Source organism: Microcaecilia unicolor, chromosome 2, assembly GCF_901765095.1.
Source record: "Microcaecilia unicolor chromosome 2, aMicUni1.1, whole genome shotgun sequence".
Lineage (NCBI taxonomy): Eukaryota > Metazoa > Chordata > Amphibia > Gymnophiona > Siphonopidae > Microcaecilia > Microcaecilia unicolor.
The window spans coordinates 506,801,926-506,874,014 of record NC_044032.1 but is presented as its reverse complement, the minus strand read 5'-3'; the positions used below and the strand labels follow the sequence as shown (position 1 = coordinate 506,874,014).

Below are 72,089 nucleotides of genomic sequence, written 5' to 3'. Positions count from 1 at the left end.
GGTACACATCTCACTGTTGCTCCCTTGTCTGCTGAGCCCTCCAATGCCCACCAACTGTACACCACTACAATATTCCTTATGGGTGAAGGGGGCACCTATATGTGGGTACAGTAGATTTATGGTGCATTTTGGAGGGCTCACAGTTTCCACTACAAGTGTAACAGGTAGGGGGGGGTATGGGCCTGGGTCAAACTGTCTACAGTGCACTGCACCCACTATTGCACTACTCCAGGGTCTTGCATGCTGCTCTAATGAACCTGGCTATAACATCTGAGGTTGTCATAAAGGCTTGTGAGTTTTTAGGGTGGGGGGGGGGGGGTCATTGACTACTGGGGAGTAACGAGAGTGATCCCCAATTCCCTTCAGTGGTCATCTGGTTATTTAGGGCACCTTTTTGTGCCTTATTTGTTATAAAAACAGGTCTAGTCCAAAACATTGAAGTTTTCTCAATAGACGTTTTTGTTTTGTTCCATTATGGCTGTAGTCCAAGTGTTAGGCACACCCTAAGTCTGCCCTAATCCCACCTCTGCAATACCCTGGCATGCCCCCTTGTGATTTGGACACATTGCAAATGAAATGCATAGATACATATCTGCAAAATAGGTTTTGAAAATACTGATTTGGTCATTTTGAGAAGAAATCCGTCCAAATGGTGCTTTATGACACTTTTTGGATGCTTTTAAACTAGAAATTGGGGACTACCGACAGTCACTCAAAGGTGCATGGTTCAGAACAAGGTATCGTTAAAAGATATCACCAAAACAGCGAAGGTAAGGCATCCCGATAGTGAGGTTGCAATTGAAACCGTAGTAGATCAGGTGTTTTTGAACAATGAGCAGACAGATTTTCAAGATTGCAAATTAATACTGTCAACTGCTGAGCAAGTTGTGAATAATAAAAACAAACATTGCTTGAAATGTTTATACTCAAAAGCCAGAAGCCTTAGAAATAAGATGGGAGAGTTACAATATATTGTACTAAATGAAAAGATAGATATACAAGGCAACTTTAAGAAGATAATCAGTGGAACACTGTCAAACCAGGTTATAAATTCTATCGCAGTGATAGGGTGGATCAAATTGGTGGAGGGTAGCATTATATGTTAAAGAGGCTCTTGAATTAAATAGAGTAAAAATTCTGCAGGACAAGAAAAGCATCTTAGAATCCCTATGGATAGAAATTCCATGTGTAAAGGGGAAAAGAATAGTGATAGGAGCGTACTACTGTCCACCTGGCCAGAATGAACAGGCTGATGTCGAAATGTTATCAGAAATTAGGGAGGCTAACAAACTGGGCAACACAATAATAATGGGTGATATCAATTACCCTGAGATTGACTGGGTAAATGTAACATCAGGGCATGCTAGGGAGATAAAATTTGTTGATAAAATCAACAACCGATTTATGGAGCAGCTGGTTCAGGAACTAACAAGAGGGGAAAGATTCTAGATCTATTCCTTAGTGGAGCACATGATCTGGTGCAGGAGGTAATGGTGCTGGGGCCACATGATAAACAGTGATCATAATATGATCAGATTTGATATCAGCTCTATCATAAGTACACAGGAAATCTAATACATTAGCATTTAACTTTCAGAAAGGAGACTAGGATAAAACGAGAAGAATGGTAAAACTAAAAAAATTAGAGGAGCAGCTACAAAGGTCAAACATTTACATCAGGCATGGATGATGTTAAAAAATACCATTCTGGAAGCACAGACCAGACATATTCCATGTATTAAAAAAGGAGGAAGAAAGGGCAAACAATTGCCGGCATGGTTAAAAAGTGAGGTGAAGGAAGCTATTAGAACTAAAAATGGAAGAAAGATTTGACTGAAATTAATAGGAAACAACATAAAGAATAGCAAGCCAAATGCAAAGCGCTGGTAAGGAAGGCAAAGAGAGATTTTGAAAAGATTGCATTGGAGCCAAAAACACGGAATAACAACTTTTTAAAGTACATTAGAAGCAAGAAGCTGGCAAAAGAGTCAGTTGGACTGCCAGATTATCAAGGGATAAAAGGGGCAATCAGGGAAGACAAGGCCATAGCGGAGAAATTAAATGAATTCTTTGCTTCAGTTTTCACCGATGAAGATGTGGGAGAGATTCCAGTTCCAGAAATGATATTCAATGCTGACAAGTCAGTGAAACTGAAACAAATCTCTGGAAACATGGAAGGTATCATGGAGCAATTTTACAAATTGAAGAGTAGCAAATCACCTGGACTCATGGTATACATCCCAGAGTACTGATAGAATTGAAAAAATGAACTTGCAGAGCTACTGTTAGTCATGCAATTTATCTTTAAAATCAAGCATGGTACCGGAAGATTGGAGGGTGGTGAATTTAATACTGATTTTTGAAAAGGGTTCGAGAGGTTATCTGGGAAAATCATAGGGGTATGTTTACTAAGGTGTGTTAATGTTTTTAATGCACCTGTAAATTTAAGGTGCGTTAAACGCTAACATGCCTATAGATTTCTATGGGCATGTTAATGTTTAATGTGCGTAAACCATTTATCGCATTAAAAACACTAATGCGCCCATAGCGCCTCTTAGTAAACATACTAGATAGACTGGTGAGCCTGATGCCAGGTGCCGGGCAAAATGGTGCAGACTATAAAGAACAAAATTACAGAGCACTGTCCTATATTATTTACTTGCACCGTTGTTATGGTCACCATGGTTGAAAACCATTACTGTTTAGTGTTATATTTTACTCTCAATTTTTATTGCTGGGATATGTAATAGTTTATAAGTTTCAATTTGTGCTAGATTATTTTTTCTACATCATAAATTATGTTTACTGTTTTTTTTATACTGATTATTTCTTTTTTGGAAGAGATATTTATTTATTTATTTATTTTGGTACATTTATACCCCACATTATCCCACAAAAGCGGGCTCAATGTGGCTTACAAAATTACAGATGGTTACAATTCAGGGAGAGTACAGATTCAATAAAGTCAAAGGGAGGGGTGAGTATATGTAGATAAGAGAGGGGATGAGGAAGACTAGGTAAATGAGAGCCCTCCAAAACCCACCAGAAACCCACTGTACCCATATCTAGGTGCCCTTCTTCACCCATAAGGGCTATGGTAGTGCTGTACAGTTGGGGGTAGTGGGTTTTGGGGGGCTCTGCACCCAAGGTAAGGGAGCTATGTACCTGGGAGCAATTTATGAAGTCCACTGCAGTGCCCCCTAGTGTGCCTGGTTGGTGTCCTGGCATGTCAGGGGGAACCAGTGCATTACGAATGCTGGCTCCTCCCACGGCCAAAGGGTTTGCATTTGGTCATTTCTGAGATGGGTGTCCTTGGTTTCCATTATTGCCGAAAATCAGAAACGACCAAGTCTATGGACAACCATCTCTAAGGACAACCTAAATTTCAAGATTTGGGCTCCCCGACCATATAATCGAAACGAAAGATGGATGTCCATCTTGTTTTGATAATATGGGTTTCCCCGCCTCTCCACCGAGATGTTTTGCGAGGACGTCCTCAGCAAAACCTGGGCGTCCCTTTCGATTATGCCCTCCAGATCAAATTTTCTTGCTCTAAGTGGCCCTTTTACTAAACTAACATGCGCTTAATGTGGGAAACATGGCCTAATGCAGTACCTGGTAAAGCATTTTGTGTTAGTTTTGTCATTTCCTTGTGCTAACCATGTTGTATTTATTTATTTGGGGAGAGTGTATATGTCAGGGGCAGAAAATTGTTGTGGAATCACCCTTCAGTTAGCACTCTGAATAACAAACTTATTGCCTCCCTATTTAAGAGGCACTAACACCACACAAACAACCAGAAAATGATATAATTAAGAAAGTATGAGCAGGGCCGGTCTTAGCAAGTGCGGGGCCCTATGCAGACCAAATTGGTGGGGCCCCATCCTAGCCCCGCCCCTATACTAGCCCCGCCCCCACCCCACCCATGACGTCGGAAGAAGGCGGGACACAGCGAAGAGAAGCGCTTTTACTGGGAGCGCTTTCACTGATGCTGCCGGACTGGAGGTAAATTTAAAAGAAAAAAAGGAAAGGGATCGATCGTGGGGGAGAGAAGAGGGCGGGCAGTTGGGACGAGCGGCGGCGATCCCCGGGCAGGCGGAACTAGGTCAAGGCTGACTGAGGCGCGCCGCGCGGGGCCCCCCTAAGCTTGGGGCCCTATGCGGCCGCCTCGGTCGCCTCGGCCTAAGACCGGCCCTGAGTATGAGGCATCTGATAGTGATAACAGCAGCCATTTTGTATAGGCGTTGCTAGGCACCTCGAATACTGTGTGCATTTCTGGTCACTGCATCTCAGAAAACTTATAGTGGAACTAGAAAAGGTACAGAGAAGGGCGACGGAAATGATAAAAGGGATGGGATGACTTCCCTTTCCCTATGAGGAAAGACTAAAGTGGCTAGGGCTCTTCAGCTTGGAGAAAAGATGGCTAAGGAGAGATATGATAGAGGTCTATAAAATAATGAGTGGAGTGGAACAGGTAGACATGAATCGCTTGTTTACTCTTTCCAAAAATACTATGATTAGGGGGCAAGCAATGAAGCTACAAAGTAGTAAATTTAAAACAAATCAGATAAAAATATTTATTCACCCAATGTGTAATTAAACTCTGGAATTCATTGCCAGAGAATATAGTAAAAAGCAGTAAGCCTAGTGGGGTTTAAAAAGGGTTTGGATAGCTTCCTAAAAGAAAAGTTCATAAGCTGTTATTAAAATGAACTTGGGGAAAATCCACTGCTTATTTCTAGGTACTTCTTAGCCAGGATCAGGTGACCCTCAGGGGGAGGAATGCTGGCTTCGGCCTAACCCCTGGTAAGCCTTTTCTTGGTTGAGAGGTGCCCAGCTCTCCCACTGGTTGCCTTCTCAGGTGCCGTGGAGGACTTGCAGCTCATCTGCATATCCTCGGAGCCTTCGCCGGAGTGACTCCCAGGTCCGTTCCGATCCACTCGGGGCCTCTGCTCAAGGTGCCGCGCGCCGTGGGAGTACAGGATATTTCTCTGGTAAGTGAACAAATTTTGCTTGTGCTTTCGGAACTTGAAGATTGGGGTTTAAAGGAGGAACTGTAAGTTAGTGATAGGCTGATATCCTTAATACTTTAGCAAGTTTTAAATTACGGAAAAACTCAAAAAAACACTAAGATGGAGTCAGCAGTCCAGCAGCGAGAGGGGTGCTATCCAGTCTTTTGCATTGAGTGTCACATGTATGATTATCTCCCAATTGGTGAGGTGTCATATGTGTGTGCCCGATGCAAAGAGCTCCTAGCTCTCAGAGAACGGTCCGTTCTCTTGAGGCTAGAGTAGCAGACTTGATGGAGCTGAGAGAGACAGAGAGGTACATAGAGGAGACCTACAGGGATGTTGTAGAGAAGTCCCACCTCCAGTCAGGTAGCCCCTGTGCTACCTTGGAGGAGGGAGGTCTCCTAGAAGGAGAGCATCACCCTGGTGAAGTAGGAAGTACTCCTGTAGCCAGGACCTGCCCACCAGGGGATGTATTATCCTTTCGCACCGAGGATATATCTCCAAATGTTGCCCGGGAGGGAAAGGTTAGGACAGCTGTTGTACTTGGTGATTCGATCATTAGGCATATAGATAGCTGGGTGGCTGGTGGACGTGAGGATCGCCTGGTGACTTGCCTGCCTGGTGCGAAGGTGGCGGACCTCACGCGTCACCTAGATAGGATTTTATATAGTGCTGGGGAGGAGACGGCTGTCTTGGTACATGTGGGTACTAATGACATAGGAAAATGTGGGAGAGAGGTTCTGGAAGCAAAATTTAGGCTCTTAGGTAGAAAGCTGAAATCCAGATCCTCCAGGGTAGCATTTTCTGAAATGCTACCTGTGCCACGCGCAGGGCCCAAGAGACAGGCAGAGCTCCAGAGTCTCAATGCGTGGATGAGACGATGGTGCAGGGAGGAGGGCTTTAGATTTGTTAGGAACTGGGCAACATTCTGGGGAAGGGGGAGCCTATTCCGAAAGGATGGGCTCCATCTTAACCAGAGTGGGACCAGGCTGCTGGCATCGGCGTTTAAGAAGGAGATAGAGCAGCTTTTAAACTAGAAATGGGGGGAAGGCCGACAGTCGCTCAAAAGAGCATGGTTCGGGATAAGGTATCTTTCAAAGATATCACCATAACAGGGAAGATAGAGTATCCTGATAGTGAGGTTGCAAAAGAGATTGTAGTAGATCGGGTATCTTTAAATAACAATAAAAGTCAGACAAAAGATTGCCAATTAATACTGTCAAGTACTAAGCATGATGTACTTAGGAACAACAAACATAGTTTGAAATGTCTATATGCGAATGCCAGGAGCCTAAGAAATAAGATGGGGGAGTTGGAATATATTGCACTAAATGAAAAATTAGATATAATAGGCATCTCTGAGACCTGGTGGAAGGAGGATAACCAGTGGGACACTGTCATACCGGGGTACAAATTATATCGTAGTGATAGGGTGAATCGGATTGGTGGAGGGGTAGCATTGTATATTAACGAGAGCCTTGAATCAAATAGATTGAAAATTCTGCAGGAAACAAAACACTCCTTGGAATCACTGTGGATTGAAATTCCATGTGCAAAGGGGAAAAGGATAGTGATAGGAGTGTACTACCGTCCGCCTGGCCAGGACGAACAGACGGATGCGGAAATGTTAAAGGAAATCAGGGACGCAAACAAACTGGGCAACACAATAATAATGGGGGATTTCAATTACCCGCATATAGACTGGGTTAATGTAACATCTGTACACGCAAGGGACATAAGATTTCTTGATGAAATCAAGGACAGCTTCATGGAACAGCTAGTTCAGGAGCCGACAAGAGAAGGAAAAATACTAGACTTAGTCCTTAGTGGTGCTCATGATCTAGTGCAGGGGGTAACGATACGAGGGCCGCTTGATAACAGTGATCATAATATGATCGGTTTTGATATTGGCATTGAAGGAAGTGAAACTAGGAAATCAAGTACGCTAGCGTTTAACTATAGAAAAGGTGATTACGACAAAATGAGAAAAATGGTGAAAAAAAGACTGAAAGGAGCAGCTCGCAGAGTAAAAAACTTGCATCAGGCGTGGATGCTGTTTAAAAACACCATCCTGGAGGTTCAGGACAAATATATTCCACGTATTAGAAAAAAGGGAAAAAAGACTAAACGTCAGCCGGCGTGGCTAAACAGTAAGATAAAGGAAATCATTAGAGCCAAAAAACAATCCTTCAGAAAGTGGAGAAGAGAACCAACTGAAAGTAACAGGATAGATCATAAGGAATGCCAAGCCAAATGCAAAGCGGAGATAAGGAGGGCAAAAAAGGACTTTGAGAAGAAATTAGCGTTGGAAGCAAAAATACATAGTAAAAATTTTTTTAGATACATTAAAAGCAGGAAACCGGCCAAAGAGTCGGTTGGGCCGCTGGACGAAAATGGTGTTAAAGGGGCGATCAAGGAGGACAAAGCCGTAGCGGAGAAATTAAATGAATTCTTTGCTTCGGTCTTCACCGAGGAGGATTTGGGGGGGACACCGGTGCCGGAAAGAATATTTGAAGCGGGGGAGTCGGAGAAACTAAACAAATTCTCTGTAACCTTGGAGGATGTAATGGGTCAGTTCAGCAAGCTGAAGAGTAGTAAATCACCGGGACCTGATGGTATTCATCCCAGAGTATTAATAGAACTAAAAAATGAACTTGCGGAGCTACTGTTAGAAATATGCAATCTGTCCCTAAAATCGAGTGTAGTACCGGAAGACTGGAGGGTAGCCAATGTTACTCCGATTTTAAGAAGGGTTCCAGAGGAGATCCGGGAAATTATAGACCGGTGAGTCTGACGTCGGTGCCGGGCAAGATGGTGGAGGCTATTATTAAGAATAAAATTGCAGAGCATATACAAAAACATGGACTGATGAGACAAAGTCAGCACGGATTTAGTGAAGGGAAGTCTTGCCTCACCAATCTAATGCATTTTTTTGAGGGGGTAAGCAAACATGTGGACAATGGGGAGCCGGTTGATATTGTATATCTGGATTTTCAGAAGGCGTTTGACAAAGTGCCGCACGAAAGACTCCTGAAGAAATTGCAGAGTCATGGAATCGGAGGAAGGGTATTATTATGGATTAAGAACTGGTTGAAAGATAGGAAGCAGAGAGTAGGATTGCGTGGCCAGTATTCTCAGTGGAGGAGGGTAGTTAGTGGGGTCCCGCAGGGGTCTGTGCTGGGTCCGTTGCTTTTTAATGTATTCATAAATGACCTAGAGATGGGAATAACTAGTGAGGTAATTAAATTCGCCGATGACACAAAATTATTCAGGGTCGTCAAGTCGCAGGAGGAATGTGAACGATTACAGGAGGACCTTGCGAGACTGGGAGAATGGGCGTGCAAGTGGCAGATGAAGTTCAATGTTGACAAGTGCAAAGTGATGCATGTGGGTAAGAGGAACCCGAATTATAGCTACGTCTTGCAAGGTTCCGCGTTAGGAGTTACGGATCAAGAAAGGGATCTGGGTGTCGTCGTCGATGATACGCTGAAACCTTCTGCTCAGTGTGCTGCTGCGGCTAGGAAAGCGAATAGAATGTTGGGTGTTATTAGGAAGGGTATGGAGTCCAGGTGTGCGGATGTTATAATGCCGTTGTATCGCTCCATGGTGCGACCGCACCTGGAGTATTGTGTTCAGTACTGGTCTCCGTATCTCAAAAAAGATATAGTAGAATTGGAAAAGGTACAGCGAAGGGCGACGAAAATGATAGTGGGGATGGGACGACTTTCCTATGAAGAGAGGGTGAGAAGGCTAGGGCTTTTCAGCTTGGAGAAGAGACGGCTGAGGGGAGATATGATAGAAGTGTATAAAATAATGAGTGGAATGGATCGGGTGGATGTGAAGCGACTGTTCACGCTATCCAAAAATACTAGGACTAGAGGGCATGAGTTGAAGCTACAGTGTGGTAAATTTAAAACGAATCGGAGAAAATTTTTCTTCACCCAACGTGTAATTAGACTCTGGAATTCGTTGCCGGAGAACTTGGTACGGGCGGTTAGCTTGACGGAGTTTAAAAAGGGGTTAGATAGATTCCTAAAGGACAAGTCCATAGACCGCTATTAAATGGACTTGGAAAAATTCCGCATTTTTAGGTATAACTTGTCTGGAATGTTTTTACGTTTGGGGAGCGTGCCAGGTGCCCTTGACCTGGATTGGCCACTGTCGGTGACAGGATGCTGGGCTAGATGGACCTTTGGTCTTTCCCAGTATGGCACTACTTATGTACTTATAAGCAGTATAAAAAGGCCCTTTTACAAAGATGCGGTAGGTTCAACGCATGTGCAGCACATTCCAAATTTTAAATTTTATATTTGTTATATATATGTTTTAAGCTTTATTTACTTTCAAGATGTTCATGTTTCATGACATATGAATGCTCTAGCTGTTTTGTTCTTTATTTTCTCATTTGATATTTGCACAGTTTTCAGATAATATATGTATTATAATTTGTTTTTAGTGTTATATTCTTTTATATTTTGTTTATATATTGTTTTTATTTGTAGACTCCTGATGTAGGCCCTTTGGCCGAAACACAACGTCCCTATTTTGGATACACCTGTAAAATTTTAATTAATGCCAATCAGCTCTGATAACTGCATGCACAAGTTAGATGTGCACCTAAATCTGCACATACAATTTTTATAGCATTTGAGGGATGGTGTTAATTCCAACTCTTTTTATCTATTTATTTATTACATTTGTACCCCGCACTTTCCCGCTCATTGCAGGCTCAATGCAGCTTACATAGTAACAAGAGAATACAATCTATAGTATCAAAATCAACAAAGGAAGTATGTGATAGGACAAATAAACAAGGAATAAATGGGATAAAAGAGGTATGAGTGAAAGGACAGGATAGGTAAGGAGGTGGGGCGATAAAGGAGAAGTTGAGGAAGAGCATGGAGGGTAAGAAGGTTGGTAGGAGAAAATATCTGAGTCATTGTTATTAATGATTAGATGAACCGGTAAGTAGATGGGTTGCTTATGTTTGCTTATGGTAGGTCAAGTCGTTTAGTTAAACCTGTTTGAATAGATGGGTTTTCAATAGTTTCCTAAAGGGAAGATATTCACTAATTGACCGAATGTATCTGGGTAGAGCATTCCAGAGTTGAGATCCCAGGTAGGGGAAGTTAGATGTATGGTAGGTTTTGTATTTTAGTCCTTTGCAATTGGGAAGGTGCAGGTTAAGGTATGATTGTGAAGATGTAGACATGTTTCTGGTCAGAAGGTTTAATAGATTGACCATGTAACTTGGTGATACTCCATGGATGATTTTGTGGATTAGTGTGATGGCCTTAAAGTTGACTCGTTCTCTAATAGGGAGCCAATGAAGTTTCATACGGAGGAATGTTGCACTTTCGAATCTAGGTTTCCCATAAATAAGTCTAGCTGCCGTGTTCTGGGTAGTTTGAAGTTTTTTCATAATTTGGGCCTTACATCCAATGAAGATACTATTACAGTAATCAGCGTGGGTGAGTACTGTGGATTGTACCAAGTTGTGGAAGGTTTTCAAGGGGAGATAAGGTTTCACACATTTCAACATCCACATCATGTTGAACATTTTCTTCGTGATGGATGTTGCGTAGTCTTCAAGGGATAGGTATTTATCCAATGTAACTCCAAGGACTTTCAGGTTGTTGGATATAGGAATTGTGACATTAGGAGCGGTGAGAGTAGTTGGATGGAATATGGAGTATTGGGAAGAGAGGATTAGGCATTGAGTTTTGTCTTTGTTCAGTTTCATTTTGAAAGCGTTAGCCCAAGAAGTTAGAATATTCATACCATTTGTTATTTTGTCGGACATTTCGGCCAGGTTAGACTTGAAGGGAATAAATATGGTACCTTTGTCAGCATTGATAAAAGGGTTGAAACCATGTTTGGAAAGGGATTTAGCCAGAGGAATCATCATAAGGTTGAATAGAATTGGAGATAGAGGAGAACCTTGAGGCATACTGCAAACTGAAGACCAGGGAGATGATATTACTGTAGAGGTAATAAAGCCTTCAATCCATTTTATAACATTGCCACCAATTCCCAACCTATCCAGAAGTCTAGTAAGAATAGAATGGTCGACCATGTCAAATGCTCCAGACATATCAAACTGTAAAAGGAGTATGCTGTTTCTGAATGATATTTCTTGCTTGAATTTAGATATTAAGGTAAGCAGTACTATTTCTGTACTATGGGAAGGACAAAAACCTGATTGAGACTCATGAAGGATGGAGAATTTATGTATATGCTCATTGACTTGAAAGGTCACTCTGTTTTCCATTAATTTAGTTAATAGGGGGATGGAAGCCACTGGTCAGTAGTTTAATTCCAACTCTTTTTTCAACTGACCTGCTGAAAAAAGTGGAGAATAAGAGGAACAGAGTGGAGGAGTGGCCTAGTGGTTAGGGTGGTGGACTTTGGTCCTGAGGAACTCAGTTCAATTCCCACTTCAGGCACAGGCAGCTCCTTGTGACTCTGGGCAAGTCACTTAACCCTCCATTGCCCCAGGTACAAATAAGTACCTGTATACAATATGTAAGCCACATTGAGCCTGCCATGAGTGGGAAAGCACCGGGTACAAATGTAACAAAAAAAAAAAAAAAAACAGAGCAAATAAAAACAATGAATTTAGGTACAGTATGTATTCCACAGATGACACCATTCCAATTTTGTTGGGGGGGGGGGGGGGGGGTAGTTTTTTTTTTTTTTTTAAGCAACAGATTAGTTCTCATTTTCATACAGTCACCCATGGCAAGAGCTGCTTTCTGCTAAACTGTAATGTTCCTAAGTCAAGTAAACTATCAGATGTGTTAAGGTTATAGCCAGAGCCATTTTAGACAGGTTGTAGAAGTAGGAATTGAGATGTACAGGTCAGTGTATCTACAGGTTCACCAGTATTTTGGAACAGAATCTGTTAATATAAAGCCTGCTATAAAATTCGGGAGAAATGGACATTTATGCACCTAATGTGTACAGCATAAACTTCCATTTTAGAAAAATAAGTCTATAATACTGACAGGTTCAAAAGCCAGCAAGGGTTACTATTCCAGGACTCATAAGTACATAAGTACATAAGTAGTGCCATACTGGGAAAGACCAAAGGTCCATCTAGCCCAGCATCCTGTCACCGACAGTGGCCAATCCAGGTCAAGGGCACCTGGCACGCTCCCCAAACGTAAAAACATTCCAGACAAGTTATACCTAAAAATGCGGAATTTTTCCAAGTCCATTTAATAGCGGTCTATGGACTTGTCCTTTAGGAATCTATCTAACCCCTTTTTAAACTCCGTCAAGCTAACCGCCCATACCACGTTCTCCGGCAACGAATTCCAGAGTCTAATTACATGTTGGGTGAAGAAAAATTTTCTCCGATTCGTTTTAAATTTACCACACTGTAGCTTCAACTCATGCCCTCTAGTCCTAGTATTTTTGGATAGCGTGAACAGTCGCTTCACATCCACCCGATCCATTCCACTCATTATTTTATACACTTCTATCATATCTCCCCTCAGCCGTCTCTTCTCCAAGCTAAAAAGCCCTAGCCTTCTCAGCCTCTCTTCATAGGAAAGTCGTCCCATCCCCACTATCATTTTCGTCGCCCTTCGCTGTACCTTTTCCAATTCTACTATATCTTTTTTGAGATACGGAGACCAGTACTGAACACAATACTCCAGGTGCGGTCGCACCATGGAGCGATACAACGGCATTATAACATCCGCACACCTGGACTCCATACCCTTCCTAATAACACCCAACATTCTATTCGCTTTCCTAGCCGCAGCAGCACACTGAGCAGAAGGTTTCAGCGTATCATCGACGACGACACCCAGATCCCTTTCTTGATCCGTAACTCCTAACGCGGAACCTTGCAAGACGTAGCTATAATTCGGGTTCCTCTTACCCACATGCATCACTTTGCACTTGTCAACATTGAACTTCATCTGCCACTTGCACGCCCAATCTCCCAGTCTCGCAAGGTCCTCCTGTAATCGTTCACATTCCTCCTGCGACTTGACGACCCTGAATAATTTTGTGTCATCGGCGAATTTAATTACCTCACTAGTTATTCCCATCTCTAGGTCATTTATAAATACATTAAAAAGCAACGGACCCAGCACAGACCCCTGTGGGACCCCACTAACTACCCTCCTCCACTGAGAATACTGGCCACGCAATCCTACTCTCTGCTTCCTATCTTTCAACCAGTTCTTAATCCATAATAATACCCTACCTCCGATTCCATGACTCTGCAATTTCTTCAGGAGTCTTTCGTGCGGCACTTTGTCAAACGCCTTCTGAAAATCCAGATATACAATATCAACCGGTTTCCCTTGCCAGCTTGGCATTTTGGGGGAACTAAAATCCACCCCCCCCCTCCGAATCTCTCCAGTAGAATGCTGCTCCATAGCAAATATTTACCAAATTTTAAACATGCTTGGTAGCAGGTATAACTCCCAACATCAATCTTTTAGGACATAGGTCTTCAGTCCCTGTTATGATTCTGCCAGCTTGGCAGGGAGAGAGGGGAGAAGTCTCTTCTGATTGGCTGCCAGGGTTTGTGCTGATGTCTGTGAGTCTACTTAAGCCTGTGTGTTACTCCCTGCCTTGCTTTGGCGTTACTCACATTCTTGTGGTGACTTGAAAGCCGCAGTTCTTGGTCAGAACGTGCTCTGTGCTCTGACTTTGATCTGAGTTCCCTGTTCAGGGACTTCTTTCCTTTCCCTTTGTTTGTGTAAGCTGGGGGCAGCGTGTGTGTGTTTAATTAGTTCTCTTACCTCCAGCTGGGCTTCCCTTTGCTGGCTGCTGCTCTCTGTGGGAAGCCAGCTGCTTGTTCCTCAGTGGGGGGCTGGACTTTGTTCAGCTTTCGTCTCAGCTAGGCTGCTTGTCTGAGAGCGTCCTCTCTGGTTGTTTGTTTACTCTAAGGATTTCTCTTCCTAGTGTCCCGGCCTGCTGGCTCAGTGAGTTTCACCCTTTGTGTACTGTGTGTTTTGTGTCTCTGCCTCTGACAGTGTGTTTGTTCTATCGGCCCTGCTTCCCCTCGGGGAAGCATTCTCTCTGTTTCTTTGTTGATTTAGGGAGCTCGCTCTCTCTCTGGTGTGCCTGCTGGCTCTACAAGCTTAACCCTTTGTGTTCTGGTTGCCTCTGTCTGTTGTGGGTTTGAGGCAAAGGCTTTCTGCTTTCCTTTTGTGTCTGGTTCCTCTGGCTTCTGCCTGGGGCTTCCTAACCCTTTTGGTGGTTGCTGTGTTAGTTCTCCTGCCCTGCGCTAGTCCCCTGGGAGGGCATGGCCCGCTCTGGTTCTTTTGTTTCTCCCTCTGCCCTATCGCTGGTGTTCAGCGCATGACTGACATCTTGGGGTCCCGGGGGCCCTCTGGGTTCTTTCACCCCCCGTGTGTGTCTGGGTTCCTGTTCAGCCATGAGGCCCGCACGAGTGGCTCTGTGTGCGTGGGTTCCGGTTCGGCCGCGAGGCCCACCTGTTTGCCTATTTCCCTTCTTCCTGAGGGACTGCGGGGAGGGGTAGCTTAGGGGTATTGTGTAGCTGGGGTGTGTGGTGGTGGCCTGGATCGGCGCCCCGCAGGCCTCGGCCAGGGCCCAAAGGCTCACGACCAACCCAACGGATTACAGTCCCCTTCTGAAATGGACAATTAACCCTAGATTCTATAAAGGTCACCTACATTTGGGCACAGCTCTCAAATGCGCCCACAAATGTATTAATGAGCCATTGTTGATGTTAATTGACACTAATTAGGACTTACGCATGGATCTCCTACATGCTATTCCATAACATCATTATACCTCAGACTATATTTCCCAATCTCCTTATCTTTTCCTATCCATCCTATGCCCTTTATCTTTTCCTCTCCATCCTCCCTCTGTTCATCCTCCCAATCCCTTTTCCTTTTGCTTATCCTACCTTTATTTGCCCCGACATGCTCAATTCACTTATTCCTCAAAACCCCACTCTCACTATGTTTACTGCAGCTTATAATATTCTCTTTAAAGACTTTGTGATTGTAATTATTTACTATCTAAGCCGCATTGAGCCTGCAATGTGTGGGAAAGTGCGGGGTACAAATAACACTGAACACCTAAATTGTCTCACTTGCACTTCAAAAGGGGGTATAGCCATAGGTGGGTCAGGGGCATTCTCAAAATTGGGTCAGTTATGCACCCAACTGCCATGAGATGTGTGCCAGCATTTACACCAGGTTTAAGTAGACATAAGTATTGGGCAACAGGATCTTTACTAAGCACTATTCTGTAAAGGATGCTCAACCTGGAGTACCTGTTATAGAAAAAACACTTAGTGTGGATTCTTCCTTGTGCCTAACCTTAGGCACCATTTACTGAATCTAGCCCTAAATGTCTATGAATAGGCCATGCTCTTATCCCAGCCAAAACATGCCCAGAACATGCCCTCTTTCCATTTGCATATACTTGGGTTTGATATGTGTGTATCCTGACTTTAAAAAATGAGGACATTAATATTTATGCAAGATAAATGTTTAAGTGCCTGTTTATGTGCATATCAAATTCAAAAAGAGCTTTTAAAATGAGTGCCATATAGTCTGGTCTAAGTGATATACAACTGTAGCCCAATCTTTTAGACCAGGGATCAGGACTTGATTATCTCATATTGAATTCAAGAAAAACAATTTGGAAATACTCATTAATTTAAATGAACAATCACTGTATTTTGTTTTAAGTGTACTCTTTCATGGTATCAGATCTTGAAATGTGTAGATGGAATTTGCATGATTTGAAAACAAGTCAATAAGGGCCTCTTATCAAGCTGCACTAGTGGTTCCTGCACAGCAATGCCGACGGAGCATATTCAAAGTGAATGGGCTTTGTCAGCATTGCTGCACTGGGAACCACAAGTACAGCTTGATAAAAGAGGCCCTAAATGCATTATCATGTCTGTTTCATGTTTTCTCATAACAATTAATTTATGGATAGGCATTATCTCCCAGGATGACATCATACATATGCAATAGAACAGAGAAAACACATGTAACAAGCTCAAACTGTCAACCTGAATAAGTACAGAAAGTCAGAAACAGCTGTGTAGACTTCAAAAGAATTTTGAAGCCTTTTGTGTAGATTCTGAAAGGATTTTTTTTTTTTTGGCTCATAGCTCCGTCAAAAAAGGAAAGAATACAAATGAATCTTTTCTGGCATACAGCACCATAAAAAAAATACCTAACATGTTTTTAATGAAAGCCAAATGATAATTCTCAACACATTTTTCCCATAAAAGGCTGAACTTCAGATAAAGAATTTCCAATGGGTCATAAAGGTTTCTTTTGATCTAGATATAATTCTGTCTGTGCAGTTTAGTATACCTGAAATCACTCAAAGATGATCAAAACTAAGTTCCCTTCACCTCTTCATCTGTTGAACAATTTCCATTTATTGAAACTTGAAAATGCTCACTAAAGGAACCATGAAACTAATGCAAATGATTTGTATCTCTGAGGCCAGGGCTTGAGTTTAAGAATACAATAGTTCCAAGTCTACAGTAGATTGACAGATATGGGAAGAGGAGAGGAAGGGCTCGAGGACAGTAAGGGAAGAGTGGCATTTTCAGTGGAGAACAGCATGATAACAGTGCATAAGAACCTAACAATTGCCATACTGGTTCAAACCAAAGGTCCATGAAACCCAGCATTATGCTCTAACAGTGGCTAATCCACATTGCAAGTGCCTGTCAGGATCCCCCGAGTATCAAGATTCCATGCTATTTACCCCTGGCTTTCCTCAGGTCTTCCTTAATGAAGGGTCCTTTTACTAAGGTGCACTAACGGATTTAGGGCACGCTAATGATTAACATGTGCTAAATGTCGGCAGTCCATTGCATACCTATTGGTTTGCATGGCGCTTAGCATATGCTAAATCCATTAGTGCACCTTAGTAAAAGGACCCTTATCGACTTTACCTCCAGGCACTTGTCCATATCTTTTTTTTAAATCAGTCTACGCAAACTGCATTTACTATAACCTCTGACAAGGAATTTCAGAGCTTAATTATGCATTAAGTGAGCCTCTTACAAAGGTGCACTAGTGTTTTTAGCGCATGCTAAAAATAAGTGTGCAAAAAATGCTAGAGATGCCCATATATTCCTATGGGTGTCTTTAGCGTGCACTAAAAACGCTACTGCACCTTTGTAAAAGACCCCCTAAGTAAAGAAAAATTCTCCAATTTCTTTTATATGTATTATTTAATATTTTGTGATGTGTCTCCTAGTGTTTGTACTTTTTGAAACGGATTCATATTTACACGCTTCACTCACTCATGGTTTTATAGACTTTATTGGTATCTTCCCTCAAACTGAAGCGCCCTAATCACTTTAATTATTTCTCATAGAGGAGTTAGTCCATCCTTCTTATCATGTTGGTCACACTTCTATGTACTTTCTAATTTCACTATGGCGCTCATTTTCAAAACACTTAGACTTACAAAGTAATTTTGTAAGTCTAAGTGCTTTGAAAATATGCCTCCTTATCTTTTAAGAGATAAGGCAACCAGAAGGCATACACATGCAAAATGCAACATAGAACAACACACAGGAATCATGATATTTACAGTTTTATTCTCCAAGCCTTTCCTAATAATTTCTAGGATTCTGTTTGATTGTTTGGCCTCCACCACACATTGAGCAGAGATTTCAACATATCCTTTTCCTAGATGGTGACTCCTAATAAGGAACCTAGCATTACGCAGTTATAGTTTGGGCTATTCTTCCCTATATAATTCACTTTGCATTTTTCACACTAAATTACAGTTGCCATTTGGTTGCCTAGTCTCATATCCTCCTGCTATTTGGTTGCCCAGTCTCATATCCTCCTGAAGTTTCTCAAAATCCTTCTTTTTTTACAACTTCAAATACTTTTGTTCAGTCTGCAGATTTGAGCACCTCACTCATTGTTCTCATCTTGAGATCATTTTAAAATGTTAAATGGCCTAGTGGTTAGGGTGGTGGACTTTGGTGCTGAGGAACTGAGTTTGATTCTCGGCACAGGCAGCTCCTTGTGACTCTGGGCAAGTCACTTAACCCTCCATTACCTGCCACATTGAGCCTGCCATGAGTGGGAAAGCACGGGGTACAAATGTAACAAAAAAAAAAACACCTGCCCCAGTATAAATCCCTAAAGCACTACACTATCATCCTTTATCCATGTAACCCTATGGATTAAATTTTAAAAGATTAGCCTAGCTCCTTCTAGATCTGGTATAGAGATAGTGAGCAGTGCAGTGAAACTGAGTGTGTGCATGCGCTGAGTGTTCCGCATGCTGATGGAACTCTCAGGAGAGTGACAAACAGCTCAGGCTGGCAGTTGGGAGGGAGCTGTATTGGTGAGAATATGTTACTGGGATAAGACTGAAAGAAAGTTGATGCTGGAGATCATCACCTGAAAGAAAAGGCGCCCACCGTTCAAGAGAGCCAGAGAGAAAACAAAGAGAACAGCTAAGTGACTGAAACTATTTTAAAAAGTGCACATAAGAGAAAACAATAAAGGAAACCTGAACAATAAGTGAGAGATAGCTAAAAGAAGAAAAAAAGAGTAGAGGAAAACTTACATGTTGGGATCCTTGGGGGTCTCCAGGGGTCTGAGGGACAGGAGAGGGGAGACTTTGAAGAGTCTGGTGTTTTGCAGAATTGAATGTACTTAAATGATTTATGTAACTAATATTTAAACTTATCTGAGGATGCTCTCAATGTTTCTAGAGATTAAACTGATTTGTATTGCAAACCTGTAATTGAAATACGTATGTTAAATTTGCAAGTTGGTAAAATTTCATTAGCTTTTAAATATAATTCAACTAATAAAAAAATATTTTCTTTTTATTGTTAAACTCCCTGGTTGGTGTTGAGTCATTTTGGGGAAACACTATGACATATTTGGTACCATCATTGTTATACCTTGCTCTGCTACCAGGGGGTTTACATCCATTTAGCCCAAAGTTGTTTTTCATCTTAATTAGTTCCCAATACACAATAGGATATTGCCTCCTATAAATTTCCCCAGCAATCCTATTTTGTCAAACTCATTCTGAAATTAAGAACATGATTAAAATGAGTTTGCATGGACTACTGAACTGTACTTTCTTTTTTATACAACATCTTGGTGCTTGAAAGTTTTCCAAAACTCATTGTAAGGGAAAGGAGATCAATTTTGTTTTCTTCTCTGGTTCACATACATTTGTGTTGGTACAACATGATCCATGAACATCATTTTGATACCTACACATCCATTGAAATGCCATGATCACAGTGCTGATTGGGATAACAACCTGTAAAAATGATTTGTCTCAGTAATACGAGATCAGAACTAAACCACCTTAGCGGCAAAAAGAAATAAAAGTGTTTTTCACAAGTCATTGAAAACAATGACCTACTTTAAGAATTCATATTTGCCATACCATGATTTTACATAATACTCCAGTTACTAGAGCATGTTTCATCCATATGAGGTGTTTAATGTTGCCCGAATCCTACTGTATTATTCAGGCTGTAAATAGTTTTTCAGATTAAATTTTGCCAACATTACTGCAGGGGGAGAATAAAATATTAACAGCATTCTCTTATTTGTCATCTACATTTCATACACAAAAATAAAAATACATGAGCAGCAGGATCTCAAATCATTAATTTTATTTTACTGTTAACCAATGTTGCCCCGTGGGAGGAAAAACAAAACATTTATCTTAATTTTTTGGCAACATTTCCTATATAGTGTAGCAAATACAAAAAAATCAGAATAGCAGGGATATAAGTCAGTAACAGTGTTCCATTTATTTCCTGACAAGGCTTCTCTAATACAAGAAGATTAATGGGTGTCCATTGTTTTGGATATATTTAAGAATAATGTAGCCTAAGACCCTCATTTTCATAAGTATTTCAATGTCACAATTAAATTATAGTTGGAGACCAGCTGTATATTTGGACTTAAGCAATGTAAAGATCTCTATTTGAAGTTCGGTTAGTTCTGATTTTCCTAATGTGATTTACTGTGAGAAAAGGTCAGGCGGAAAAACCTTTTTTCAGGATCAAGACAGCTAATTACTTGACATTTTTCACATAGATCATTTCAGAGAGCATTTGAATCTAGCTTGACTCAACTAACTCATCTCGCCTTACTATCAATGTTACATGCAATTTAAATTCTCATCTATATTTGTACTGTTTGCAACCTTCTGTAATGACTGGGGACTGAAATCATGACCCTCAAAAACAGAGGCTGGAGATTCCCAAGAGTATTACAGCAAGATAGGCTAAGAATGGGCAGTTGTTAATATAATTTCCTATGCCTTTGCAAACAACTGAAATAAGCTGAAAAAACCCAGACTTTTTTTCATTTGCCAATAAAAGTGTGTGCTATTGCAAAGAGGGTACTCCCTTCACAACATATTTTCTGGAATGAAACAAACAAAACAACAACCTGGGAAAAAAATAAACATTCCCTCAAATGACACAGGAAATGATGTGACACAAACTCATCATTTAGATGCCTATGGGTAGTAGAAATCAATACATATCCCCATAGGATCCCATTGCACCAGAACAGCTTGTGTCTTTAATCATCTCCAGGAACTTGCTTCCCCTTCTGCTGCACAGAAGAATACATATTCACTGGCTCCTAATGTAAAAGTATAGTTCATGTGGCTTTGAATGCTTGTTTCTAGTATCTAGTCCTCTATGTCATGTTTGAGTTCTCTATGAGATTCAAATAAAAAGAAGCATTATGACTCAGAGATCACACAGATAGTTCTAGGTACTGTGATGATTGTGGTTGCCATTTGTAATGTCACCATTGTCACAGCGCCCTCTGTGGCCATAGGGGCAATAGCATCCATGCCTCTCTAGCTGCTGCACTTGTAATAATGACAAGGCTAAGGCCAAACTTCTTCAGGCTTCTACTTTATTTAAACAAACTCAAAATAACACAGTATGATATTTTTTTCTCTACATAGGAATGTTTCCTTGATAAGATACCATAGCCTGGAAATCTAATACCCTTTCAGGTTACACAGGCATTTTATCCAAAACCAGGCTCAGATTCTCAGCCCTTGCTAATACAGGATCATACCCGGGTTTTTCTTCTCTCCCTCTTATAATGCCAGCTTCTTTGTAACTTATGATTCACTTTGAACTGTTAATTGAATAGAGACAATACAATTCATTCTTTTTATTTCTCATACAACCTAGCACCGTGACACTTCCAGTCATTTAAGGCTTGTTACTTAAACCTTACTTTGTCTGAGCCTGGAACCCTTTGCAATTACTAATGGAATGCCTACTGGAACTACTGCAACATTCACACAGTTTGTCAATTTACTGCCCCTCTTCCTCTTGCTTGGAAGAATATGTTCTTACGAAGATTTAAAATAAGACTCACCTTCTAAGAAACATGGCACTAATTCCCACTTTGTCCTGCCCTCTACAACAGCAGTAGCAACAAAGGCTGTAACATTGGTTTGGCAAGTTTCTACAAGGCACACTTTTACCCTACATTCAGACAATGCTCACACCATAGAAGACCTTTGGAATACCTCTCCCATTCAACCTGCCTCTACCTGAGACCCCCCCCCCCCCCCGGTTGTGGGAACTTTCTGGGTCCTGCTCCTCAGTTTTCAGTGCATCTGGGGATCCTGCTTAAACCGCCACCACCACCACCAACATCACCTAGCACTGGGAGGGAAACTTGTGGTCTGGAGGAAACTTCTTTCCCTCACTTTCAGTATCACAATAAATGATGGCAGATAAAGAAGCACACTGTCTATCCAGTCCAGGGGCATAGCTACGGGGGGCTACGAGGACCAGGGCCCCCTCAAATTATGTCTGGGCCCCTGGTTTGGCTGGCAGGGGTCCCCCACCCCTGCCAACCGAAGCCTTCTTCAGCGCCATGTACGGTGCAGCTGCGTTCCTGCCCTGCTCTTCTTGCTCCTCCTGTCCTGTGCACGCTGATGCTTCTTTACGTGAAACTGAGAAGGAGCGTCAGCGTGCACAGGACAGGAGGAGCAAGAAGAGCAGGGCAGGTACGCGGCTGCGCCGGAGACGGTGCTGAAGGAAGGCTTTGGCAGGCGGGAGTTGGGGACCCCCGCCAGCAAAGGTATTTGTGAGGCAAAGGGGGTGCGAGAAGGTGCTAGACGGCGGCAGCGTTGGTGGTGGTGGGGAGGGAGGTGAGGTGAAGCGAGACATGGCATTGGGGGGAGTGGTGGCAGGGCGGCACTCAAAATGTGCCCCCAACCTCGAGCTCTGGCCCCCTCCCACCGTAAGATCTGGCTATGCCCTGATCCAGTATGCCCAACATAGTGGCCAGAGCCACACCTCAGCCATCCATGCTTAAACACCAATTGTCAAGTCTCCACTATAGTAATCATATAGGCAGGCAAACATGATGAGTCTTGGTTATAAATAAAAAAACAATGGGGAAACAAGTCTTAAAAAAAGTGATCTCAGAATGATGAAATGAATCAAGGCAGGTCACAACATTACTGTAAATACAATACTATAAGTGGATTAAATTGATTTGAAAGTGTGGAGGACATCATAAATAGGGGTGGCCCAAGCCAATCTGTCACACCAGGCAGGGATGAGATGCTGCCTCCACCCATGCTCCTATATGGTCTGGCATCTTTCCCTTTCCTTCCTCAACCCTCTTCCACCATTCCCACCTCAACCTTCTTCTTTACACAGTTTACCTTATTTTCTTTTTTTCCCAAAAGGCAACAGACAGTGGCAACGATTCCCATGGGCTGCTACTGCAGTGCTGCCAGCACTGGCCTGCCTGGTTATTGCCAGGTTAACACGGGAGCCCTTACCGCCACCTCAATGGGTGGCGGTAAGGGTTTCCCCCCAAAATGGCTATGCAGCAAGTGATTTACTTGCAAAAGAGGGCCGGTGCTGGTGTCGGCGAATGTTTTACATGACCGCCGAGGCCATTTTTTGATTAAATGGCCTTTGGAGTAGGAGGTGTTTTACTAAATTTCTATTGGCTGTATTTACTTGATTGATGTCACATAAGATAAGGTCTCAATTGAGAGTATTTTTATTCCAGCCGTTGTCATCTTGTTGGCAGATGTAGTTTATATATCCATTTTTGTTCTTTGTAGCGTAAACACCAAGAAATATCCCCCCTATGTCCATGGCCAAACATCACAATTATTCAAATAAATGTTGCAAAATCAAACAATGTTTAACTAAAGGCATATGTATTTTCCCAGCATTGATACTATGTTTATGTTCAATCAGTCTGGTTTTCAGCATTTGCTTTGGCCAATATATTTCAGCCCACAGGAACAAGTAGTAAGATAGACTAATGCTTTAGAAACACAGGATGTAGAACGTTTAATGTGGATCTATTTTTTATTAACATCATCCCAACACTTAAGAAGTTTCTTCAGTAACATCACAGATGACAAAATGCCCATATTTAAAATGTCCCGGACTTTGAATAAGTTTATCAGACCAGACATCCGATTGACAAAATAAATCATCAAAATTTGCTCCTCTTTCGGACGGATTATCAACGAAAACCGAAGTATCACTGTATATTCAGGTACAGTAGGTATTTTCTCAGGCTGGAGGGCTCACAATTAAAAAGAAATAGAATTTGAAACTGGGTCCTTTGGTTCTCAGTCCACTGTATGAACCGTTAGGCTACTCTTCAGCTCTGCCTGTTGCTCTTATAAGAATGTCCATAATATCTGAATCTGTCATACAGCCTAGTATCCTTTGCCAGTTTCACATTCAGAGGAGAGGGAGGGAAAGAGAAACAACTGTGGGATTAAGAAGGTTTTGTGCTTTAATCCCTTCAGTGGACAGCTGCTCAGTCAGTGCACCTTTCTGTTAACTGGACATGCCAAATCTAGGTCTAAATGAAGACATGCATCTTTTTAGACATGGATGTCTTTTCTCCTCTTGTGATGAGTTAGACATCCATATTTTGGGCCCCACCCACAACGTGCCTAACTATGCTCCCATGCCATATGGACATACTGCAGTGTTAGACGTCTATATCCTGCCGTTGTAAAACTGGGATTTCAACGTCCATTGCAATATAGGTGCCTAAATGGCAATTTTCAGACATCCAAAACAAGAAAAGAGCTTCTAAAATAACTACCTAAGAGGTTCTTTTACAAAGGCGTGCTGAAAATGGCTTGTGGTAGTATAGGCGTGGGTTTTGGGCATACGCCAATCCATTTTCCAGTGCACTGGCAAAAATGGACATGCGGCAAAATCAAAATTTCTGCATGTCCATTTGGGGTGTGAGACCTTACCGCCAGCCATACACCTAGCGGTAAAGAATCTGGGTGATAATGACATGCGTGCGTCCGTTACATGCATCTGAAAATAAAACATATTTTTCAGATGCACATATCGGACATGTATGAAAAATAAAATTAACGCAAGAGCCATGCAGTAGTTGAACGGTAACTCCATTTTGGCATGAGTTGGGCACACATAGAGGGGCATAATCGAACGAAGTGCCCATGTTTTCCTGAGGACGTCCTCGCAGGATGTCCCCATGAAGGGGCAGGGAAACCCATATTATCGAAACAAGATGAGTAGCCATCTTTCGTTTCGATAATACGGTCAGGGACGCCCAAATCTCAACATTTAAGTCGACCTTAGAGATGGTCGTCCTTAGAGTTGGTCATCCACAATTTTTGGTGATAATGGAAACCGAGGACGCCAATCTCAGAAACAACCAAATCCAAGCCATTTGGTCAAGGGAGGAGCCAGCACTCATAGTGCACTGGTCCTCCTGACATGCCAGGACACCAACCGGGCACCCTAGGGGCACTGCAGTGGACTTCAGAAAAAGCTCTCAGGTGCACAGCTCCCTTACCTTTTGTGTGCTGAGCCCCCCAACCCCCCTCCCAAAACCCACTCCCCACAACTGTACACCACTACCATAGCCCTTAGGGATGAAGGGGGGCAGGGCCGTGCCGATGCGGTAAGCGGGGTAAGCGCCGCAGGGGGGCACTATCCTCTGTGGGACGCCGCCGCTGCATGCTTACCCTGCCCTCCCGCTCCCATGTAGGAACTGCCCGCCCTCTTCTCCCCCCCAAGATCCCGTTCCTTTTTTTTTTCTTTTAAATTTACCTTCCTCCGGCAGCGCAGCGTCAGTGAAGGAGGCGGCGCTCCCAGTCCCGACGTCTCTAGCCTTCCCTTGTTCACTGCTCACTGCCCCGCCTTCTTCTGACATCATCCTCCTGATATTAGCTTTGAAGTAAGTATACATAGGAATTCAAATATGTTAGCGCTTAACTTTAAAAAACTTTAAAAAAGGAGACTATGATAAAATGAGAAGAACGGTGAAAACAAAACTTAGAGGAGCGACTGCAAGGGTCAAAAATTTACATCAGGTGTGGATGCTGTTCAAAAACACCATCTTGAAAGCCCACGCCAAATATATTCCGCGTATTAAAAAAGGAGGACGGAAGGCCAGCATGGTTAAAAAGTGAGGTGAGTATAAGGTCTCCTCTCGCAGCAAGGTGTTTAGGCCCTGACAGACTCTGCAACATTTTGTTGGCAGCCAAAAGATGCCTGATGGTACAACACAGATGAGACACAGGTACTTTCTTCTCTTTCTAAAATTAGCCCAAATGTAAGGGTGTCTCCTCCATTTCCAGACTCACACCATAGGCAAGAAATAGCAGATCACAGGTCTGTGTGACACTTCTGAATCCTGTCTGTTAAAAGAAACAGCTTAAATGTGTTGACTGCTGTAAATATATCTTCTGTGTCTAAAAGTCTGGAGACATCTTGCTGGAGGGCTCTCCCTGCTGCATAAGTCAGGAACTCGAGACAAAATTTAAAGTTATAAGCTCCCTTATATATTTTCCTAACTTTCCCTCCAGGACTAAAATGCCTCCTATTTTTCTAACTTTCACCAATTAGAGGCTGGAACACTCTCATTTCCTCTGGTTACTGAGACAATCTCGCAGCTCACTGAAAAGTACATTTTTGTACTTTATACTGGAAGCACCTGATGGATCGAACTATGTATAAATTCTATGCAAAATCCCACAGGTTCCAACATTTAGAAGGGGATACTTAGCCAGCAGACCTTGAGCATGTGCAGATACTCAGGGCCCCACAACAGCTGGCTGCACACAGGGCCGGTCTTAGGCAGAGGCGACCGAGGCGGCCGCATAGGGCCCTGCGCCTAAGGAGGCCCCGCGTAGCGCACCTCAAGTCTGCCTCGCCTCTCTGACCACCGCCACTGCTCGCCTGCCCTCCATGCCCAGCGACGCGACTCTCCAGTCCTCGTTCCCCTGCTCCACCTCCCTCCAGCCATCTGAGCCCCTCCCCCGTCTGAGCCCCCCTTGCCCGACCCGCCAAACGACTCTCTTCTACCACCCGACCCGCTGGCACCTCACCTGACCCAGCATTTTTTAAAAATCTACAAGCGGCGGTGCCTCGCGTCTGTAAAAGAAGAAAAATCGCTTCGTCCATTGGCCGGCCTTCCCTCATGTCCCGCCCTCTGATGTAACTTCCGCAAGGGCGGGACATGAGGGAAGGCCGGCCAATGGACGAAGCGATTTTTCTTCTTTTACAGACGCGAGGCACCGCCGCTTGTAGATTTTTAAAAATGCTGGGTCAGGTGAGGTGCCGGCGGGTCGGGTGGTAGAAGAGGGTCGTTTGGCGGGTCGGGGAGGGGGGGGGCTCAGACGGGAGGGGGGCTCAGGTGGCTGGAGGGAGGGGGAGCAGGGGAACGAGGAGAGTCGCATTGCTGGACATGGGTGGAGGGCAGGGGAGGGCAGGGGGCACAGGAGGGTCGCTGGACATGGGGGGATAGCAGGGGAGGGGGTTCTGGAAATAGGTGGATGGCAGGGGAGGGCAGGGGGCACAGGAGGGTCGCTGGACATGGGTGGATGGCAGGGGAGGGGGGGCTTCTGGACATAGGTGGATGGCAGGGGAGGGCAGGGGGCACAGGAGGGTCGCTGGACATGGGTGGGTGGCAGGGGAGGGGGTTTCTGGACATAGGTGGATGGCAGGGGAGGGCAGGGGGCACAGGAGGGTCGCTGGACATGGGTGGATGGCAGGGGAGGGGGTTTCTGGACATAGGTGGAAGGCAGAGGCACAGAAGGGTCGCTGGACATGGGTGGATGGTAGGGGAGGGGGTTTCTGGACATATGTGGATGGCAGGGGAGGGGGTTTCTGGACATGGGTGGATGGCAGGGGAGGGGGGTTTCTGGACATGGGTAGATGGCATGGGAGGGGGGTTTCTGGACATAGGTGGATGGCAGGGGAGGGCAGAGGGGACAGGGGGTTGCTGGACATAGATGGATGGCAGGGGGGACAGGAGGGTCGCTGGATATTGGTGGATGGAGGAGAGAGAAGAAATGCTGGACATGGATGGAGGCGAGGGAAGAGTGAGGAAGGAGATGAGGTGAGGGAAAAGGAAGAGAGGAGAAAAAGTGCACATGGATATAGAAAATAGGCAGAAGCTGGATCCACTGGACAGTCAAGTCTGCGGAGGACCCATCTTTTACTTACGGATGTAGGGCAAGAAATGAAGAAGAAAGGCGGAAAGTAAAGAAATAAATGGAAAGGAAGCCCTGGAAACGGAGTTAAGAGGACAGATAGCAGCACAATCGGATACTGAGCCACCATGATCAGAAAAGCAAAGTCACCAGACAACAAAAGTAGAAAAAACTATTTTATTCAGGATTTATTAATTGGAATATGTCAGTTTTTGGAAATGTGCATCTGTGATATTTGTCATGTACGTTTCAATTTTTGTAGTATTGCTGCATGCTGAGTCTGACTTCTTGAGGTAACTTTCCAGTTCAGTATTTTACCTTCATGTGTTTTTCAGGTGTGATCAAGGAAGGTGCAGTATTCTGCTAGCGTATAGTTTGAATCCCTTTTTATTTGTTTGTTTTTCACTAGGTTGTGCACTGGTGTTTTAGAGCCAGGTGTAATTACAGTTGCCTTTCCATGCCACGCATAAGGTTGTAGCTCATTCTGTCCTTGGAATTAGTGCTGTTTATGGTTTGTTAAGGTTATGAGTGTTTTTTTGCACAAGTTTGTGTATAGTGTTTTGCAGTGGAGAGATTGTGTGTTGGCCTTACTAAGGTGGCACCAAACATCAGAAAGGGTGTAGAGCCTAAATCATGACACACTACCTCTAAAAGGGTGTTTTGTGGCTCTACATGAGAATTGTGATATTATGATCCCTTGCTAGCTTCATATTGTTGACGGTCTGCATTTTCCGTATGGCTGGTATATTGGTGTATAAGGTATTAATTGTGACAATTTGTTTTTACTTATTTTTTTTTCTGTGTGTTGTCAGACAATTATGGATGACAGACAGAGTCGGAGTCTTCTTGAGTCAGAGAGCTGTGGTATATATTTTAAAACAATTTTAATACCTTGGTGGTCTATATGTTTTTATATTGTACATTATATTTCACACATCACTTTATTTTATTGTTTATCTTTTCATTTCATTTTTATTTTATTGCATATATGGGTTACAGAGTAATAGGGGAATTTGAAAGTACTGAATCTTTTCTTAATATTTTTCCTTTATTCTCCTTTGTTATGCGAATTGGAACTACTAATTGTAGTGGACTTGAACTGAATAATTTCTAGGGAGGGGAGGTTTCATGATAGCATTGTGCTTATTATTTCAATCAGTTTTTTTGTACAAGTTTAGCTTCATTTGTCTTTATTTGAAATTTCATAAATAAAAAATGTTCTAAAAATGGAATAATCTTATCAATGGAGTGGAGCTAGGGTAGGGACGGGGCTATGGTGGGGCGGGGCTATGGTGGGGCGGGGCTATGGTGGGGCGGGGCTAGGATGGGGCCCCACCAAATTGGTCTGCATAGGGCCCCGCATTTGCTAAGATCGGCCCTGGCTGCACAATGCCTATTTTTATGCATAATGTAGAGTTGCCGCCTCCAGGAAGCAAGATAGGCAATAAAAACTTCATGGCAAAATAGTAAGGAAGGAGATAAATGCTGAAGCAGAGGGAGGGGAGGAGAAGCATGCTGAACACCATGGGGGAAGGAAGGAAGGAAGGAAGGAGATATATACTGGACCCCATGGGGAGGGGAGAGAGATGGTGAAGATGAGGTGAGAGAGGGAAGGAAGGAGAGAGATGCTGGATACCATGGGGAAGGAGGGAAGGCAAGATAGCTAACCACCATGCCAGAAAAGTTGAAAGAATAATCATTCCCAGAGATCTTTCTGCTGGAAAATCCAGATCTTTATGCTAAGTATCTAAACTGCCTAAACCTTGGTGGCAACACCGGTTAGAGAAGTTATGGTATACTCACAATCTAAAGGCTGCAATAGATGGGGATCCAGAAACAGAGGAGTCCATTTGGCATGCTCTAGCAGTGTGGAGAACAAATTCCTGGAGATTTTAAGAGAGCCCAAATGGAGAACAAGTCCCTTAGAAAAGCCTGGGCTCAGGTTCAAGTGATGGATGGAAACCCTGTAAACAACCTATACCTCTCTAAGGCAGGTCTCCTGTACTTTATAATGAAAATGATCTACTCTATGGGGTAGCCATGGGGAGGGGAAAGGGAGGGAAGGAGAGAAATGCTGAAGAAGGGTTGATGGGAGTGAAGGAAGAAGAGACATGGTGGAGACCATGGGGAGGAGAGGGAAGGAAGGAAGGAGAGAGATGCTGAAGAGGGGGTGAGAGAAGTAGGAAAGAAGAGAAATCCTGGAGAACATGAGTCAGGGGGTGGGGAAAAAAGGTGAGAAGTGCTGAAGAGGGGGTGAGGGAGGTAAGGAAGGAGAGCAATGCTGGTCATCAAAAGGGGTGAGAGGGAGTGAAAAAGACAAAGGGGGGTGGGGGGTGGGTTCCAGGCACCCCCAAACAAAAAGGTGTTCTGCTGCCCTGGGACACTAACATGTGAGTCACCACCATGTTTAGACTAGGGCTTTTTGATCTTACTAAGTTGATATCAAAGTCTGAATAAGGCTGCAACTAAGCAGGCTATTATAATAATGTTATGTTTCTGTTTTTTTGTGTGTGTTTGTGTGTGTGTGTGTTTCAGCTGGGACAAAGGAGAAGGGAGTGTGAATACCTTAGGCCTCCTTTTACAAAGTCGCGCTAGCATTTTTAGCGCGTGCATTAAATATACATGTGTTACATGATAGAGACACCCATATGTTCCTATGGGCGTCTCTAGTATTTAGTGTGCACTAAAAACATTAGCGTGCCTTTATAAAAGGACCCCTATGTTATATTGTTATCCATTTGCTTTTGATTTCTTCTCAGAGAACTGCCATAGTGGTTTCCCAATACTGGTTCAGGTTAGTCTTTTGCTGTTTACTATGCTTCTCATAGGTTTCCCATTATCTCAGCCAAATTTTTCAATTCTCAACTTGCATTAACCAAATTGACACGTTCCATTAAAAGAAATCCACAACAATGTGCCTTACACCTATCTTACATGAAACCAGGCAATAATCTGAGATTATTAAACAATTCTATATTTTCCATTTGTAAAGTCTAGAATAAAATATCACAGATAACATACAATCAATCCTTTAACATGTATTGTGTGCTCAAGAATATTTATTTATTTATTTGTTACATTTGTATCTCACATTTTCCCACCTATTTGCAGGCTCAATGTGGCTTACATAGTACCGTAAAGGAGTTCGCCAATTCTGGTATGAACAAATACAGTAACGTTGTGGTAGAATAAGGTCTGTGTGTACAGACACATTAGGGAATCGTAGAGAGGAAAAGTTATTATATGTCCATTATGAGCTTTGGTTTCGTTGTGTTGCAGGGTACAGGCATTTAAGTTGGGTTGGTACCTATTGTGCTCAGCATGATACACAAAAAACTAATCCCCTTTGGCACTGACATTGATTTCTGAGGAATGTTTGTTTAAAAATCATACTATCAATGAATGATGTCCAATCAAAAGCAGAATAAACTGAAAAATAATATAAAATAACATAAATTCGTCAAATAAACAATGACAAATACATTGTAAACTCTGACTCAACTCAGTCCCCCTGTCCCAACAACCCAAATAAAATATATAATCTTAACCACCTTTACTTTCAGACCCGTTATCAAATCCATCCTATCTTTTATTTGTAAAATTGTTTCTGTAACCACACCTCAACCACTTAAAAACTAAACCACAGACCATGGGGGGAAGGAAAAGGGGGAAGGAAGAAGAGATATGCCAGACCATGGAGGAGAGTGGAGAAAGGGAAGGGAAGGGAAGGAGAGAGATGACATATCAATTGGGGGGGGGGGGGGGAGTGAGCTTGCATCTGGAAACTGCAACATCAAGTGAGGTCATTATATTTGCAGATGACACAGAACTACTTAAAACACATACAGACAGTGAAAAATTGCAGGAAGACCATAGGAAATGGGAAGTCTGGGCATCGAAATGCCAGAGGAAATTTAATGTGGACAAATGCAAAGTGATGTGCACTGAAAAGAATAATCCAAATCATAGTTACTTTATGCTAGGGTCCAAGGGCTCATTTTCAAAAGAGAAGGACGCACATCTTGCAACACAAATTGGAAGATGGACGTCCTTCTCCCAGGGTCATCCAAATTGGTATAATTGAAAGCCGATTTTGGACATCTCTGACTACTTTCCATCGCAGGGACGGCCAAAGTTCAAGGGGGCATATTGGAGGTGTAGAGAAGGCGAGACTTGGGCATGCCTAGCACTAGGACGTCCTCGACCCATAATGGAAAAAAAAGGGAGTCCCTCACGAGCACTTGGATGACTTTACCTGGTCATGCTTTTCTTACGCCCAAGGCACAAAAAGGTGCCTGAAATGACCAGATGACCATCGAAGAGAATTGGGGATGACCTCCACTTACTCCTCCAGTGGTCACTAACCCCCTCCCACCCTCAAAAATATTGATTGCCAGCCTCTATGCCAGTCTCAGATGTCACACTCAGGTCCATCACAACAGTATACAGGTCTCTGGAGCAGTTTTAGTGGGTACTGCAGTGCACTTCAGGCAGATAGACCCAGGCCCATCCCCCCTACCTGTTACATTTGTGGAGGAAAAAGCGAGCCCTCCAAAACCCACTGTACCCACATGTAGATGCCCCCTTCACTTGTAAGGGCTATAGTAGTAGTGTACAGTTGTGGATAGTGGGTTTTTTTTTTGGGGGGGGGGTAGGGGGCTCAGCACACAAGGTAAGGGAGCTATGTACCTGGGACATTTTATGAAGTCCAATGCAGTGCCCCCTAGGGTGCCCGGTTGGTGTCCTGGCATGTCAGGGGGACCAGTGCACTACAAATGCTGGCTCCTCCCATGATCAAATGGCTTGCATTTGGTCATTTCTGAGATGGACGTCCTTGATTTCCATTATCGCCGAAAATTAGAAACAACCAAGTCTAGGGACGACCAAATCTAGGGACAACCAAATTTAAGGATTTGGACGTCCCTGATGGTATTTTCGAAACGAAAGATGGACGTCGAAAATACAGGTTTCCCCGCCCCTCGATCGGGATGTTTTGCAAGGACGTCCTCATCAAAACTTGGACATCGCTTTCAATTATGCCCCTCCACGTAATACAAGCTGGGAATCAACTTCACTAAAACTAGGAATAACTAAAAGCTCTTCATGAGAAGAATGCAATATAAGGTCAGGATTTAGATATCATTGACAACAAAATGTAACAAGGTCTCATCCTGCTACAAGCTTTAAACAGCAACATCAAGATCATAAATTTACACCTTTGGTGTATTGGCAGCTAATGTAGCTGTTGGAATATAAGACTCACATGATCATGAACTTTGGCAACCCCTGCAATCAACACCCTGACTTCTTCAAAATGCCAGAATAAACTGCATTTGTATAATATAATATAATTAAAACTAAGGCTTGAGTTACCAATTGTAATTTATCTGGTAATAACAGCAGATGCAATTGTCTAATAATTTTCAAATGGAATATTATACTCTGCATCAAACTTAGCAGTATGAGCGTCAAGAGGGCCTTACAAGACTGGTCATCCCAGTGGCGTAGCCAGAAGGCAATTTTTGGGTGGGCCAACAGGTTGGATGGGTGGGCACTAGAGTTGCCAACTTTTTTGAAAAAGAAAAAAACAGCAAACCTGATGCACCCATGCTCTGTCCCTACCCCACTCCCCATAACTTCAATGAGGGTTGCAGTGCAGGCTTCAGTGGCTGCAGGCCAATTGAGAGCTAAGGGAAGTACAATAGACTGCACTATTCAGCCCCGCTGAGCCATGGTCCTCCAACACATATATGGTATTGAAGCCAAACACATTCTGCATCCAGAGAACCTCCTGGCCCTCCACCAACAATGGATACAGAGCACAGCAAGGACAATTCTCCATAAAACTCATCATATAAAGAAATTTTGTTTTCTAGTGTAATCTCAATTACAGACATATTATAAATTAACTTTAAAAAAATCTATAAAACAAAAGTCACTCAGAACCTAGAGCAAATCTACCATGCCAACACTAACTTCCAAAAACAAAGGTCCTACCTATGAAAAAGAAGTGCCTTAAATATTATAGTAGGGCCCTAAAATACAAATACATTTATCAGGAAAGCTGAACAAGCCAAATTACTACAGAATGCTACATGGAAACTTCATGCTAACAGAATACCTCAGTCACACACACAAGACACAAATGCCAAATACAGAATAAGTGACCACAAACTCTAGAAATATAAATTAAACGGAAACCCCAAGAAACTAGACCTTGCATGTAGTATACCACCAGAGAAACAAGAAAGAAAGGCACTTGCTCCTGTGCAAAATATAAAGATGGCACATGCCAGGGATGGTGTTAGGGGATGCAACTAGGGCAATTGTGCTTGGTTCCTTGGCCAGAGAAAGCCTGCATGCTGAAGAAGCAGCCTGGTAATGGACTTTGGGGTCCTTTCCTAGATTTCTGTCCTGGACCCCAGCCATGTTTACCATCAACTTTGGCAAGATGTACATTCCAAATCCAACATATTATATTCACAACATTGAAAATAAAATATTTTTTTATACCTTTTTGTTGTCTGGTCATTTTTTCTCAAATCATATTGGTCCCAGTCTCTGGTTTCTGCTTCCCTCTGTCTTCTCTTAACTCACTTGTCTCCTATTTGACATTTCTTCTTTCTTCATGTCCATCATCCATCTCCCATCTCTGTTTTCCTATATTTCCTTGTTCAGTATCTCCCCTGTGTTCATATCCCCTCATCCATCATCATTCCTCTGTGCACCTATGCACCCCATGCCCAGCATATCCCTTCTGCATTCCTATTCTCTCCCTTGTCTGGTATCTTCCCCCCCCCCCACGTGTCCATATACCCCCCCCTCCAGTGTCCAGCATTTTATCTCTATTCTATATCCCCCCCCCCCCCCTTGGTCAGGCATTACCCCTCTGTGCCCATGTGCCATCCCCATACAGCATCTCACATTTGTGTCCCTGTCCCCATGCTCCCACTTAATGCCCATCATCTCCCTTCTGTATCTGTATACTTCCCTAGGTCCCCTTTCTCCCTCCTCCACACCAATGTGTCCCTCTCCTCGCTGATCCCACCCCCAACCAGCTTCTCTTCTTCTCTTTCCTTCTCCTTATGCATCTGGCTCTTTCTCCCTGCATCTCTCTCCCTTCCCTCTGCATATCCAGCACCTCTCCTTCAGCCCCCCCCCCCCCCACACACACACGTCCAGCATATCTCCCTTTCATCCAGCCCCCCTACATGTTCAGCACCTCTTTCCCTTTCATCCAACTCCCATACATGTCCAGCACTTCTCCCCTTTCCCTCCACCCCCCTGCATATCCAGCACCTCTCCCCTTCCTTCCACCCCCCTATATATCCAAAACCTCTCCCTTCCCTCCAACCTCCCCTCTGCAAATCCAAAACCTCTCCCCTTCCTTCCAACCTCCCCTCTGCAAATCCCAAAATCTCTCTCCCTTCCCTCCAACCCTTGCAAGTCCAGCACCCTTCTGTTCCCTCCCCTCCCTGCCTCCCCTTACTGGGCCAGCACGCAGCACCCCACTGACTTCCTCACCCTCTCCCACCCCTGCCGCAGCGCTTCATTTAATGTTGTTGTCGGCGCTGCTGTTACAGTTTCCCACCCCCGCGGCGGCGCTTTACACTTTACCCGACGGCAACACTACAGATGCAGCGCTGACGTCCGACGTCCTGCTCCGGGGCCTTCCGCGTCCCGCCTCCGTAACAGGAAGTTACATCAGCGTGGAAGGCCCCGGAGCAGGACGTCGGACGTCAGCGCTGCATCTGTAGTGTTGCCGTCGGGTAAAGTGTAAAGTGCCGCCGCGGGGGGTGGGAAACTAACAGCAGCGCTGACAACATTAAATGAAGCGCTGCGGCAGGGGTAGGAGACGGTCACGGCAAGGATCTGCTTCTGGGCGGGCCTGAGGCTAAACTGGGTGGGCCTGGGCCCATCCAGGCCCACCCGCAGCTACGCCCCTGGGTCATCCAAATGGCAGATGATGTTTAATGTGAACAAAGTGATGCATGTGGAAAAGAGGAACCCAAACTATAGCTATGTAACGCAAGGTTCCACATTAGGAGTCACGGATCAGGAAGGGATCTAGGTGTCATCGTTGATGATACGTTGAAACCCTTTGCTGAGTGTGCAGCAGTGGCTAAGAAAGCAAATTGAATGTTAGGTATTATTAGGAAAGGAATGGAAAACAATCGCTTCGTGGTGCAACCGCATCTCAAATATTCTGTGTAATTCTGGTCACAGCATCTCAAAAACAATATTGTGGAATTAGAAAAGGTAAGAGAAGGGCAACAAAAATGATAAATGGGATGGGATAACTTCCCTATGAGGAAAGGCTAAAGCAGCTAGGGGCTCTTAAGCTTGGAGAAAAGATGACTGAGGGGAGATAAGACAGAGGTCTGTAAAATAATGAGTGGATTGGAACGGGTAGATGTGAATCGCTTGCTTACTCTTTCCAAAAATACTAGGACTAGGGGGCACGCAATGAAGCTACAACGTAGTACATTTAAAACGAATCAGAGAAAATATTTCTTCACTCAACGTGTAATTAAACTCTGAAATATGTTGCCAGAGAATGTGGTAAAAGCAGTTAGCTTAGCAGAGTTTAATAAAGGTTTGGATAGCTTCATAAAAAAAAAGTCCATAAACCATTATTAAAATGGACTTGGGGAAAATTCACTGCTTATTTCTAGGATAAGCAGCATAAAATGTATTCTACTGTTTTGTGATTTTGCCAGGTTCTTGTAACCTAAATTGGCCATTGTTGGACACAGGATTCTGGGCTTGATGGACCTTCAGTCTGTCCCAATATGGCAATACTTATGTATTATGTACTTATGATATCTAGCCAAACTAATTCCTCACAGACTGTTTAGATGAGAAAGTTTGGCTGCATGTTAAGACAAAAACCTTCTCATTTAGTGGCTTCTTACCTACTCATAAAGCTTCAGAGTTAGACACATTTAACTTAAGCCCATAGCCCTGCAACCATCTAGCAACTACATCTATACCTTTATTCAATGTGTCTCTTTCCAAATTCCATTAAAGCCAGATATTGTTTGCAAGCATTTGAAAACTAAAGCCCAACATCTCCAAAACTATGCATAAAGGACAGAGAAAAATATTAAAAAGCGTTGGTGAAAGTATTGACCTCTGAGGTACTCTAGAGGACAATTTCCATTACTTCAATAATTGAGACCTCCAACTTTCAATTATCCTTTTAGATGTGTATAGCTTCAGTCCCATTTTAGATGGAACAGAGAAACTGAAAATGAAAGATCCATCTCAGGACATGTGCAATTCCAATAGTATATTAGGAAAGGATCTGCCAACGGACAGCCTTTTCTAAATACATTCAGGAATGCATAAATATGTACTATTTACATGTGGCAAAAGTAATAATTTAATATATGTCAACATCTAAAACATTAGCAGAGGCATCTTGACAACATACATATCTAAATGTCAGCACTTATGTGTGTAAGTTGGTATGTATTTGTAATCTTACCTACTTTAAACAAGTATATGGTTTGGCCTAGTATACATCCCAGTAAGCTGAGGAAAAAGAAATAATAGACTCCCCCATTCACTTACAGGACACAAATTCAAAAGACAAAACACCTTTCTAAACATACCCACATGAATACCTGACTACCATCATCAAATAACCCCTACAAATAACAGACCACACTAGTTGGAAACTTGGGCCTAGTAAATGCCAGATCAGCCAATACAAAATTTCCTATGATCCATGATGTTGTCAGTGAATATCACCTGGACATCCTGGGAATAAATGAGACCTGGCTGGATGAAATCAGAGGAATACCACTGACTGAAATATTGCCCTACAGGATTCAATATACTGCACCAACCAAGGCAATTGTAATGAGATGGAGGGATACCAGTCCTGATCCGAGAGTCTTCATCCCTCATCTGTCTGAGTCAGAATGCCTTCTAATCTAATTGAGAGATAAGGGATCATTGTGGCTGCTCGTGGTCTACAGAGCATCTCGCCTGTGAGAGAATCCATGGGACTGTTAGATCATGAAGGAGCAAAAGGGGAACTCAGGGGAGACAAGGCCATAGTGGAGGAATAGAATGAATTCTTCGCTTTGGTCCTTACAGAAGAATATTTAAAAGATCTACCTGTACCGGAAATTGTTTTCAAGGGTGACAATGCAGAGGAAATGAAAGAAATCTCGGTGAATTTGGAAGATATACTGAGCCAAATTTGACAATTTAAAGTGATAAATCACCCGGACTCGATAGCATTCACCCAGGGTACTGAAAGAACTCAAATATGAAATTGCAGTTCTGCTGTTAGTGGTCTGTAACCTGTCATTAAAATCATCCATAGTACCTGAAGATTGGAGTGTGGCCAATGTAACACTGGTTTTTAACAAGGGTTCAAAGGGTGATCTGGGAAATTACATACCAGTAAGTCAGAAAAAAATAGTGGAAGCCATAACAAAGAATGAAATGACAGAGCACATAGACAAACATGGATTAATGGGACAGAGTGAGCATTTCAGCCAAGGGAAGTCTTGCCTCACCAGTTTGCTTTATATTTTTGAAGGCGTGAATAAACATGCAGATAAAGATGAGCGGTTGATGTTGTATATCTAGATCTTCAGAAAGCGTTTGAGAAAGTTGCTAATGAGAGACTCCTGAGGAAATTAAAATGTCATGGGATAGGAGGCAATGTCTTTCTGTGATTAGGAATTGGTTATTGTATAGAAAACAGAGGATAGGATTAAATGGCCATTTTTCTCAATGAAGGAGGATGAATAGTGGAGTGTTGCAGGCATCTGTACTGGGACCAGTGCTATTTAACATATTTATAAATGCTCTGAAAATCAGAACGATGAATGAGTTGATTGAATTATTTGAATGCAGTGTTGTTAACTGTGTATACTTTTTATTCTGTTATGGTAGTCCTGTTATTAGATTTCAATTTGATTTTTTTCAAGTTGATCTCATTTATTGTATTTATATTTATATTTGGTCATTTTACTATTGTTATGCTGTTAACAAAAATGGTAAGTTTTATGATAAATTGTACCTGCTGTACACTGCCTTGCGTGAATCTCTTTATAAAGGCAGTTAATAAATCCCAGTAAATAAATACATTAAATAAATACATTTCAGAACCTAGATACAGAAACAGAGAAAATGACAACAGATAAAGACCATATGGTTTATCCAGGCCTATCCATTTATCTAATCTACTGTCCCTTCCTCTTCTTGTCTAAATTCTTCCAGTTAAATACAGAAGCTGAAATCATTCAGCACTATCAATTTTGGGGAGAATAAAAAAAACCACTGGAGGATTAAGGTGGTAACCTCCTTTAATCCCTCCTGTATATCACTGCCCAAAATGAGCACTTAAAAATAACAAAACTATATGTACCCAGAAGCAGCTATAAATCCTGATGTTGATATTGGTGATCAGAGATATGCAATTCTCCTTTTTAGTGAATGCATGTCTGTGGAGTGGAGGAGTAGCCTATTGGTTAGTGCAGAGGTCTAATCAGGACTTGGATTTTCATGGTAGCTCCTTGGGCCTCTGGGCAATTTACTTAATTCTCCATTGCCCCAGGTATAAAATAAGTAACTATATATAATATGTAAACTGCTTTGATTGTAACCACAGGAAGGTGGTATATCAAATCCCATTTCCTTTCCCTTTTGCAATGGGGAATTCATATGTATTTTTTGGTCCACTAAGGTCACACACCCTTGCCATAGGCATATACATATACACATGTAAATCCTAAAGCTGAGTTATCCATGTTTATTCATGGCATACATTTCCTCTTTTCTAATTGGAAAAAGCCCCACATCTCTCCCTAAAGAGGTTAGTGCTCAAGGGGTTTCTGCTGGTGCTCCTAATTCCATTAAGTTGTAATGTTGAAGATAAGATTCTTTACATTGAAAGGTATTTTCTCCATATTTATTTGTTTCTTCTCTTGTCTTCTAATATTTTAGGTTCCACCCCCTGTTGTGACTTTAATTAAAAAGTATGATTTTCATATACAGAATATTTTTTCCTCTATTTATTTTACATAACCTTTTTTTCCCACATTTTTTTTCATTGGATCATATATACTGCATTCATAGAGGATCTCGTGAGATCCTGTGACATGTGCAGGTATAACTTGCATCATGGTGTCTTACAGAGTTTTATGCCATTTTCTTCTATTTCACATTCTGTTTGGAATTTTAACCTTACAAAATTTGTTAGTTTTAGGATAGATGGCTAGAATAGGAGGGGAGGGGACGAGAATAATTCATCCTCCAGCAATAGGTTTTGAAGATCCAGTATAATCTTCCTTGGGGTTGCCAGTTCTGAGTTGCACTATCACAAGTGGTAAATGTCCCATGACTCTTTCCTTGTACTGTAGTTAACGAGGATGTGTGTGTATGTGTGTGAGTGTGTGAAAAATGGAAGCTAAGAGTTATGAAGGCAGTTGCATTTTAGTTGGTTTCCTTTATACAGATGTTTGCAGGCGATCATCGAGATTATAGGGCTCCTTTTACCAAGTTGTGGCAAAAGGGGGCCTGCACTGGTGTCGGCATATGTTTTTGATGTGTGCTGAGGCCCTCTTTTACCGCAGTGTGTAAAAGGTAGGTCTTCCTTTTTTTCAGGAAATGGCCACGCGGCAAGTGAAGCACTTGCCGCGTGGCCATTTCAGGGGGAGCCCTTACCGCCACTCATTGAAGTGGCAGTAAGGGCTCCTGCGCTAACCTAGCGGTAACCAGGCAGCATGCGGCCCTGCCTGATTACCGCTGGGTACACACCGGGGCTACAAAAATAAAAATATTTTTTATAGCACCAGATATGATGGCACGCTGGGAGTGGGAACTACCGCCGGGCTGTTGCAGTAGACCAGCAGTACTTCTTTTTTTAGTGAGTGGTAAGCCTGTAATGGGCTTAATGCTGCTATGTAAAAGGGGCTCATAGTGTCTAAAAAGTAAACATTCTCCATGATCCAGTCCATTTTCAGTCTGATTATGGATGGGACTTATTGAGGAAACCATAAAAATGTTTAAGGTTTTCTTCTCCTTACATTTAATTATGAAGCTAGCAATTCCCTATTGTCCAGTATGATCCTTACATTCAATTAATGACCATAGAATGGTTCTTCCTAGTACAGTGTATGTTAAATTAGAATCTACCTGCCCTTCAACTTTTTATTTTGTTGCCCTGTTCCAATAGAGCAGTCTTCCCCAGTTTATTAGAACAGAATTGTACTTTTCTCATTTTAAATCTCCTTTAAAGATATTTTTGTTTGAAAAAGCATTTATGGAGGCTGGGCTGTGATTTGCTGAGAAAGCCCCTGTGTACGTAGAAAAGTTGTTTTTATAAACTAAACTATACAATTTATCAAGGCCTGAGAAAGATACATGAAGTATGGTGCTAAGCAGATGGGACCTCAAAATGCCTAAAAAAGGTTCATCTGCTAAAAATGTCCAAATCCCAAATTTGGAAAGTCAGTTCATCCAAATAGCAAGGAGGTGTGCTATGGGTGGGACTAGGAAGGGCTCAAAAGTAAAGCAATTTTCGAACTGGAAGAAACATCCATGTCTAAAAGAAGGATGTTTTTATCTAGGCCTGTTTCAGTCACGTTCAAGTTACAAAAAAGTGCTCTGACTGAGCAGCAGATCACTGGAGGATTAAGGCATGACCCCATCTTAATCCCTGAGGGGGTCTTTTACTAAAGATTAGTTTGTGTTATCTGCAGCAGGGTCCATAGGAATAAAATGGGACCTGCTGCAAATAATTCAAAATAATCTTTAGTAAAAGACCCCCTCAGCAGTTGCTGTCCCCTTCCCTCTCCCCTGAAAGTGAAGTCAGAAAGGAAACCCAGGGTATATGTCAGCTGTAGGTATTTTAGCCATTTTGAAGAAAGCAATAAGTAGAGTAGAGGAATAGCCTAGTGGCTAATGCAGTGACATTTGAACACAGGTTCAAATCCCGGTGTATCTTTATTAACCTTTTTTTTCCTGGGGCTCTCTCCAGGAACAAAAAAATACTCATCTAAAGATATAAGACACTTGCAAGCCTGAAGGTTTACATTCAAGTATAGTAGACATTTTCTGTTCTTGGACTGGACACATTTACCCCCCCCCCCCCCCCCAAAAAAAAAGGTACAGTGGGATTTGAACCTGATTTGAATGATTCAGGGGTCCTTTTACTAAGGTGCTCTAAAAAATGGCCTGCAGTAGTGTAGACGCATGTTTTGGGTGTGTGCAGAATTATTTTTCAACACACCTAGAAAAACACCTTTTTGTTTTTGCCGAAAATGGACGTGCAGCAAAATCAAAATTGCCATGTGTCCATTTTAGGTCTGAGACTTTACCGCTAGCCATTGACCTAGCGGTAAAGAATCTAGGCAGTAATAACCTATGTGCGCCGAATGCCACTTGGCGCACGTCCGTTATGTGCACCCAAAAATAAAAAAATATTTTTCAGACGTGCGTATCGGACACACGCCAAAAATTAAATTACCACAAGAGCCACATGGTAGTCGGGCAGTAACCCCATTTTGGCGCACATTGGGCACGCGTACACGTTTATGTGGCTTAGTAAAATGGGCCCCTCAGTTTGTCAAATGGCTGTTCAGGATGGATGTCTCCAGCGTAAAGATGTACTTCTCACATATTTTTGAAAATTGCTATGAAATAGACCTTTTTATTTTTGGACATTATGAGCAGGACATCTCAATTTAGACTTGGACGTTCTTTCAAAAATGCCCCTCCGTATATAAGAAGGAGTCAAAGACCTTCACTGATGCTCTCTATTCCATATAGAAACCTACTTACAAACAGATATTTACTCAAATAGATACTAGTATTGTGACCCCCCCCCCCCCCAAAAAAAAAAAAACCTTTGGACATTTTTTCACTGTTTTTCCAGCTTTTACATTTTTTTTAAATGCATGTTTATCAACTTTATACATCTTAATCCATATGCTAAGGGACATTAAGAATTTGTATGAATCAAACCCACTGGAGATCTGGAAAATTTCTCATGCAACTCAAATGCTTTTTTGAAGAAACAAAAAGTAATACCATTGTATTCTTTCAAACCATTTAATATTAAAGAAGCACTAACAGGATTTCCAATTAACACCCATCAACATACAATTCCACAGCTTCTAGCCTTTCTCAAAATGTGATGCTAGCCTAATGAGCAGTTGGCAAATATAGATATGCAGAACTATATAAATGAACATTTTATTAGTTCTATATAAAAAAGTATAAATAGATCACAAAATTTTAACAAGGCAACTTTAAAATATATAATTGATATATTCCACAAATTTCTGCAAGTTCATCTTAGCATCTTAATGGATAGAATGGGGGGTATTGGCTGTTTTCATATGTAATTTGTCCTTCAATATAATATGTTAGAATTACTGAATTGTGAGATCATAATTATGTTTGTACACTATGATTTTTTTTTAATTTTTGTACCCTGTACTGGTAAGTGGAATGTAAATGTTCAAATCAAATTAAATTAGGGCTGACTCAGGAATAATGTCAGGAAGTACTTTTTCATGGAAAGGGTGGTAGATACAATGAATGCTATCCTGTGAGAGGTGGTGGAAAAGAAAATGGTAATGGAATTCAAAAATGTGTGGGATAAACCCAAAGAAATCCTTTCCAGAAGGTGTGGAACTATACAAGCTTAGAGGTGATTAGATGGCAACACCAGTAATTGGGAAGCAAAACCAGTGCTGGGCAGGCTTCAACGGTTTGTACCCTGATTGTAACTGGACAGATTCAGCTTCAGTAGCTGGAGAACAAGGCCAGTGTCAGGAAGACTTCTATGGTCTGTGCCCTGAAAATGGCAAGGACAAATCAAAATCAAGTAAACATATGTAGTGTCATATCATACCTTATGCTATGAGTTCATCTTGTTGGGCAGACTGGACTGTACAGATCTTTATCTGCCATCATCTACTATGTTACTATAATCACACATGAACCATGTTATACCTTCTCCAATATAGCATCCTTCGTTACATTTTTTTACACTGGATGATATATACCACATTGGAAGATGAGCATGTGAAAGATTCCTTTATGTTGAATATTTTTCCTTTGTGAATGACTGTGGGGTCCTGTGAAATGTTTTGGCATAGCTTGCAGCTGGATATATTACAGGGAAATGTGCCCTTCTTTTCCTTTTCAGTCTGTGTTGGGAGTTTACTTCTGATTAGCTTGTGTTTTAAGTTGGGTGGCTGTCGGAAGGCCAGCATTGGTGGGGATGGGAATATCTCTTTCAGTAATTCATCTTCCTGGAGTAGAGGCTGTAGGTCTTCGCGCCTTCTGTCTCGCTGCACCCTACGCCTGGAATAAATTTCCTGAGGCCCTACGTCTTGCCCCATCCTTGGCCACCTTTAAATCTAGACTGAAAGCCCACCTCTTTAACATTGCTTTTGACTCGTAACCACTTGTAACCACTCGCCTCCACCTACCCTCCTCTCTTCCTTCCTGTTCATATTAATTGATTTGATTTGCTTACTTTATTTATTTTTTGTCTATTAGATTGTAAGCTCTTTGAGCAGGGACTGTCTTTCTTCTATGTTTGTGCAGCGCTGCGTACGCCTTGTAGCGCTATAGAAATGCTAAATAGTAGTAGTAGTAGTAGTAATTTTCCTCAGTTTTTCCAGCTCTGGGTTGTATGTCACTACAAGGGGGATTCTGTCTGTGGCTTTTTTTCTTTGTACTGTAGCAGATTTTCCCTGGGTGTTTTGAGGGAGGAGGCAATATTCTTGGAGATTATTTTGGGTTTGTAGGAAAAATATTCAACATAAAGGAATCTTTCACATGCTCATCTTCCAATGTGGTATATATCATTCAGTGTAAAAAATGTAACGAAGGATGCTATATTGGAGAAACAGGCCAGATGCTTAAGACAAGATTTAATCTGCACAGACATCACATGAAGATAGCCGGTGCCAGTCAGGTTCCCACCCTGGTGGGCCAGCATTTTACAAAACCAGGACACTGCACCAGTGATTTCATAGTGAGAATCCTGAAAGGTAACTTTAAAACAATACAGGAACGACCTTTGAAGTCAGAACGATTGAATATTTTGACACCCAACAGACAGGACTTAACAAGGATCTGGGTTTTCTAGCCCATTATAAACCATAAAATTGTATTTCTCTGTTTATCCCCCTCCTCTCACCTACCCACACCCATCCTGTTAGAATATCAATGAAATGCTTTGATGTCCCCATGCATACCTCCTACCCACCCCCACCCTCCCACCCTGTCAGACTGTCAAAGTAATGTTTGGATGTTTCACTTATATATACTATCTGCTACCACATTTACTTATTTCTGATCTGACGAAGAAGGGCAACCTTCGAAAGCTAATCAAGAAATGTATTAAGTTATGCCAAATAAAAAAGGTATCATCTTATTTTCTTTTCCATGTTTTATTTTGTTTGATTTCTATTGAATATCTTAAAAAGAACCTTACATTTTTCTGGGTTTACCATAGTACTGTTCATGTTTCTTCCATATCTTATAGTTAGGCCAAGTGAGGGAGCATTTTGATATGCTGACCTTATCTCAGCATACTTTCTGAAGATTCATTTCTCAATCACCTGAGAATATGAACAAATCTCTGATAGCATTTGCAAAAGAACAAAAAAGTTGCCATACTGGGTCAGACCAAGGTTCCATCTAGCCCAGTATCCTGTTTACAAAAGTGCCCAGTTCAGGTCACAAGTATCTGGCAGAAATCTAAAAAGTAGCAATATTACATGTTACCTAACCTCAAGGATAAGCAGTGGCTTTCCCCAAGTCTACCGTAATAACAGTTTATGGATTTTTCCTCCAGGAATTTTCCCAAGCCTTTAAAAAACCCAACTGTATTAACTGTTTTTACTACTTGCACTGACACAGAGTTCCATTGCTTAACAATACATTGAATGAAAAAATATTTTTCCTATATGTTTTAAATATGCTATTATGCAACTTCATGGAATGTCCCTTAGTCTTTGTACATTCTGATAAACATATAATTTATGTTTACCTATACCATTCCATTCAAGATTTTATAGACCTCTTTCATATCTCCCCTCAGCTCTCTTTTCTCCAAGCTAGTCTTTCCTTATGTGATAGTTATTCCATGGTTGCCCTTTATACCTTTTCCAGTTGCACCACATCTTTTTTGAGGTGTGGTAATCAAAATTGTACACAATATTCAATATACAGTCTTACGAGTGATGCAAATATGTTATTATACTCTTTGTTTTATTGTCTGTTCCTTTCCTAATAACACTAAATACTCTGTTTTTGGCCACTGCACACTGAAGAACAGATTTCACCATAGTGTTCATATGATCCTTAGTTCCTTTTTCCTTGGTGATAACTTCTAATTTTGAACCTAGCATTATTTAGCTATAATTTGGTTATTATTCCCAATGTGGATCACTGTGCATTCACCCACATTAAATTTCACTTGCCATTTAGATGCTCAGTCTTCCAGGCTCCCAAGATCCTCCTGCAATTTCATGCAATCTGAACATGTTTAGTAAATCTCAGGATGTTCATGAAATGTGGTGAACTGTGTATTGAATAGCTCATGATATATCCTGTATTTGATGAGATCTGAGGTATCTGATTCTTCAGCCTTTATATGAAGAGCTGCTTGTGAGTTTGTTATGAGATAACATCACCAACAAGATAAGCCCTACATAATTGTAAGCAACAAGGTGGGTGAGGTTGATCAGGTATGTTTGGCTGATGAAAGAGAAATATGACATGCCCTTGCTGATGGCATCCCCAGCATTTGGCAGCTTGAATCCTAGAAATAGTACCATAAGACTGTTTCTAGGGGTCAGAGGTGCCATTTCTATCCTGGGTGCCCAGCACTCAGTAAGAACAGGGAGTTTAGGAACTGAAAGAGTTGCTATGTGGGCCTTTAGAGGGTTGGGAAAGGGTGTATGGTAGATGTTGGGGAGGTCCAAGGGGATGGGTAAAGGTGCTATTGGCCTTTGTACCTGTCCCTTCCGGGAGATACTGGATCTTAACTGGGATCTGGTACTTATGTATGCCTCAAGGCAGGTGCAAAAGTCAATATGGACTTTTAGAAATCTAGGGGAGGGGGGCAATATTCAAAGTGATTTATCCTGCCAGGAAAAGGCTCCTGGCTGGTTCAGCTGCTTGTGCAGAGCTATCAGCTGATTTCAGCATCATAGGAGCTAACTTTTCAAAATGATTGGGGGTGCTAAGCCCAGTGGAAAATAACCCCTCCCTGGACACATACAAGCACCCACAGAGTTAGTGCCACTGAATACCAGCACTAATTACTAAAGTTGTAGCTGTCTTCTTGTGCTTAAGTGCGATATTCAGCACTTAACAGCCTATATTAACTGGAAAAATCAAACTGCATAAAACTCAGTCCTATCTTTGTCCAGTTTCAGTTACATGCTGAATATTTCACTTAAGCACATAATGAATAGCTGGCCTCATATAACCAAATATTCAATGTCAGTACCCAGACATGGCCTGGCATTGAATATCCAGGTATAACGCCAGAGGCAGCCAAAAAAACCTGACCACCGCCAGCTGAATATTTACCCCACAATATTTCGACATACCTATCTATTGTAAAAATCGTGCCTCCACTACTCCCCCACCATGCCCTCTTTAAATCTTTGCATCCTGGTGATTGTGAATGTCCAAATAGCAGTTTTCTAAAACCACTCTTTGGATATATATATATGCATTCCAGATGTGCAAAATCAACTATGTACACATCTAGCTGCTTCTAAAATGACCTCACAGGTACATTATATTGGTGAACAGAGACATGGTCACTTTAAATGTGACGAATCCACTGTGGAGTCCTTTGACTGAGCTTTGTTAGGCACTAATGTGTGCCTAACACAGCAAAAACAAAAGCCTAACATGGAGTGCACTAATACATTCTGCAATAGTTTTGGAATCTGTGCAAGCTAACTGTGTGCTAAATATTTTTTCTATTTTTTTTTTTTTTTTTGGGGGGGGGAGGGGTATGCCACAGGAGGAGAGTAAAAATTCTTACACTAATGAGTTAGTGCATCTACATTACAGCATGCTAATTGGTTAGCACATGGATAACATGAGAGCCCTTACTGCCTACAAAATAGGGGAGGGGAGGGAAAGGGGATGGTTACAAAGTGGTTTACATATTATATACAGGTATTTTATTTTATATGGGGCAATGGAGGGTTAAGTGATTTGTCCACAATCACAAGGGGCTCCAGTGAGAATCAAATTCAATTCCCCTGGTTCTCAGACCACTGCACTAGCCGTTAGGCTACTGCCAACAAAATGGGTGGCGGTAAGTTCTCCCATGGTAACTTTAAAAAATGGCTGTGTGCTAATGGCAACATGGCCATTGATAAAATTCATAGGGGTTCTTTTACTAAGGTACACCAAAAAGTGGCCTGTGCTGGTGTAGATGCGTGTATTGGACGCACGCAGGTTCATTTTTCAGCACACTTGCAAAAAAAGCCTTTTTTTTGGACGAAAATGGATGTGCAGCAAAATGAAAATTGGTGCACGTCCATATTGGGCCTGAGATCTTACTGCCACCCACTGACCTAGCGTACAATGTTGATTACTGCCTAGTTAGTGACGCATGTTGTAAAATTTCAGGTGCGCTTAATGGATGCTCATAGAAAATGAAATTACTGCCAGGGTCAGGCAGTAGCCAGGTAATAGTTCAAAACTGATGTGCATAGGATGCATTTAGGTGCTTATCCAGCTCATTTTTGAAGGAGATCGACGGCCATCTTCCGACACAAATCGGGAGATGGCCGGCGATCTCTTGAACCTGGCCAAATTGGTATAATGGAAAGCCGATTTTGGCCAGCGCCAACTGCTTTCCGTCGCGGAGCTGGCCAAATTTCAAGGGGGCGTGTTGGTAGGGTAGCGAAGGCGAGACGGGGCTGCACAGGGGCGTGGTATCAGATGGCCGGCTTCGCCCGATAATGGAAAAAAGAAAGCCGGCCTTGACGAGCATTTCGCCGGCTTCACTTGGTCCCTTTTTTTTAGGACCAAGCTTCATAAAGGTGCCCCAACTGACCAAATGACCACTGGAGGGAATTGGGGATCACCTCCCCTTACTCTCCCAGTGGTCACCAACCTCCTCCCACCCTCTATGCCAGCCTCAAATGTCATACCCAGCTCCATGACAGCAGTAGGTCCCTGGAACAGTTTTTTTTGGGTGCAGTGCACTTCAGGCAGGTGGACCCAGGCCCATCCCCCCTACCATTTACACTTGTGGTGGTAAATGGGAGCCCTCCAACCCCACCACAAAACCCACTGTACCCACATGTAGGTGTCCCTCTTCACCCATAAGGGCTATGGTAGTGGTGTACAGTTGTGGGGAATGTTTTTTTTTTTTCGGGGGGGGGGGGGGGGGGTTCAGCACCCAAGGTAAGGGAGGTATGCACCTGAGAGCAATTGTTGAAGTCTACTGCAGTGCCCCCTAGGGTGGCCGGTTGGTGGCCTGGCATGTGAGGGGGACCAGTGCACTACGAATGCTGGCTCCTCCCACGACCAAAGGGCTTGGATTTGGTCATTTCTGAGATGGGCGTCCTCAGTTTCCATTATCGCCGAAAATCAGAAACGACCAAGTCTAAGGACGACCATCTGTAATGTTGACCTCAATTTCCAGATTTGGGCGTCCCCGACCGTATTATCGAAACGAAAGATGGATGTCCATCTTGTTTCGATAATACGGGTTTCCCCGCCCCTTCACAGGGACGTCCTGCGAGGACGTCCTCATAAAAACTTGGGCGTCCCTTTTGATTATGCCCTTCCATATCTTTTATGAGATATGGTGACCAGAATTGCACACAGTATTCGAAGTCACACCATGGAGAGATACAAATGCATTATAACATTATCATTTTTGTTTTCCATTCCTTTCCTAATAATACCTAACATTCTATTTGCTTTCTTAGCCGCTGCCGCACACTCAGCAGAGGGTTTCAAAGTATCATGAATGATAACACCTAGATCCCTTTCCTGGTCGGTGACTCCTAATATGGAATCTTTCATCACCTAGCTATAGTTTGGGTACTTCTTTCCCACTTGCATCACTTTGCACTTGCTCACATTAAACATCATCTGCCATTTGGATGCCCAGTCTCTCAGTTTCATAAGGTCTTCTTGTAATTTTTCACAATCCTCTTATGATTTAACAACTTTGAATAACTTTGTGTTGTCAGCAAATGTAATTACCTCACTAGTTATCCCCATCTTTAGATCATTTATAAATATGTTTAAAAGAAGTGGTGCCAGTATAGACCACTGCGGAACCTCACTATCTACCCTTCTCTATTGAGAATACTGACCATTTAACGCTACTCTCTGTTTTCTATCTTTTAACCAGTTTTTAATTCACAATAGAACACTGCCTCCTATTCCATGACTCTCCAATTTCCTCTGGAGTCTTTTATGAAGTACTTTATCAAATGCCTTTTGAAAATCCAGATACACAATATCGACCAGCTCAACTTTATCCACATGTTTGTTCACCCCTGCAAAGAAATGCAGTCGATTGGTGAGGCCAGATTTCCCTTCACTAAATCCATGTTGACTTTAATCCTTGCTTTTGAATATGCTTGTAATTTTGTTTTTTTATAATAGTCTACCATTTTGCCCAGCACCGATGTCAGCCTTACCGGTCTATAATTTCCCTGATCACCTCTGGAACCTATTTTAAAAATCGGCATTACATTGCCCACCCTCCAATCTTCTTAATTTTAAAGATTTTAAAGTGCTAGAGGTCAATATTAAAAAGGCCAGCAGCAGCACAAAGATCAATGGATGATGAATGATTTATTTACTTATCTTTATCACTGACATTCAGCAACCTTATCTGCTTGTGTAGAACTGCTGAATATGTGGTGCTGAACTTAGATGGATAACTTATCCATTTAAAGCTAGGACTGCTATTTGTGTGGTCTACCTATAATGATACATTTATCCATACAGTAGATGTATGTTGTCACTTTCCCCCAGATTCTATATATGGCACCTGAAGTTATGCATGGCAATCAGCATGAACAGCTAATTTGTGCATGCAGCTTAATTGATTAATGAGCTGATCAGTGCCAATAAATTGCTGCTAACAACCAATTTTTGTGTTAATTGGTTTTAATTGGGAGTTACACATACATTGAGGGGCATAATCGAAAGGGACGCCCAAGTTTTGCTGAGGACATCCTCGCAAAACGTCCCGGCGAAGGGGCGGGGAAACCCGTATTATCGAAACAAGATGGACGTCCATCTTTCGTTTCAATAATACGGTCAGGGACGCCCAAATCCTGAAATTTAAGTTGTCCTTAGAGATGGTCATCCCCAGACTTGGTCGTTTCTGATTTTCGGCGATAATGGAAACCGAGGACGCCTATACTACTACTACTACTACTACTACTATTTAGCATTTCTATAGCGCTACAAGGCGTACGCAGTGCTGCACAAACATAGAAGAAAGACAATCCCTGCTCAAAGAGCTTACAATCTACTACTACTACTACTATTTAACATTTCTAGAGCGCTACAAAGTGTACGCAGCGCTGTACAAACACAGAAGAAAGACAGTCCCTGCTCAAAGAGCTTACAATCTAATAGACAAAAAGTAAAGCATTTAAATTTAAAATATTTAAGCAGTCAAGCACAAGAGAACAGTCACAGAAGGACAGAAGATGTTGAAGGGTGGTCAGTGTGATTAGGTGTAACTCTGGTTGGAGTAGTGGGAGAAGGTGATAGAAGAATAGAAATGGGTGAGGTAAAGTAATGAGTGGGTTGATAGGGAGGTTATATAAGACATGTCACTCTAGGGGTGGGTGGGATTAAGTCTAAAGCAGGAGAAGGTATTCTCTGCAGCCTATCTGTGAGCAGTGTTGCCAGGTGGGCGGTTTTACCGCCCAATTGGGCGGTTTTCCGCGACCCGCCGCGGGAAATTTTTGCCCGCGGCGGGTTGCGGTTTTTTGGGCTGGTTTTTGTGCTTCGGGCGGTTTTTTCGGCCGCGGGGGGGCGGGGTTAGTGACGTTTTTGGGTGGGGTTAATGACGTTTTGGGCGGGGTTAGTGACGTGGGAGGCGGGGCCGATGACGTGGGAGGCGGGGCCGATGACGGGGAGGCGGGGCCGATGACGGGGAGGCGGGGCCGATGACGTAAGAGGCGGGGCCGATGACGGGGAGGCGGGGCCGGTGACGTGGGAGGCGGGGCCGGTGACGGCGGGGGGCGGGGTTTATGACGGCGGGGGCGGGGGTGATGACGCGGGGGTGGGGGTGTCAGGGGCGGGGTTTGTGTTTGGGCGGTTTTTGGGCTGTTTTTTGGGCTCCAGTGGGCTGGAAAAAAATTTTCCACCTGGCAACCCTGTCTGTGAGATGGAAAAAATCTAATAGACAAAAAATAAAGTAAGAAAATCAAATCAATTAATATGTACAGGAAGGAGGAGAGGAGGGTAGGTGGAGGCGAGTGGTTACAAGTGGTTACGAGTCAAAAGCAATGTTAAAGAGGTGGGCAAGCCTTTTGGTCGTGGGAGGAGCCAGCATTCATATTGCACTGGTCCCCCTCCCATGCCAGGACACCAACCGGGCACCCTAGGGGGCACTGCAGTGGACTTCAGAAATTGCTCCCAGGTACATAGCTCCCTTGCTTTGTGTGCTGAGCCCCCCAACCCCCCCCCAAACCCACAACCCACAACTGTACACTACTAACATAGCCCATACAAGTGAAGGGGGGCACCAAGATGTGGGTACAGTGGGTTTGTGGTGGGTTTTGGAGGGCTCGCTGTTTCCTCCACAAATGTAACAGGTACGGGGGGATGGGCCTGGGTCCGCCTGCCTGAAGTGCATTGCAGCACCCACTAAAACTGCTCCAGGAACTTGTATACTGCTGTCATGGACCTGAGTATGACATCTGAGGCTGGCATAGAGGCTGGCAATCAATATTTTTAAAGATATTTTTTTGAGGATGGGAGGAGGTTAGTGACCATTGGGGGAGTAAGGGGAGGTCATCCCCGATTCTCTTCGGTGGTCATCTGGTCATTTCAGGCACCTTTTTGTGCCTTGGGCGTAAGAAAAACATGACCAGGTAAAGTTGTCCAAGTGCTCATCAGGGACTCCCTTTTTTTTCCATTATGGGTCGAGGACGCCCATGTGTTAGACACACCCAAGTCCCGCCTTTGCTATGCCTCCGACACGTCCCCATGAACTTTGGTTGTCCCCATGATGGAAAGCAGTTGGGGACGCCCAAAATCGGCTTTCAATTACGCCGATTTGGGCGACCCTGTGAGAAGGACACCCATCTTCCGATTTGTGTTGAAAGATGGGTGTCCTTCTCTTTCGAAAATAAGCCTGAAAGTATTCTAACTCCTATAGTGCATAATTTCAAGGGGGCATGTTTAGGGGTGTTTTGGGGGTATTCCTATCAGTTACATGCATTTTTATAGAATATGTTCGATCTGTGCCTAATTTAGGTGCCAGCATTTACATCTGGTTTCAGCAGACGCCTTAAGTTAGGCATGGATTAGGTGCTTAGGCACTATTCCATAAAGTGTAGATACCCTTTATAGAATAGCGCTTGACACAATTTTTTTCCACACTGATTTTTCAGCATATTGTACCCCACCCAGTAACCATCCATAACCTTAAATTAATACATTTTGAATGACCATGCACTTATCCACCAAAATGTTATTTTGTTCTCTTTAATGTTGATTACACACACTAACACACATGGTTAGCATCCACTGTTTGTTTATAAGTTATTTTCTAGGAATCATCTTAATGGAATACAATCCTTTTTTCAGTCACATTACTGATATGTTTGTTTTCTTTCCTTCAATCTTTCTTTTTTGAAGTCTCTTTGGTTTTATGCAATCATAAGTACAATATTATAAAAGATCATAAATTTGGATGGGGAAATGAAGAAAGAAATGAATCTTAGAATAATCATGTTGAATTCCTCAAAAGCTTTGCTCAGAAGAATGAAATGATAAAGATTTTGATGGTCAGTTTTTCCCATCTTCTGCTTTCCCAGACTTACATGTTACCATAAAATTGTCAGAATGGATTTGAAACATTGAATTCACCCATGGTTTCTAATACAGTCTATTCATAAAAGAGCCATTTCTCTTGAGAAGGCAAAGATCTCCATATTTGTTTTCCATTTTAAATTATTAAAAACATTCAGTGCAGTGGTAATGGTTCAGAGAACTCTCCCAGAGCTGACCTCTTGTTCTCTATAAATACAACTGACTCTGTCTTTAGTCTCAGATGTGTTCTTATTCTTTCTAGCAATTTAATGACCTGCTGTTTTAGAAGTCTGTATTCTTGTAATGTTCAACATTATTAGAAAGTGTGTCCTAGGCCTTGGCCATTAAAGCATACACTGAAGTGCAGGAATGTCAGAGTGTTAAAGGGGTTATTAGGGTTGCAATAATTCAGACAATAATTATTCAGGCAAACATATTCATTCAATAACTCATCAGCAGAACCAGTTTCTGTGTTATGCTGTAATAATTAACTTATAAAGTAGAAAGTTTTAGAAAGAAATACTGTATTGGTTGTTCTCAAACATGATACAATAGCTGGCATTATACTAAATGACAATGAAGGGTTTATTATAGGTTTCAATAGATGAAATATAATACAAATACAAGAATTAGAAAGTATCATATGTCATTAAAAAAAGTATTTTGAATGTATCACACTCTGGGAGCAAAAAACATTTATAGGTTTTGTTACATTATCTGATTCATTTTTGAAAGAAAAGGGCGTCCAAAAAGAGACACAAAAGGCACATGGGCGTCCCCATGAAAGAAGGTCGCCCAAATGCAATAATCAAAACTGGGCCGTAAAGGCGTCTTCAGCGCGAGGATGCCTATCTATGGTCGTCTCCACAGGGGGCATGTTATGGGCGGCGTTACGTGATGTGTGCCCCCAGCGTATAACGGCTTGCGAAATGGTTAAGCATGGGTCAGAACATGGGCGTTCTTAATTAGACTTGAAATAAAAGCGACCAGAGTCAGGGGGAAGTCATCTTTAGACCCATTAGCGATTTTGTGCAGTTGGAGAGTGGCAAGAGCATTGTTGGGAGAGAAAGCTGAATCGTTGTTTGCAGAGAAAGCTGAGAGTTTGTTGAGTACCTGTTACCTTTGTCTGTGAGCCGTAGTCGGAACGTTTTCACTCTCACCTGCCTCATTTGTGTTTTACCTTTTCAGCTTTCCTGACCCCTTCTAGCCCCCAAACCCAGATATCATTACTCCTTCCTCTATCTCCCCCATCCCCTCTCCCTCTCAATTTACTGTCCCCAAGTTTATATTTCATTCCCTTACCTTTTTGTAGACTCTGTTTGTCTCTTTGTCCTGTGTACTGCTGCAGCGTGTTTGTGAAGACTGTCGTTTGCTGCTTGGAGAGTGAGTGAGTGGCTAGAGGGTGTGGCAGGAGAGTTTGTAGTGGGTGTGTGTCAGTGGTGGGAGAGTGAGTGGCAGCTTCTGTTTGTTGCTGCTACGTTTCACCAAGTTGGTAGGGAGAGGTGAGCACTGGTGGCACTGCATTGCACCTGTAATATGGGCAAATGGAGGTACAAAATGCACAGGTGGCTTACATGTTGGAGGAAGAGGGGAGGCACCGCAGGAGGTACTCATGCCCCAGAGTTTTCAGGCCCCGTAGTAGTTTCTTAGACCTCACTGACCTGCAGTGTCTCATTAGGTACTGCTTTGATAGGGCTGCCATTCAGCACCTTTGTGACCAGCTCCAACCCCTCCTGCAGCCCAGGACCCGTAGGAACAGCCCCATCCCTGTCCACCTAAAGATCACTGCTTCTCTGTCTTTTCTGGCCACTGGGAGTTTCCAGTCTGTCCTAGCTGTGAATACGGGTCTCACCCAGCCTTCCATTTCTAACTGCCTCACCCAGTTCCTTGATGCCTTCCTTACCCACACCTCTCAGCACATCACCTTTCCCACCACCCCCCAGGCCCTGCAGAACAACATGGCTGACTTCTACGCTTCCCCTCGGTCATAGGCACCATTGACTGCACACATGTTGCACTCAGACCTCACCGGGCATGAGAGGCCACTTATAGGAACAGGAAAACATTCCACTCCATGAATATGCAAGTTGTGTGTGACGCCCAGGGGGAGATTCTAGATGTGTGTGCCTGATACCCAGGTTCCACCCATGATGCCTATATATTGAAGCACTCAGGAATTTTCCGCAGATTTGAGCAAGGGGAGATCACCGGCGGATGGCTCCTAGGTAAATGCAGCATGGATCTGCCCAAACTATACCTCCTCCAACAGGCAGCCCTCAGCACTGTCTCCCTCCAGCTCACTCCACAACCCACTATTCCCCACCTCCACAAGGTACCTGCTCTAAACAATACACACTCATCTTTCTCATCCTGCTTCTCCCCAAAGGTGACAGAGGCTACCCATAGCGGAGTTGGCTCATGACCCCCATAGTGCACCCACAAACAGGATCAAAGGAGAACTATAACAGTAGACATCGAACCACCCATGGCATCATCGAGCGCACCTTCGGACAACTTAAGAACAGGTTCCGATGTCTGGACCGTTCTGGAGGGGAGCTCCTGTACAGCCCCCAAAAGGTGTTAAAGATATTCCTAGCCTACTGCGTGCTACATAATTTGGCAATGCGCAGAGGACAGGCCCTCCCAGAAGAGCCACAGCCACCACAGCAGCAGGCCCCAGATGAACAGGATGAGGAGCCCCCTTCACCTCCCGCCTACAGAGCAGAGCAGAGTGCATACCAGCTGGGGGTCAGAGTCAGGCAAAGACTGATCGAGACAAGTTTTCTGTGAGTGTAAGTTGACATTTATTTCTATCACACACAGTATTTACACACCATCACCACCCCCCCTCCCAACACCATCACCTGCTCTGTGCATATTCCCCTCCCTCCAACCCTCACCCCCCCAGCATGTCCCATCACTTTCCCCACCCCCTCCCCTGGCCCCATCCCCTCCTACCCCTCCACCATGTTCCTTTGCAGCTGGTGCTGCAGGGGAACTCTGTTGAGAGTCCTCTGATGTGCTCCCACTCTCCTCCTCTGTGTCCACAAGGCAGCCTGCTGCCTCGGATACCCTGTGGAAGTCCGGCCACCTTGAGCTCTGTGGCTTGCCCTGCAACTTGGGCACAAGACTCAGAAGGGGAGCTGGTGTGGTGGCTGCTGGACCAGTGGCTGGAGATGCTGAGGATCTCAAGCTCCACTTCTTCGCAGGTGGTTGCTGTGCAGTGGTGGAAGTCGACACCAGTTGTTGTTGCTGCATCAGGGCTGTATTGGATGCTCTCAGGTCAAGGCATAGGCCCTCAATGCTGTGCTCCAGCCATTGGAGCTGCTGTATCACATCATGTTGGGCCTGTACTGCTTCTCATTGCAGCTGGAGCGCTTCCCGTTGGGCCTGGACAGCCTTGTAATCCAACAGTTAGATGTTTTATTTATTTGGATTTTGTTCACACCTTTTTCAGCAGTAGCTCAAGGTGAGTTACATTCAGGTACACTGGACATTTTCCTGTCCCTGGAGGGCTCAAAATCTAATTTTGTACCTGAGACAACGGAGGATTAAGTGACTTGGGATCTTGGGAAAGTGACTTGCCCAAGATCCCAAGGAACAGCAATGGGATTTGAACCAGCCACCTCTGGATGGCAAGAATAGTAACCTAACCATTAGGCTACTCCTCCACTCTGTTCAATGTTAAGTAATTATCCCTTAACCAGCCTGCTACTCAATCTAAATAGGACTGTATAGGCCTCAGATCAGGAGAGATAGTACTCAGTCTAGCTGTTAGTAAGAAGCCATCAGAATAAAAATGAAAGCTGAAACCTAATTTTTATATCAATGATGCCAGGAGACGGCATTGAAAAGGACAGAAGATAATGAGGACCCCTGAGATGTTCTGCAAATTAGACAATGAATTACCATTAGAAACTGCATATAGGAGTGGTCAGACAAGAAGGATCTAAGCCTGAAATACCACAAACATCTAGACTGGAGAGCAATATTTTAAGGTCCACAAGATAGAAGAACGAAGCCAGATCCCGAGAAACAGAAAGAATAATCTGGCCACGACCTAATAGTTCATGTACTTCAGTCATTAAAGCTGCTAAGATGGTTTCAGCACTATACCCAAGTCTGAAACCTGACTGTCTAGGAAGCAACACATTCTTTTTCTCTAGAAAAACATTACGCTGATTCAATATTATCTTCTCAACAAGTTTTGAAGCAAAACAGAGATTAGAAATGGGCCCATAGTTTGATGGATTATCAGAATCAAGAGAGGAATTTTTAAAGAAGGGATGATAATTGCATGTTTCCAGCATGAAGGAACAATTATAGAGTCTAGACTATGATTAACCATGGAAAACAACAATGACAAATGCCAGGACAACTGAGAGATTGGGCAGGGCTTGGGGCAAACAAACTTAAGAGCCCCCCACATCCCCCAGCCACCCTCCGTAGCCCCCCAGTTTGACTATCACTTACTGCGTTTGTTCCCTCAGTCTATCTTCTCTCTCCTGCTCTTGTATGCCGGGACCCGAGTTATCATGTTAACATGTACACTGCTTTGCTGCCACAGGTCCTTCTTCCTGCTGCGTCCCCTCCCATCTATGGGGAAACAGGAGGTACTTCACAAAGGAGGAGGTGGGATGAGGCAGGAAGATAGACCTGTGGCAGCAGATCAGAGTTAACGTGTTAGTTTGATAACCCAGGTCCCATGCCTGTCACACAGGAGCAGGAGACCAATCCAGCCTTCTGTCTGTGCACCTGTCTATCTTCCACCAGAAGCCTTACCAGCGCCGGGCCCCCCTTGGAGGCAGGGTCCGGGGGAATCTTGCCCCCCTCCCCCCTCTCTTGGGGGGCCCTGGCAAAAGCCCATGGATAAAAATAGAAAGCCACTTAGTAGAATCTAGAGGAGAAAAGGTCTTAGAAATAGAAAAGAATGTGTTTGATAAAGAGGTCAGGGAAACTGTTTAGAAAGAATTCCACGTACCTGACACAAAAACATCAGGTGCTTCAGAAAAAGTATCATTACCAGAAGAAGTCAAGGGAATGAAATGAATCTTATCAATCATTTCAGAGAAAATTTCTGCTAAAGAGTTTCCAAATAAAGAGGAGCAGCTACTACTGGAAGTAAACCTACGAAGAGCTCAGCAACAGTAGAATACTAGATGAATAATGGCTCAAAATTCCTTTTTGCAGATTTAATTTGGTTATTATAAAATTTTTGAAGGTAAAAATGTGACTTCACTGAAGGCACTTACATGTGTAAGTTTATAAGAGGAGCATCTACATGTGGCAGTGTCGCCACTTATAAATGAAAGAAGTTGCAAAATCACCACTTCTACTTATAAGTGCCGACACTGACACATAGAAAAAGCTGGGGTCATACTGCTTATGTATTCAGCATGAACATTTGTCAAATATCTGACCCACTACATATGCTGGCAAATATACATGCAGTCCTGCAAATATTTTAGACAAGGCCCTGTGACAGCATATCTATGTCTAAAATGCTACCAGAACTAAGCATATCCCTTCCTAAAGGGGGTCTTTTACTAAGCCATGGTAGCATTTTTAACTCACGGTAGAAATCAACTGGCGGTAAACGGCGAGATACCCATTATATTCCTATGGGCGTCTTGGCTTTTATCGCCAGCTGATTTCTATTGCAAGCTAAAAATGCTACCACGGCTTAGTAAAAGACCCCCTAGGTCAGGGGTAGGCAACTCCGGTCCTTGAGAGACGAAGGCAGGTCAGGTTTTCAGAATATCCACAATGAATATGCAGGAGATAGATTTGCAAGCACTGCCTCCATGGTATGCAAATCTATCTCATGCATATTTATTGTGGATATCCTGAAAACCTGACCTGCCTGCAGATCTCGAGAACCGGAGTTGCCTACCCCTGCCCTAGGTGCCTCAATTCTGATCTCTACATTCTATGGTACTCTAAATTTCTTTAAGTCAACTGGGAGATGTCCTTGTTGGTAGGACAGGATACCTGGGCAGACAAGATGGTCTTTTTCCGCTGTCATTTATTAAGTTATTATGAATTGTCAAAATTTCCTATTTCATTTCATTCCATTATGCAAATGAAACAAACAAAAACATTAATTAATGACATTTCTTTTGTTTTTTACTTCATTTACAAATCCCTAAGCTACTCCACCCACTCAGCTCAGGTATTTAACTGCAAATCTTCCCTAATTTTAAGTGCTGTTGTTTGGAAAACTTATCTAATATATATTCATCATTTTATCTTCTCTCCTTTTCTTTTATGAAGCTGTCATAAAATATAGTTCAAAATAGAAATGATGGACCTTAGTGAGGCCTATGTGAATGAATTCAACATTTCTGTTATGCAGCTATAATTAAAATAAAAATGAAGCATGGATTGCTGAAAGCTGAGATAAATGGACGATATTTTGTCTACTGGAGTTTCTTCATAAAGTAAAAGAAAGGACACAAACCTTTGAATTGCTTGATATATAAAAGGAAATGTAAAAAAAAAAAAAGAATGCAATCCAGCTAGAAAAGATATTTAGGAATAAATTAACATGGACCATACTGTAGTTATTTTGATAATTGCAGCATGTAAATAGTTCTAAGAAGTAACCTTGTTTGTTGGAAATTGAAATAACATCTCTCAAAGTAAATACTGAATGTCCAGCATGTTGTCAAGCAAAAGCAATCTGCTCTAAAAATCATCTTCAAAAGTGAAGAAATTGTTATTTAATGACTGCCTCAGGGTCCACTGTACTACTTTTCCCTATCTTAGAAACAAAACAAAGAAAAATGTACTTTAAATGTTATAGTAAAGGTAACGTGGAGGGGCATTTTCGAACGAGGACGCCCATCTCTAAGGGCACCCATCTCTGAAGATGTCCCCGCGAAGGGGCGGGGCATCCCATATTATCGAAACAAGGTGGGCGTCCATCTTTCGTTTCGATAATATGGCCGTGGACGCCCAAATCTCAACATTTAGGTCGACCTAAGAGATGGTTGACTTAAATGTTGAGATGTTGAGATAGTCGACTTTAGAGATGGACGACCTCGGTTTTCACCGATAATGGAAACCGAAGACGCCCATCTCAAAAATGCATTCTTAGTGCACTGGTCCCCCTGACATGCCAGGACACCAACCGGGCACCCTAGGGGGCACTGTAGTGGACTTCACAAATTGCTCCCAGGTACATAGCTCCCTTACCTTGGGTGCTGAGCCCCCCAACCCCCCCCAAAAAAACCCACTCCCCACAACTGTACACCACTACCATAGCCCTTAGGGGTGAAGGGGGGCACCTACATGTGTGTACAGTGGGTTTCAGGTGTTTTGGAGGGCTCACATTTACCACCCAAGTATAACAGGTAGGGGGGGTGGGCCTGGGTCTGCCTGCCTGAAGTGCACTGCACCCACTAAAAACTGCTCCAGGGACCTGCATACTTCTGTCATGGAGCGGGGTATGATGTGCTGAAAAATGGCCTGTGCTGGTGTAGACGTATGTATTGGGCTCACGCAGGTCCATTTTTTAGCGCACCTGCAAAAAAGGCCTTTTTTTTTTGCCAAAAATGGATGTGCAGCAAAATAAAAATTGGCATGCATCTATTTTGGGCCTGAGACCTTACCACCACCCATTGAATTAGCAGTAAAATCTCACGTTAACTGGGTAGTAATTATCAGTGTATATACACTGTCAATCACAGCCCGGTTAGCGCTGTGTGCTGGAAATATTCTGGCGCACATAGAGGGACATAATCGAACGGTGCCGGCTATCTCTATGGACAGCCATCTTTGCTAATACGGTTGGGCCCAGCCAAATGTCAGAGATCGCCGGGTTTGAGATGGCCGGCATCGGTTTTTGGCCATAATGGAAAATAATGCCGGCCATCTCAAACCCGGCCAAATCCAAGGCATTTGGTCATGGGAGGAGCCAGCATTTGTAGTACACTGGTCCCCTTGACATGCCAGGACACCAACTGGGCACCATAGGGGCACTTCTAAAAAAAAAAAAAAAATAGCTCCCAGGTGCGTAGCTCCCTTACCTTGGGTGCTGAGCCCTCCAAATCCCTCCAAATCCCCCCAAAACCCATTCCCCACAACTCTACACCATTACCATAGCCCTTATGGGTGAAGGGGGCACCTACATGTGGGTATAGTGGGTTTTGGGGGGGTTTGGAGGGCTCCCATTTACCACCACAAGTGTAACAGATAGTGGGGGGGGGGGGCCTGGGTCCACCTGTCTGAAGTGCACTGCACCCACTAAAAACTGCTCCAGGGACCTGCATACTGCTGTCATGGAGCTGGGTATGACATTTCAGGCTGGCATATAGGCTGGCAAAAAATGTTTTTAAAATTTTTTTATGGTGGAAGGGGGTTGGTGACCACTGGGGGATTAAGGGGAGGTCATCACCGATTCCCTCCAGTGGTCATTTGGTGAGTTGAGGCTCCTTTGTGAAGCTTGGTCGTGAAAAAAAAGGGACCAAGTACAGCCGGAGAAATGCTCTACAAGCCTGGCTTTTTTTTTTCATTATTGGGTGAAGCCGGACATCTCATCAGCACGCCCCAGTCCCGCCCCCATCCCACCTTCACTAGCCTACCGACATGCCCCCTTGATGTTTCGCTGGCTCCGCAATGGAAAGCAGTTAAATCCGGCCAAAATTGGCTTTCGATTATACCGATTTGGCCGGGTTCAGGAGATCGCCGGCCATCTCCCGATTTGTGTCGGAAGATGGCCGGTGATCACTTTCGAAAATAAGCTGGATAGTGGACTCACGTAAAAAATGAAATCACCGCCCGGGCCACATGGTAGCTGGGCAGTAGTTCCAAATTGTTGTGCGTTTGGCGCGCGTAGGTGCCTACGCGGCTTATTAAAAGGGCCCCTAAGTTTATAGTGGCCAAAGATAGGACTGCTATTTAGGAGGTCCGATTTGGCCGCTACACACAGTCAGCGAAGCGCTGAATATTCATGGCTAGCTGGTTATATAGTGTGATATAGCTGGTTAGCTGCTATCTCCTGGATTCTTTATAGTGCAACTTAAGTTGTATTTTGCATTTGTTTACGCAACTTAATTAGTAAACAAGCCAATCAGTGCTGATAATTGCCAATTAACAAGCACTTATTGACACTAATTGGCATTAATTAGAATTTACGCACACAATGTCTCAGCGTATTCTACAATGTGATGTGTGTAAATTCTAAGTTGTATAGTTGAAAAGGGTGCATGGCCATGGGTGTGGAATGGGCGGGTTGTGGGCATTTCTAAAATCTATGCACATTGTTATAGAATACACCCGGTCCACACCTAATTTAGGCATCTTCATTTACTCCAAGTTTTACTTGGCGTAGCTGCCTGTGATTAAAGTGTGGACAAGTGCTTGGCATATTCTATAAACTGCAAGGAAACTTAGACATATTCTACAAAGCACACCCACATTTAGAATGCTTTATAGAATATGCCTAGGCGTATTTCATTTCAGCATCAATTTTTTAAGTTATGATATATAGAATCTAGTCCTCTGTGCTAAGCACTAATATCCAGCAAAGACAGGGCTTTTTTTGAAGGGGGTACTTGGGGGTACTGAGTACCGGCCCCTTTTCCATTGTCTGCTACAATTGACCCATGGACCCCCAAGTTTTAATGAAAGAGCTCAGGCTCTACATACCAATTTTGCCTTGTCATAGATTCTGTGACTGGTTGCAGGGGGCATGGCTATTGTGGGGTGGGTCCCTCAGTGATTACCCTACCCCGGAAGGGTGGCCTAGCATTTGAGTACTGGCACCTTTTTTGCTAAAAAAAAAAAAAAAAACGCACTGAGTGGAGATAGCTGGCTATCTCACAGTGAGTATTAGGACTTTGCTGGCTAAGTGCTATTTAACCAGCCAGGAGCCATTCCTGGCCTGTTAAATAGCGCTGAATATCAGCCGGTTAAAATTTTTGCCTCTGTTCAGAATATAAACAAAATCCCTTATATATCAGATTCAAAGTGTTCCATGCTTACTAGCAATATTGTTGCATACATGATTTGTTGTTTGGTCTTAAAATTGTGGTCGAGGTGAAACCACATTGGGGTCATGTGAAGTGAAATGCTATGATTGGGTGCCTGCATTTACACTCCCCTTCCCTCCATAACTGTACTTGCAGTTACGCGCATAAATGCACACCCACCTATGAAAGTGCCAGCAGTATACTTAAGCTCTATTCTGTAACGGCACGTGCAAGTGACTTATGGGTCCTTTTATGAAGCTGTGGCAAAAGGGGGGCTGTGCTGGCATCGGCATGTGTTTTTGACGCACACTGAGGCCCCCTTTTACCGCAGTAGGTAAAAGGCAGGGTTTTTTTAAACAAATGGACATGCAGCAAGTGAAGCACTTGCAGTCAGGGGTGTGCTGGTAAATTGTTAACAGGGGGCTCTCTCTCGCCAGGAAAGTAAAAGAGAATTCAGGAGGGGCTCAAGCCCACATTTTGGGATCCATTTGTTAAAGTAGCCATGGAGAACCGGCTCCCAAAATTCTTAAAAACTTAACAAACGGCTCTCAAGAGCCTGTGAGAGCCTGCTCCAGCACACCACTGCTTGCAATGCACCCATTTCGAGTGGGACCACTTACTGCCACATATTGAGGCGGCGGTAAGGGCTCCTGCACTACCCCGGTGGTAACTGGGCAGCGTGCAGCACTGCCCGATTACCGCCGGGTACATACCAGATCTACAAAAATAAAAAATTTTTGTAGTGCCGCCGCTTTGTAAAAGGGCCTGTTAACCTGTAAATGTAAGGGGGCATATAGAACACAGGTACCTTTTAAGAAGAACTTTCTGAGGCTTTTTCCTTCCTATATTATCATTTTGTTTCGCAACTTAAAAATTGGAGGTGGAGGTTTTTTTTTTTTTGGGGGGGGGGGGGGGGTTCCATTTCTTTGTATGTTTTCATAGTGCTCCTTATGCCTTCAGTATGAAATTTAGCAGATTATGGGTGGGGCATGGGCAAGGCCCTCACCTACCCATGTAACTTAAGTTACACATATCTCATCCACATTTTTGTGACCGCAGTACTAGAACTAGGGATGAAACTGCCAGACAAGGAGCAAAAGCCCTTATTTGTCAGTTTGACCACTAGCAGTAATATTGTAAGACTACTAATATGGGTCAATTAGTGCTATTTTGAACCTGACACCACAGGGGGAAGGAAAAATTATTTATTTACTAGTAAAAAAGGCCCGTTTCCGAAACCAATGAAACGGGCGCTAGCATGTGGCTTTTTTTGTGTGTGTATGTGTCACAGAGTTATTTTGTGTGTGTGTGAGTGTGAGTGTGTGAGGGTGGGGTGTGTGTGCAGGTTGTTGATGTGTGTCTTTTTTTGTTTTGTTTTTTGCTTGGGGGGGGGGGGGGTTGGGGGATGTGCTGTGCTGTGCTGGCAAAGTGGGATGGATTGGTGTGTGGCTTTGAGGGTGTATTTCTGTTGTATTGTGTGTGTGTGGTTTTGTCTGTCAAGGAGGTTTGTGGAGGGGGGTCTTTCTGTTGGTGAAATGTAAATGTGGTTGTAGGGGGGTCAGCCTTTGCTGAGTGGTGGATTGTTTTTTTCGGGGTTTTTTTTGTGTTGTGCTGAGGCAGCAGTGTTGTTTTAGATGGGCGGAAGGTAGAGGAGCACGTTCTTGGTCTGTCGGTATTTTTTGGCCATTTCAGGGCTGCTGTAGGGGAACGCTGGAAGAGAAATGTGCTGTGGGAAGCAGCGTCATCTTTTTCTGTTGGGCTGGGGTTCTGAGCATCCTGGCGGTGGGAGACGGCTTGCCTGAGGACGGGGATGGTTGCTTTAAGTTGGCGGAAGGGAGAGGAGCACGGTCTCGGGCCATCGGGGGGGGGGGGGGGTGATCCGGTATGTTCGGTCCATTTCAGGCCAGCTGCAGGGGAATGCTGGAATATTAATGCGCTGCGGGAAGCAACGCCGTATTTTTCGGGGTGCTCGGGGAATCCCCGAGGTGGGAGACGGCTTGCCTGAGGCTGGGGATGGTTGGTCACGTCCTTGGCCGCTTCGGCAAAAGGGGAAGAGGAAGGGGGTGGGGAGTTATCTGCAGCCGTGTGAGAAACCGGGTATTCTTTGTTTGTTTTGTATTATTAGTTTGCATTTCTGTTGAAGAAAGAGTGGATGCCTTTCGAATGATGGAGGTGGTGTGTCGGTGTGCGGTTGTTTCGTTAGTTTGGTAGCCAGTCTCCAGCAATTCCTAGGCAGGGAAGGAGTAAGGAAACACGCTCTGTGTGTTTCCCCTACTGCTCCCCCTTCCTTGGTCGCTGTTTGCTGCTGGCTGGGTCGCGGGTAATCCTTCCAGCTGGGCCGCAGCTTGTCCTGTTCACCCACGTCCCAGATGGTGAGGGGCACACTATTCTCCGGCTCCACCGACTCCACGTCTAGCGAACCCAAATATAGTCTGTGCTATAGGCCCTCCGGCACTCTTCAGTACCGGCATTAGGCATTTAAAAATTCCCCCCCCCCCCCCGGTCTATTTTTGCACATACCCACAGCTGGAATATTCTTCTCTCGTTCAAGCGGTGCTTCTCTTCTCTCCGTGCTGCACAGATAATGAGCCATTCTGCTGGTGAATGCTCCTCTCTTATTGCCACATAGTTTCATCTGATAGGTCCGTCTTACGTTGCCTAGCGTTGCCTGGGAATGGTTTTGTGATGGTCCTTTGTGTTTCAGAACGTTGAGGGTGTTTTTTCTGATTGGTCCGTCATGCGAGGGCGGGGCAGAGAGACATGGTCAGTGTTGTGGCTTCACCACCATGAACTGACGAACCCTTCAGGGAGTGACTGAGTGACTTCAGAACGTTGTCTTCAGAATGTTGGGGTGAGTTTTATTATAGTAGATTTCACCATTTATAAACCGCTCTATCCATTGTACTAGGCAGTGTACAAGCACAACATATATAATACTTAATGTAAACACAAAAACTTTAAAATAATACTCATATCATCATAAACAAATGTGCAAAACAGACATCAAATTCAGTGGCCAATCCAGTTCATGAATATTCAGTTAAAATCCTGAGTAAACAGAAAGGCCTACAATGATTTCTGTAAAATGTTAGTCATACCTCACAGATATTCGGGAAGTGCATTTCACAATAATGCCCCTGCTACATTCTATGTCTACAGAAATCCAAGTGAACATTTCTAGAAGATGGAATATCTAGGAAAAGCTTGTTTGCTGAGTGTAATGAGCACTGGGGACAGTATATTCTCAAAGAGGAGTATATGGCAAGAGGAACTTCATTGTTCAGAGACTTTTCAATAGAAATCAAACAAAATAAAACATGGAAAAGAAAATAAGATGATACCTTTTTTATTGGACATAACAATACATTTCTTGATTAGCTTTCGAAGGTTGCCCTTCTTCGTCAGATCAGAGGGCAACCTTCGAAAGCTAATCAAGAAATGTATTAAGTTATGTCCAATAAAAAAGATATCATCTTATTTTCTTTTCCATGTTTTATTTTGTTTGATTTCTATTGATAACCTTAAGAGTGAACTAACACGGCTATCACACCTCTCTACTTCAGAGACTTAAAAATGAAAGTCAAGATTTTGAATGTGCCATTTTATCAGTAGCCAGTGTAGACTTTTCAAAATTACAGTTATATGGTCAAATTTAAATACACCTTTCAAAATTCTAGCCATTGCATTTTGTGCCCAATTGTGATGGCTTCTACACATGCCCTGACAACCCGCAAGCAAAGAATTATAATAGTCAAACAGTGGCATTACTCATGCATGAACTATACTTTGGAAATTGATATCAGAAAATAAGTCCTTCAATCGTCTTACAAGCTTTAATTCAAAAAGATTCTCTTCACCAAAGAACTTATATGAGGCTTAAAGGTCAATGCTGGATATAAATAATTCCCAAATATTTAATTTCTCATAGCATCAGAATTTTTATATCATCCATCTCAAACTAAGTTGTGAGAGAATTAAAATTTGTATCTTGGCCATGTTCGATTGAAGTCTTTGTGCTTTCGTACAACTTTGAATAGATTTAAGAAGTAAGGTCACCATGCCCCTGCCATACATCTTTCACTAGGGAAATAAAACCTGAACATTGTAAGCATAAATCCTAAAGGTAAGTCCCAAATATTTAAGAAGTTTACATGCAGACAACATATATATGTTGAACAAGACAGGGGAGAGGGCCGAACCCCGCGGAACCCCTGATGTAACCTTAATCCAGTCTGGAAAATCCTTTGCAATCTCTAATCTATAAACTTTACCCTGTATGAAAGACCTAAATCAGCAGAGTACTGTATCTCCAACACCTAGACCAGCTCATGCTCTGTTCCCTAGACCCCCCTAGACCCCCCCTCACCACCTCTCCCTCCACTAGTCCGTTCCCCTCTCTCTCCTTCCCCTCATTCCCTTTCCTCCTTTCCTGAAGTTACTATTGAGGAAACTACACTTCTCCTTTCTTCCTCAAAATGTACCACCTGTTCCTCTGATCCCATTCCCACCCACCTTCTTAATGCCATCTCTCCTGCTCTTATTCCTTTTATCTGTCACATTCTCAACCTCTCACTTTCCACTGCGACTGTCCCTGCTGCCTTTAAACATGCTGTGGTCACACCTCTCCTTAAGAAGCCTTCACTCGACCCTACTTGTCCCTCTAATTACCGACCCATCTCCCTCCTTCCTTTTCTCTCCAAATTACTTCAGCGTGCTGTTCACCGCCGCTGCCTTGATTTTCTCTCCTCACATGCTATTCTTGACCCACTACAATCTGGTTTTCGCCATCTCCACTCAACCGAAACTGCGCTTACTAAAGTCTCCAATGACCTATTACTGGCTAAATCCAGAGGTCAATATTCCATCCTCATTCTTCTTGATCTTTCCGCTGCTTTTGACACTGTCGATCACAGCATACTTCTCAATACCCTGTCCTCACTTGGATTCCAGGGCTCTGTCCTTTCCTGGTTCTCTTCCTACCTCTCCATCCGCACCTTTAGTGTTCACTCTGGTGGATCCTCTTCTACTTCTATCCCTCTGCCTGTCGGCGTACCTCAGGGTTCTGTTCTTGGTCCCCTCCTCTTTTCTATCTACACTTCTTCCCTTGGTTCATTAATCTCATCCCATGGCTTTTCCTACCATCTCTATGCTGATGACTCCCAAATCTACCTTTCTACCCCTGATATCTCACCTTGCATCCAAACCAAAGTTTCAGCGTGCTTGTCTGACATTGCTGTCTGGATGTCTCAACGCCACCTGAAATTAAATATGACCAAAACCGAGCTTCTCATTTTCCCCCCCAAACCCACCTCCCCGCTCCCCCCATTTTCTATTTCTGTTGATGGCCCTCTCATTCTCCCTGTCTCCTCAGCTCGAAACCTTGGGGTCATCTTTGACTCTTCTCTCTCCTTCTCTGCTCATATCCAGCAGATTGCCAAGACCTGTCGTTTCTTTCTTTACAACATCCGTAAAATCCGCCCCTTTCTTTCCGAGCACTCTACCAAAACCCTCATCCACACCCTTGTCACCTCTTGTTTAGACTACTGCAATCTGCTTTTTGCTGGCCTCCCACTTAGTCACCTCTCCCCTCTCCAGTCGGTTCAAAACTCTGCTGCCCGTCTCATCTTCCGCCAGGGTCGTTTTACTCATACTACCCCTCTCCTCAAGACCCTTCACTGGCTCCCTATCCGTTTTCGCATCCTGTTCAAACTTCTTCTACTAACCTATAAATGTACTCACTCTGCTGCTCCCCAGTATCTCTCCACACTCGTCCATCCCTACACCCCTTCCCGTGCACTCCGCTCCATGGATAAATCCTTCTTATCTGTTCCCTTCTCCACTACTGCCAACTCCAGACTTCGCGCCTTCTGTCTCGCTGCACCCTACACCTGGAATAAACTTCCTGAGCCCCTACGTCTTGCCCCATCCGTGGCCACCTTTAAATCTAGACTGAAACCCACCTCTTTAACATTGCTTTTGACTCGTAACCACTTGTAACCACTCGCCTCCACCTACCCTCCTCTCTTCCTTCTCGTTCACATTAATTGATTTGATTTGCTTACTTTATTTATTTTTTGTCTATTAGATTGTAAGCTATTTGAGCAGGGACTGTCTTTCTTCTATGTTTGTGCAGTGCTGCGTATGCCTTGTAGCGCTATAGAAATGCTAAATAGTAGTAGTAATAGTAGTAGTAGTAGGAGGAGGAGGGGATACCTTGGGGGAGTTAAGTGGTACATTTCAGGGGATGGGGATTATTTTGCAGTTATTAAGTGGTATCTTCAGGGGGTAGGAGGACTTGGCTATGGGAATTAAATGATGCTCTTAGGGGTGGCTGGGGAACTTGCATGCAAATACCTTCATTCCAGCAATTTTAAGATTGTCCTAGAGAAGAAATATAAATGGCACCTCAAAGCTGGTGTTATTCATCAATGCAAGCTATCAAATTCAATTTATATTATAATGAGATGTTCTGCATTCATATGCACGCTTTGCATTTCATTAGTATGCAGCCCATGCTGCCTTATACTAATGTGCATTACAGAAACCACATGCTTTTGCCTTTTAATGCATGTTAACATGCATATCTTGTTATTCCCTTAACACACATTAGCAGCTGTCCCCTAAAATGGAAGTAAACATGAATTTTTATATTAAAATCTGAACTTGTTAATGTTAGTGAAAAAATTTGAAGAAAAAATAGAAGAATGCTAGTATAGGAGTTTGTTTTTTCAGTCAAGTTTCCTAGACGTGGAGGGGCATTTTTGAAAGGGACATCCAAGTTGCGATTTGGATGTCCTTGCAAAACGTTCAAATCGAGGGGCGGGGAAACCTGTATTTTCAAAACAAGATGGACGTCCATCTTTCATTTCAAAAATACCATCAGGGACGTCCAAATCCTTAAATTTTGCCGTTGGTAGATTTTGCTGTCCCTAGACATGGACGTTTCTTATTTTCGGCGATTTTCGAAACCAAAGATGTCCATGTCAAAAATGACCAAATGCAAGCCATTTGGTCGTGGGAGGAGCCAGCATTTGTAGTGCACTGGTCCCCCTGACATGCTAGGACACCAGTCTAAATTTCCAATAAGAGCTCATTAGGATATTCCCCAATTAGTATATAACAATTTATCAAACTATAATATCCTAGGATTCTAGCAAAATTTTTAAAGAAATTTTTGAAAAATTTTTAAAAGGAGAAAAAGCCTCAATTATAAGGGATTACTCCGTCGTTGGTGCACCAACATAAGGGAGGTCCCTTATATCATCATGGGCAAAAAACTCCTTACTTAATCTAAAACTACTGCTTAAAGCATTTTTCAGAGAATATAAATATTTGTAAACATAAGGCTACTGCTCAGTTACAAATCCTGTGCACTTATTTTTTAAGTCTTTTGGACACCCTCCACGGCCCGACTTTGGCCTAAGTTTCGAATCCTTCCTCAGGGTCCGTGGTGTCTAACTCTAAAGAACTAAAAATACAAAAAACGTATAATAAACAAATCTCTCAGAACATGACTTCATCAAATACATCTTCTAATTTAGTGGTTCTTACCAGATACTATATAGTTTATTCTCTCTGGCATCTCAGAATTAAAAAATAGCCGCGCTTTATCTAAGCTGACGTAAGACGTCTCCAGCTAAGACCCTCCCTCTATGATGTCGATCAGCAGGAGTCATCATAAATTTAAAGGTACAGCGCCGGTTCAAAAGAACTTATTCCATTCTATTTTAGTATTCATTCCATATGGATGTAATGTTTGTAACTTAAAAATCCAGCGTTGTTCTAGTCTCAATAGGAGGAGTTTTCTATCTCCTCCTCCTATGTGCCATTTGAGTTGTTGAAGGACAAAACATTTAAGACTCTCAAATAAATGTCCTTCTTTATTGCAGTGAGCTGCCAACGGTGCTGTAGTTTTCTTAATATTGATGTCACTTTTATGTTCAATTAATCTTGTGGACAATTTACGTGACGTCTGACCTATATATAATTTATTGCAGCTGCAAATAATGCAATAGACTACCCAATCTGATCGACAAGTCGTATTGTGTTGCAAAATGTATTTTTTCTTTGATTGTGGGTCTATGAATTCTTTTATGTTAAGCATCATATCACACAGGGCCAGTCTTAGCAAGTGCGGGGCCCTATGCAGACCAATTTGGTGGGGCCCCACCCCCACCATAGCCCCGCCCCGCTGTAGTCCCGCCCCCACCCTAGCTCCACCCCATTGATAAAATTATTCCATTATTAGAACATTTTTTTATTTATGAAATTTCAAATAAAGACAAATGAAGCTAAACTTGTACAAAACACTGATTGAAATAATAAGCACAATGCTATCATGAAACCTCCCCTCCCCAGAAATTATTCAGTTCAAGTCCACTACAATTAGTAGTTCCAATTCTCATAACAAAGGAGAATAAAGGAAAAATATTAAGAAAAGATTCAGTACTTTCAAATTCCCCTATTACTCTGTAACCCATATATGCAATAAAATAAAAATGAAATGAAAAGATATACAATAAAATTAAGTGATATGTAAAATATAATGTACAATATAAAAACA

At 43.0% G+C, this 72,089-nt stretch overlaps 1 long non-coding RNA gene across 1 annotated transcript; it reads right to left on the bottom strand.

Annotated features, from left to right (window-relative positions):
• Positions 1 to 25,882: 25,882 nt before the first annotated feature.
• Positions 25,883 to 51,892, bottom strand: LOC115462605. Its single transcript, XR_003940898.1, has 4 exons — positions 51,881 to 51,892; positions 46,808 to 46,812; positions 36,420 to 36,427; positions 25,883 to 25,962 (listed from the first exon to the last, which is right to left on the bottom strand). It is a non-coding gene; the product is annotated as an uncharacterized LOC115462605 (long non-coding RNA).
• Positions 51,893 to 72,089: the final 20,197 nt, after the last annotated feature.